Source organism: Chenopodium quinoa, unplaced genomic scaffold (genome assembly GCF_001683475.1).
Source record: "Chenopodium quinoa cultivar QQ74 unplaced genomic scaffold, ASM168347v1, whole genome shotgun sequence".
NCBI lineage: Eukaryota > Viridiplantae > Streptophyta > Magnoliopsida > Caryophyllales > Amaranthaceae > Chenopodium > Chenopodium quinoa.
The window spans coordinates 3,443,005-3,515,093 of record NW_018745286.1 but is presented as its reverse complement, the minus strand read 5'-3'; the positions used below and the strand labels follow the sequence as shown (position 1 = coordinate 3,515,093).

At 37.7% G+C, this 72,089-nt stretch overlaps 2 protein-coding genes and 1 long non-coding RNA gene across 12 annotated transcripts in view; 2 read left to right on the top strand and 1 right to left on the bottom strand.

Annotated features, from left to right (window-relative positions):
* The first annotated feature begins 18,237 nt into the window (after positions 1-18,237).
* LOC110711823 (peroxisome biogenesis protein 22-like) lies at positions 18,238-29,359 on the top strand. The gene is made up of 8 exons (XM_021890253.1): positions 18,238-18,577; positions 18,973-19,203; positions 19,282-19,329; positions 21,038-21,094; positions 21,178-21,279; positions 22,369-22,434; positions 28,631-28,732; positions 28,811-29,359. The coding sequence occupies exons 1-8, from the start codon at positions 18,473-18,475 to the stop codon at positions 28,913-28,915; spliced, it is 816 nt and encodes a 271-aa protein (XP_021745945.1). The 5' UTR covers positions 18,238-18,472; the 3' UTR covers positions 28,916-29,359.
* Positions 29,360-29,902: 543 nt separating this feature from the next.
* LOC110711822 (zinc finger protein CONSTANS-LIKE 10-like) lies at positions 29,903-53,192 on the bottom strand. Of its 2 annotated transcripts, none has more exons than XM_021890251.1 (6): positions 52,984-53,192; positions 50,875-51,559; positions 49,870-50,094; positions 36,022-36,326; positions 30,604-30,749; positions 29,903-30,500 (listed from the first exon to the last, which is right to left on the bottom strand). In XM_021890251.1, the coding sequence occupies exons 2-5, from the start codon at positions 51,451-51,453 to the stop codon at positions 30,623-30,625; spliced, it is 1,236 nt and encodes a 411-aa protein (XP_021745943.1). In that variant the 5' UTR covers positions 51,454-51,559; positions 52,984-53,192; the 3' UTR covers positions 29,903-30,500; positions 30,604-30,622. The 2 variants fall into 2 exon arrangements, with proteins under 2 accessions (XP_021745943.1, XP_021745942.1); XM_021890250.1 differs by having other exon boundaries at positions 29,903-30,489; positions 52,984-53,191.
* A 16,796-nt stretch (positions 53,193-69,988) lies between these two features.
* LOC110712131 overlaps positions 69,989-72,089 on the top strand; it is a 13,765-nt gene continuing 11,664 nt past the window's right edge. For 2 of the 9 annotated variants that reach the window (XR_002509501.1, XR_002509506.1), the window contains exon 1: positions 69,998-72,089. This exon is cut by the window's right edge. This is a non-coding gene — a long non-coding RNA (uncharacterized LOC110712131). The other 7 variants (XR_002509503.1, XR_002509505.1, XR_002509502.1 and 4 more) reach the window with 6 other exon arrangements.

The following is a 72,089-nucleotide window of genomic DNA, read 5'->3' as shown; positions in this document are numbered from 1 at the left end:
CACTTCACTCTCCCTGTAAAGCTCTCTCAATACTAACATTTGTAACAATTTTTTGTTACAGATGATTTTTTAATAACATTAAGGGGGTGTTTGGTATGGACTCCGAAAGTGATTCCGATGATGAAAGGGAATTTATTACAAGTGTTGCTACTTCGGATCATTGGACCAATTTTAGAAACAAATTAGCCCAAGATATGTTTAATGATTAGAGGGTGAGGGGTAGACATGGTCAATAGCACAAAATGTATGATTTTCTTTCTTTTTTTTTGTTTTTTTTTTCTTCGAGTACATTCTGTTATGTTCATTCACTTCAGCCTTGTAATCTATTTTGTTCAGTTCTAACTAACATGCCTTCTAATCTTTTCAGTTTTAGTTATGTCTAATATGCCTCGTAATCTGTTATGTCAGTTATATTATAATCTGCCTTGTAATTTGTTTTGTTAAGTTTTATTATGCCTTTTAATCTACAATTTTTTTAGATGGAGGCTAGTCAAGCTAAGGGTGAGGTAAGCAATCGAGGAAGAGGTAAAAATAAAAGGTATTGGACGTATGAAGAAGATGTGGTTCTAATAAGATATTTGCATGAGTTGAGTAGCGATCCGAAGTGGAGGTGTGAGAATGGGTTTAAGAATGGTTACATGAATAAGTTGGAAAAGATAATCAATGGTGTACTTCCTAATTGTGGCTTGAGAGCGGTTCCCCACATTAAGTCAAGGATCAAGCATTGGTCGGAGAAATATAGTGCATTTGCGGAAATGCTATCCACCTCAGGAATTGGATGGGATGCTAAAAAGAAATTGTTGCAAGTAGACAAGGCCGTGTACGATGAATGGGTGAAGTTATGAACTGCTATTTCATTCCTCTTTGTTTCTGCTCTCAGAATAATGTCTACTGGTGATGTGCTGCTTGTGACTGTTTGATAGCATAGTTGTAATCCTTGGTTGATTGGATTGTTAAACTATCATAGGACAATTTACATACTAACAGACTTCTCAGATAATAACTTGACTTCTCTGTTCAGATTACAGTTGAAATATGGATTGTTTTATTTCAAAAATCTTGGTTTAATGCAGTTGAAATATGCAGTGTTTTATTTCAAAAATCCTTGTTTATTTCCTTGCTCTAGTAGGTGCATGCCTAAATTATCTATACCTTGCAGTTCAGGTAACAGGGGGAGAGGGGCAGGTGGTCAGCTAGGGGTTAGGGGCAGCGTGCAAGGAGAAGGGGAATGGAGAGGATCAGTGTGAAATTCGGTTGGAGTTTCTAACTTTTTCAACAGGGGTGGTGGGTGTGATTAATTTGTACTATCTCTAACTTTGTATTAGTTGATTTAAATTTTACAAGGTAAGATTATTTCTGTGAATAAAGGTTTGGCTGCATTGTGAGTTTATTGTGAGTTAGGAATAAAAAATGCAGAGATTTCGTAACTTTCAACTCTAAAAAATGCAGAGAATTAGTAAATTTCTTGCAGATTTGTGTTGTTAATTCCTCTATATTTACTGATAATAATTTCTCATTAGTTTCCATGTCTTGTCTTGTTTACTAATAATATTTGCAGGATTTTATTATTATATTGCTTACAACTTCCATGTCATGTTTTGTTTTATTTCAGCCTGTTGACATCAGTTGCCTAGTTCAGTTCTGAATTTCATGTTTTGAGTTGTTGCATTCTCTTATATGGAAGACTCATAAGAAAGCTAAGGGGTTGTTTGGAGTTCCATTCGTTCATTATGAAACTCTAGCAGAAATATATGCAAAAGACAAAGCTACCGGAGATGTAAGTAAGTCATTCGTTGATGCCATAGAAGATATGGATCAAGAGATTGATAAGCAACCATTGAATGTCGAGAGTGATGAAGAAGATGATGTGAATTCTACTCATTCGGACACTTATTCTTCTACAAGTCAATCCGGAAAACGCCCCATGAAGATAGAGGATGATTATATAACTCCTTCAAAAATGGCAAAAGTGAAGGCTTCTACAATTCATTCTTCCGCAAGTGATTCTCATGGCGGAAGAACATAAGCTCCGCATCTTCTATCAAGCTCCAACTAATATGAAGAAACAATATGCGATTGATCTTCTTAAGAAGTAGAAAGTTTTTGTTATGAAGTTAATGTTTAAACGGATTTTGAATACTTTTTTTTTTTTCTGGAATGCAAGAATTTCAATGCTTTTGTAATCAATAATTTATGTGACGTTACCTATATCTAGTATTTGACATATTATATGGTAATTAGTGGTGTTCTACATTGCATAATCTGTAGCAAAAGTTAGCAAAGACAACAAAAAATATAAGGAAAGCTATTTGTTTCCAAGTTATCTATGCCAAACAAGAGGAAACGGATTGGTTGTAATCGTTTACGTTTTCTTAGTAATACCAAACAACTAGTACGGGTAACACTATATATTACCCTTTCCCCTCATAATTTGTTTCCATTCCCTTATATTTACTAACTTGCTACCAAACGCCCCCTAAAAGATATTAGCTATGGGAATAAAGATAATGAACTACATATTAGCAAGATGAATCTGGAACAGGAGATAAAACAAATACATTTTACTGAACTACAGTTTAATAATTCGTAAATTGATCCGACGAATAGAAATTACGAAGGAATATTATGTCAATTAATTATAAGAAAGGAATGTTATTTTCAAATTAATTGAACTCTTCCGTGAAAAAAAAAAAAAGTTAATTAAACTCTACTACATAAACGTAATTTTAAACAAAAATAATAAGTTAGTCTTAGATGTTGATATATCATGAACAAAAGTAGGAAGGAGTACTATATAATCAGTGTTGCTAACCATACAATTAGCACTGTCAAAAACCGAACCGAACCGGTGAAACCGAACCGATTCAAACCGATTCGAATGAGAACCGAACCGATTAAAAACCGATTTTTTGAAACCGAAAACCGACCCGAACCGCATTTTAGTAAACCCAAAACCGAACCGATCCGAGTAATGTTAAACCGTTTTAGAACCGAACCAAATCTAAACCGAACTGGAAAGGAAACCGAACCGAAAATAAACCGAACCGTTTCTAACCCGAAACCGTTTAAACTGGCATAAAAACCGTTATAAACCGAACCATTATAAACCGAACCGTTTACAAACCGAACCGTTTACAAACCGAACCGTTTATAAACCGGACCGTTTATAAACCGAACCATTTATAAACCGAACTGTTTATGAACCGAATCCTTATAAATCGAACCGTTTACAAACTACTTACTACTAGGAGTGGTTATTGGGTGGGTCAGTGTGGGTCGATGCAGATCATTTACGAAGTGAGTCGGTTGCAGGTCAAGATGAATATTTAGCGGGACATAAATAATAACCAATAACTCGAGATAAAAAAAGGAACAACATATCAATATGTAATGTGACTAAAACTATTAATACTTATTCTATGAGATTAAAACATTTTAGCAATGAAGCAACACAATATATATTAAGCATCACTAGTTCACTACAATACAACATCCATGTCTTCTTAATTAGATGCAAAACTTTCATCTATCACTTCTTTACCAATTTCAAGGACGTCTTCTTCAATAACACAATCATAACCACGTAACCAATTTTGTGTGGTCACCAACGCCTCAACATTCTTAGGCAAAAGCGCACTCCTATACTTGTTTAAAATACGACCACCCATGCTAAAAGAAGACTCTGAGGCTACCGATGTAATAGGAATGGCCAAAACATCCCTAGCCATAACAACTAATATGGGGTACACACTACTTTGAGATTCCCAATACTTAAGAACATCGTATTTCTGCCCTTCATAAATTGGTTGTCGAGGAGTACACAAATAAGAATCAATCTCCATCGATGGCCGATTTGATGTGTCATCCTCATCATCATCATCATTATCAACATACTAGAAAAGTTCAAACAAAATGCTTTTATTAAATAATAAAATTAAAACATAAAATTATTAATTTTGTAAACCACAATAATCAGAAATTGATTACCTTGAATATATCATCATCCAAGTGACTATTTGAATTTTCGATAACAGCTGGGATGGAGGGTGGAGCATTTGTACTTGATGTAAAACCGGAAGACAAAGAAGAATAAAAGTTATACAACTCCAAAAGAGCATCTTTAATCACCTTCGCCTTTTCAACACATGCCTCATCAACATAAAGCACTTTTAACATCTTCATCACTCGAACAAGCTTATAACGAGGATCAAGAACAATAGCAATTGATAGGATCAAACTATATTCATCCCAATAGCCCTCAAACTTTTCAAGCATAACTTTTGCCATGGGTGCAAGTTTAGGATCTATATGGGCTTTACTTATTGTGTGCTCAATTTTTAAAACACTAGCAAAATACAAATTTGCAATAGGATATTCTGAACCAGAAAATAACACAGTGATTTCATGAAATGGCTTTAGGAAATTACATATTTTAGTAAGGGTATCCCATTCATCATTCGAAAGTTTGAATTCATAACCTATAAACCTATCAATAACCAATTTCAAGGCATCCTTTGCTTCCAAAGCTTTTCAAATCATCGTATATGTGGCATTCCAACGAGTCACAACATCAAGACGTAACTTTCCATTAAACACACAGTTAACCTCATGAAGAGCATGCTCAAATTGAGTGAGTCTAGAATCTGAAGAATCAATATATTTACAAACCTCACGCAATTTTTGAACACTACTATCAACTTCTTTTAAACCTCTTTGAACAATAATGTTCAAGACATGAGCTGAACATCGAATATGAAAAAATTTACCCTTACAAGGAAGAGGAGAAGTCAACATTAAATCTTTCTTCAAAAGGTTAACCATAACATCCATGGATCGAGCATTATCAACAGTCATTGCAAAAGCTTTACCCTGAAGGTTCCACTCCCCAATAAGTTTTAACACAAATTTTTCTACCTCAACACCAGTATGAGGAGGACCACAATATCTAAAATTCAGAATTTTAGACCTAAGACACCAATTTTTATCAACATAATGTGCCGTTAAAGTAAGATAACCTCGATTAGTACATGTTGTCCACAAGTCACAAGTGAAGCTAACTCTACCTTCAATTCCCGAAAAAGATTGCAACAACAAAGACTTAAACTTATCATGCTCATCAATACAATGTTTCAAAATAGTGTTTCTACACACATGATTCACGTTGGGGTTCAAATTCGTAAAAACTTCCCTAAGGCCATGATGCTCCACAATACTTAAAGGATAGGAATGCAAAATTATAGCTCTAGCAAGCAATTGTAAATGACGTGTTTGATTAAACAGGAGCTCAACACCACTTTCAGGATGGTGTGGATTTTTATTCATACATGTCTTAGTATGAGCTTTACAAGTTGAAGTACCAGCATTACCTGGAGTTTTATATTCATTACCGCAAACATTGCATCGAGCATATTTTATCGGAGCAAGACCAACCATCTTATCAAAAAAGGTGTAATACCTCCAAACATCTGATGTTCGTCCACGCTTACTACCACTAGTGGTACGTTGAGTAGAATCTTGATTCTGAACAGTAGAATCTTGATTCTTTACAGTAGAATCCTCATAAAACCAATAAACTCTTGCTCCATTGCTGAAAAAACAAAAACACAACAGTATAAATCAAGTGAAAAAAAAAAGGCAAATTAAGGGCAAATAAAAAAAAAAGGCAAATTAACACAGCAGCTCCGGACCTGCTTGCTTCAAGCAAAGCACACCAGCAACCTAGCCCAGCAACAGACAGACAACACAGCCCAGCTAACACAAGACGACAGCAAAACCACAGCTGCAATACCCTAGAAAACCTGCAGCAACCAACCCCAGAACCCAGCCTGCAGCAGAGACATCAACTAGGACAGCACAAACCATGGCCAGAAAGACTCTGCTCTGAACAGGGCAGAAAACACCCAGCAGATCCTACAATCTAGCCTTGTACATCTAGCAGATCTGGCCAGACATTAGAACAGCAGCAGCACAGGACAGACCCTAGCTAGTACTACATGCTCTAAGCTGAGGTAGTCCATCTACAATTCAGTCCTAAAATATACTAAACACTATTAGACAACTCCTATCTGAATGCACTTGCACTTTTGCAACAAAACAAAACCCAAACTTAAATCAAAAAATCCTGCTAGCATTCAGCATTAACCCACATAAACAGAAACACTAATGAGAGAACAATGCAGCTGATAGAACAAAGGATAGCATTCAGTATATTTGAATACTAATAGAGCATTATAGACAAAGCCATACATTTTAAATGCTCAACAAACAGCAAACAGTCACAAAGGCAGACCAGCAACAACACAGCAGCCTGAAAAAAACCAAGCACAATTAATAACACGAAAAGAAACCACGAGCATGAATAAGGTAACCAAATCAACTCAATTGTTGCTCATGGTACTACAACCACAACCCTGATCAGAACTGAGCATAGCCAAAGCTGGTAAGGCCAGAACACCTCACAAATAGATATAACAAAAAATGAACAGCAAGAACAATAAAATTAAAAAATCAGAAATTAAATGAACAACAAGAACAATAAAATTAAAAATTACATGAACAACATCAAAAAATCAGAAATTATATGAACAAATCAGAAATTATATGAAATTTTATGAACAAATCATAAGAAAATTTCAAAAAATAAAGACATGCAAATCCTGCAAACAACGAATCAGCAACATAAAACCGAAATGAAAACAAAAAAATTAACATAAAATTACCTTTGAGAAATGACGGCTTGAAGGAGAGGAAGATTTGAAGATGGAGAACTGGAGAATGAAAAAAAAAACGAGAATGGAGAGATCGAAAAAAAAATCGAAAAAAACGAAACGAAAACAAAAACTGTTTGGGGGTATTTTATGTCCTTCGGGAGAGTTACAATTTCCTAGCAGACTTCCTTCTTACGCCTGTACCTGCACAAGTAACGGAGACTCCGGATGGGGGTGGGAGTTCCGCCTCCGAAGATTAAGTTAGTATCTTTTCGAAGTGGAATAAGAACAATAAAAGCTTCTCGGTTCGAGAGCGTTTCAGTAGGTTTGGGCTTTGTTTGTTTTTTGTGTGGTTGCAATTAATGTGTGTTTTTCATAAATGAGGTCTACTCTTACTATTTATAGTAAGGGAGAACTGTACCTCAATTAGGGTATAAGGGACACGTGTCGCAAAGGGATTGGGCCTTTGCAGACCGTTGAAAGATTGACACGTGTCAAGCCTTTATTGGGCCACGTGTCTTAGGGTATTTTCACCCTAAACATTTGCCCCTCACAGGTGAGATGTGGCAAACTCACGTGTCATCTGTGACAGACGTAGGGTGCATGGGGTAAGTGACGGTTCGTCTGCTTCCCCCCTCTTCTCTTTTTTTTTTTTTTGAATTTCAAATTTTCGTGCAGAAGGTGACTGTTCGCCTTCTGCCTCTTTCTATAAGTAGGGTGGCTACCTCTTTCCTCCGCACTTTTTATTTTCAAAAATTTCCTGAGAAGAAGCTCTGATACCGGCTGCTTCTTTCAAGACTTTCGAGCATCCGGTTTTCGCAAGAACTTGACATCTGCCTTCCGGCTGAGTGCGGATTTAGTAAGGTACCGTCTGCTTTCTCCCTCTTTTTGCCCCTAGATCAAGGCTTGTTTTCTTGGCAGGGATGTTCATAGAAAAGTTGGACGTAAACCAGTAGGCCAAGGTCCTGAAATTATTGATGCATCCGGCTGGGAGGTTACCAAACCAACGTTGAGCAATCCCTTTCAACGTAGCCGGGAAGCACCGGCACCATGCGGCGTCATCCAAACCCTGCAAATACATCAGGTTGGTGTATGCCATAAGGTGATCTTCCGGGTTGGTGGTACCGTCGTAGGCGCCTACCAACACGTTTTTGATTTTAGACGGCTGGGTCATCTCGGTGATTTCTCTGGAGAACGCCGTTGGCTGTTCCCCAAGGTTGAGCAGCCGGAGCTGCCAGTCCATAGGCTGGACGGGCGGCTGATGCTGCCCCCCGAAAATACCTGCCTGTGCATAGGGGGATCCAAAGGGCGTATACGGTGTTCCATGCACTGCCGGTTGGATCATATGGGGGTCGGATCGAGCGGAAACCTCGCTCGTCCGGCTGTCATTGTTTGTTCTCGAGTGCCTTCCTGAGGTGGCATTGAAGCTGTCTCGAAAGGTCGATGTTGATGCCGACTCGGATCGCTGAGTCTTTTTAACTTGGATGAGCGTCCGGGCGTCAGAATAGACTTTCTTGGTTCCATCCGGCTGAATGTGCCGGACGGGCTTTCTGACTCCATCTATAGGAGTGTGCATCTTTGAGAAATCAAAGAGCCTAGCCGGCATGTTTGACTTCGGATGCGGGGTAGACGCTCTACCCTTTACTGTTTTGGCTGTCTTTTTACCGTGACGCCTTTCTTCCGCCTGACCCTTACGGGGGCCGGCTGTATAGTCCAGAAGGCCTTTGATCTCTCCTTTGAAGCTCATCATCATATTCATGAGCTCATCTCTGGAGACTGGGGAGTCTCCAGCGGTAGAGGTTAACCCAAGCGGCCCCCTAGTTGGCTTGCTAGGAGCCGCCTGGTTCCCTTCCCGTTCTCTCTTATCTTTGGAACGGGTGTTCTTGGTCCTTAAAGAGCCATCCGCAGCAGTGTAGGCTTCCAAGTCATAGTTATCGGTTGTATCTTGGTCCGAATGGACCTCAACCTCCCCAGTAGGCAGATTGCCTTTACCAGGTAGTATAGGCTCAGACGTCATCTAGAAAGTACTCTCCCCACAGACGGCGCCAGATGTTTTGGGGTTTTTTGATGTGTCCTGCGGGAGAGTTACAACACCATGACTGACCTCCGGCTGCATGTACCTGCAAAACAACGGAGACTCCCGGCGGAGTTCCGCCTCCGACGATCAAGTTAGAACGTGTATGAGGAGTATATTGCGGAATGCAAATACTTCTCTCTAATTCACACAAAAACCGAGCAATCTTCATTGCAGAATTCTCTCTGAATCAGAGAGAAGTATTTGCATTCCGCAATATACTCCTCATACACGTTCTAACTTGATCGTCGGAGGCGGAACTCCGCCGGGAGTCTCCGTTGTTTTGCAGGTACAGGCAGCCGGAGGTCAGTCATGGTGTTGTAACTCTCCCGCAGGACACATCAAAAAACCCCAAAACAAAAACAATTAACTAAAATTTACCTTTGAGCTATTGAAGGCTAAGAGTTCAGAGCTTGAGAGTTGAGAACTTGAGAGTGAGTGAGGATTCAACGCTTCGATTTGAGGATGAAGAAGAAGAACGGTGAATGCTGTGGAATGAAGAGGATGAATGAAGAGGATGAATGAAGAACCTAATTGCCTTTCAGTCTTTCACAGTTTCACGTTTCACTTTTTTTTTTTTTTTTTCTCTTTTGCATAATATATGAACCACATGTTTATTTAATTATTAAAGAATCAAAATATCTAAATTCTAAATCTAAAATGTGTTTTTCCTTTTGGTTTTTGGAGGGAAATTTCCCACCATATTTTGTTGAAATTGTCAACCAAAAAAATGAAATTAATTTTCCACTTTGTAAAAATCAAAATTTTTAATTTTATTTTAATAACATTAAACAAACTTTTATACAATTAATTAATTACATGACTTAAAAAAAAACTAATTACATTTCTCGGATCCCGATAAAACGATATTCACCTTCATAATATCAGCTTTTATAATTTTTTTTAACACACACATTAAAATATTAAGTTCTTTAAATTATAAAATGTGAATCGGTTAGCGTGTAATTTCTAGGCGTTGCGATTAATAAAAAATCGAAAATTGTTCAATAAATAATGATGTCATATCTTAGAGAGTTAGAAGTACTACGGATTTGTTATATGGTTATATTTATATCAGTTTAGCTGTACCTATAAGCAATACACTTGTAATCGTGTAAACTTATAAATGATATAGTTGACTAGTAGATTAGTACATAAATACAAATTACTTAATTAGATATGAGTTATGTCTACATGAGTGATTGACTAATATGACTATATGAGCAATTGTCAATTTAGCATAGCTGCATAACAGATTAGCAGCGTACTAGACTATCATACTCGGTAATATACTAATACCATTTCAGTATTTGATCTACTAGACTCAAGTTAAAAGTTACTCTTTCTGATTAACTTGTTAGTCTAATTAAGTAATTACTAATTACTAATTAGTGACTTAAGCCTTAAGGGTAAACCAGTAAAGGATATACAAAAATATAATAATCTTATGTTTCTCATCCCTTTATACTAATAATATCTAACTATGAGAATATGAGATGGTTATATGTTATGTATCTGTATAATCGATTGAAGGAATCAACATTACCTTCTTCTTCATTAATGTTTTCTTTCATTATACAAATCAAACTACTCTGTAATATCTTCATGTATAACTTTATGCAAATATATAATGATAAACGAGTCTTAATTATCAGTCTTGTTGACTAATTAAGTATCGAATACCAAATTGCAAATTTCGATGTCACAACAACTCATCAAATCATGATTATGACACTATTAACTAAATGATCAAATCAGAAGCAGATAATAATCTGATAGTAAAACAATAATACATTAATGCACTAAACTTTTATAATCTACTTCATAATAAACTAGTAAGATCAGTATAGCTAAACTTAAATCATAACATGATATGTATTTATAAAATTAATGAGAATTTGCATATAATATGATGCCTCAATATGAAGTGATGAAGTCTCGGCTTGATATAAAACTTGTTAACTAGCAAAAAGTTAGAAAGTAGTACAAAATTTTTTGAAATCAAAAACAGACTCGAACCGTAATTTAGTAAATCTGAAATAAAACCGATCTAAATAATGTTAAATCGTAGAAGAACCAAACCCGTGAACGAACCGAACCAGTTATAACCGAACTAAAATAAAACTAAACCAAAAAACAACCGAACCGTTTCCAACCTGAAACTGTTTGAACCGGGATAATAACCATTTACACCGAACCGTTAACAAACCGCAACCCGTCTGCACCGAACCGTTTACTACCTGGAATTTTTACAACCCGCACCGTTTACAAACCGAACCGAATTTAAACCGGGTTAAAAACCATTTACACCGAACCGTTAACAAACCGCAACCCGTCTGCACCGAACCGTTTACAACCCGAACCAAATTTAAACCGGGTTAAAAACCGTTTACACCGAACCGTTAACAAACCGCAACCCGTTTGCACCGAACCGTTTACTACCCGGACCGTTTACAACCCGGACCGTTTACAACCCGAACCGAATTTAAACCGGGTTAAAAACCGTTTACACCGAACCGTTAACAAACCGCAACCCGTTTGCACCGAATCGTTTACTAACCGAACCGTTTATAACCCGAACCGAATTTAAACCGTTCAAGAATAAACCGAAACCGAACCGAACCGATAATTATTTAAACCGAACCGAAACCGACCCGTAAGACATTTGAACCGATTTCAAACCGACCCGATTTCAAACGAAACCGATTTCAAACCGAACCGAAACCGAACTGTCAAACCGTTTTGACAGTGCTACATACAATAAATAACGAAGAGTAACAATAATCTTATGATAGTACTCCTTTATATTCAACCATATACTCTTCATTTTTTGTTGTATGGCTGGTATGCTCATTTATAAATGTGATTGTAGACATAATTTTTTTACTTTGATATAACATGAACAAAATTAGGACTACATATTAGTTGCTAGACACTAGACCCGGCGATCCTGACCCAGCCCCGATGACTTGACCTGAATAACCCGACCCATGACCCGAAATTGACCCAAATACAATGACCTGAAAAGGACCCAAAACCCGAAATTGGCCCGACCCGAAAATAGAGTTGACCCGATCCTGACCCGACACCCGAATTGACCAGACTCGAAATTGACCCAACCCGAAATTGACCCGAATTGTTTGACCCGAACAAACCTGATACCCGAAATTGACCTAAACAGACTCAATACTCGAAATGTTACGAACTGAAATTACTTTATAATTGAACTAAAAATGTCTGGTGCCAAAAATAATTTAAATTGTTCATCTTCAATTGTAGCCACGCTCATAAACCGAATTGATAGTTCATATTATAACAATAATAAAATATAAAATTATTGATTTGAGCTAGATCCACAAATTAAATGGAACAACCCGAACATGACTTGACATGATTTTGACCTGACCCAAATATGACCCGAATATAATTGACCTGACTCAAACTCGACCCATTACCTGACCCGATCCATACCAGAAACCCGAAATGACCCAACCCGACCCGTACCTAACCCGAATGTTAGGTGGCTCGAAATGACCTGACCCGAAATTAACCCGACCCGTACCCGACTCGAACGACCCATTTGCCAGGTGTACTAGACACTACTTTATTATATCATTTTTATTAATATAGATCAAATATCACGTTATTCACTTGACCAAAAAAATTGGATAAAATTATAGTTGTGGATTTCCTCTCATAATTACGCATCAACAAAATTCTTAGAGTAAATCTTATACATAAGAAGTTATTACTTAAATTCAAATAAAAATTTAAAACAAAAGAACTTGAGAAAGGACTAACTGTAAATTGCTAGATTACTATTATTATTGGTTTGACATTTATTGTGTGCATGCAATTTAAGCAATTTTTTTGTTGTAAATTAATAAGTGCACTATTTATGTTTGTTGATTTTATAGATAATTTATCTTTAGTCTATGTAAATTAATCTTTTCCATCAATTAAATAATAATACCCAGTCTCTTTAAAATGAATTTTTTAAAAATAGAAGTTGCTAAATACAACTACTGTTCGGAAAAAAAATAAAATAAAATTAAATACAACTATGAAGGTCCCATTCATTTCACCTTACTTTTGCTGAACTGAAATTATTTTTCCTAAACTTAAATTATTTTGGATTAATACTGTTTTTTAATCCCAACTTTCACCAATTTATTTTTATTAATCCCAACTTTGGATTATTTCTCAATAATCCCAACTTTAAGGTGGCCTATCTTTCTTCATACCCAAACCGGTCAACAAAAGTCAATGACCTAATTTTCTAGGTCACTTGACATGTGTCAAGCTGTAAGTAGTCCAAAAAATAAAAAAAATTAAAGAAAAAATCAATTAACAAAAAAAGAAAAAACAAATATCAAAACCAGCCCACAACCACTAGCGGTGGCCCCTTCCTCCACAGCCAACCCCGAACCACTGCCTCCCTAGCCCCAACCCCCAAAACCTCCCTAGAAACCGCAATAAACCCACGAAACCGTCCCCCTCTACCTCCCCTCACCCCCTAAACCAGCCATAGCCAATCCCTTGCGCCGAAACCGCCACCCATAAAACCCGAAACCACCCATAACCAAAGCCCACGTCCCTGAAACCGTCCCCATCCCCTCCCGAAACCACTTGTAAACCCTCGAAATCACCTCCCCCACCCCCGAAACCACTTGTAAACCCTCGAAATCACCTCCCCCACCCCGAAACCATCTGGAAACCCTCGAAATCACTTCCCCCACCCTTGAACCCACCTAAAAACCGCAGCCCGCTCCCTTTCTCTCTCCTCTAATTGCCGGATAACGCAATCAACGGGAGTGATGGGAGGGTTTCCAGTGCAAGGAGGGTTTTCGGCAGGTCGGAAAAGTGGGTTGGGGGATCATAGAGGGTAATGGGTGTGGGTCTCTGCGGTTGAGGAAGCGCGGCCACCAGCCACCCAACGCTGGTGGTCTTTGGTTTTTTTTTGTTTTTTTTCGTTGTTTTTTGTTTTTTAATTTAAATTATTTTTTATATATATTTTTGAACCAATTAGAGTGCAACACGTGTCATATAGTTTGTTTTAAAAAAAAAAATTGACCCTTTCTTCAGGTAACCAGTAAAGCGGATTTAAGAAAGAAAACGCAGGTGAAAGTTGGGATTGTTGCAGAATAATCAAAAGTTGGGATTATTCAAAATAAATTGGTGAAAGTTGGGATTAAAAAACAGTATTAAATTAAAATTGGAATCTACTTTCCACTTACTACTTCGTTTTATATGAACAATAATAAATGGAAACATAAAATAATAATAATAATAATAATAATAAAAAAAAAGAACGGTTGGAAAACTTCCTAATTTGATTATAATAACTTTCAAATATTCTTTTTTGGGATTTTATAATACTTAATTGAGATTGTCTAATTTGATTGTAATAACCTTCAAATATTCTTTATTGGGACTCTATAATACTTAATTAGGACTGCCTAATTTGATTGTAATATTTTTTATTGGGACTCTATAATACTTAATTGGGGCTGCCTAATTTGATTGTAATAACTTTCAAATATTCTTGATTGACATTACATAATACTTAATGGGATTGCATAATTTGATTGTAATAACCTTTAAATAAATATTCTTTATTGAGAGATTTGTCACTATATATTATTTGATTGAGATAGCCTAATTTGATTGTAATAACATTCAAATATTCTTTATTAGGACTCCATAATACTTAACTGGGACTGCCTAATTTGGTTGTAATAACATAACAGTTATTGGACTTGCCTAATTTGACTGTAACAACCATGACATATATACTATATTGGGATTCTGTAATTCTTAATTGGAATTGCCTAATTTGATTGTAATAACCTTTAAATATCTTGATTAAGACTACATAATACTTATTGGAACTACCTTATTTGATTAATATGCATTAAGAGCATACCCTTTTTTTTGTTTATTATTAAGGACTACACTGTAATTGTTTGAGACATCCTAATAATTACATTTTTGTTATTATGTAAATATTTAACATGATTATCTTAAATAAGTTTGGTTAAATATAAATATATACTTTGATTTAGGTAAAAATTATATAAATAATTTTATTGAACAAAAGATTTATGTTACTTTTGAAACCACCTAAACTATATTTGATATAACGGAAAAAATACTCATTATAAGTAGTATTTTTTTAAGGGATATTTTCTTCAAAAAGGTAAAACGATCAAATTTTATAGGGGTATATAAATCAAATTAAGATAATTTATTATTATTATTATTATTATTATTATTATTATTTTTATTTAGGCTAGTTCAACTCTTTTCCGCGGTAAATAAATAATATTCGAGCCGAGATTGTTTTTTTTCCTTTTTTGGTATGATTACTCTAAGGGTGAAAGGAATGACGTTAGATCATTTAAGGTCATTTCAGATAAACAGAATAATTTATTTTAAATAAATTATTTTGTTTGGTCTATAGAAGTTTTTGGTTGTTAATTGGCACTACGTAATATTTATTTGGTCCAACCTAATTCATTTTTATTTTGTTTGTAACTTGTTTGAGTTTACAACTTTACACAGTATATTTTTATTTAACATGATTTTGTTAATCTAAAATGACTTTCTAGTATTCAATGCTATTCCAAATTATTTACATTTTTCATTTTCTTTTTCCAACCTTGGATTGGCCGTAGAAGGCAAAAAAAAAAAAAAAAAAAAAAAAAAAAAAAAAAAAAAAAAAAAAAAAAACTCAACTATTTTTATTTATTGAAATAACAATTCAAATACTATATTATTTACTTAACAAATAACATGTACAATAATAATTAATGATTTTAACTTACCTAAATTGAAACATTATCTTTAACTTTCCCTATTATGAACTTAACTAAACTTATCTAAATTTATTAGGCTTGAAATAAATGAAAGTAAGGCTAACAAAATAGGCCTATATGCCAACCCATATTGTTTCGGGGTTTTCTGATGTCCTGCGGGAGAGTTACAATTCCGAGACTGGAACCGGACGCCTGTACCTGCAAAACAAACGGATGCTCCGGATGATTGGAGATCCGCCTCCGACGGTCAAGTTAGTACTTGATTAAGGAGTAATTAATGCGAAAATTAAAGTGATTGGGTCTCTCTAGGTGAGAGTGTTTAATGTGTGTAATCTGCATTTTTTTGCGTCATCTCCCTTAATGAGGATTAAGGGAGGTATTTATAACCTCGGGAAACGTGCCAATCTAGGTTTAGGTTAACCTTGGGCTGATTGGGCTTCCCTCGGAAGTTGGGCCTAGGTGACCGGTTATCCCAGGTGTCATGGGAAGGACACGTGTCGTGTCGCAATTGGTCCATAGTGGATGGATCATTGCTTGACACGTGGCAGACTCCTATTGGCCCATGTGACGGACACATGGCGGAACCTGATTGGTCCACTTGTCAGATGGTGATTGGTGGGGAAAAATCCCCTAATCACATATAACTAAAATTTAATCCCAATATGTTAGGGCATTGTATAGGTCATCCCAAATAACTAAAAAGCAGTGGCGGATCTAGAAATTTTTTCTTTATGTGCTTGGATTTGTTAAACACATATTTCGTATATAAATGAAAATCATATAACATAATTCAAACTAAATTACAATTGATAATTCGAGTGTGTACATTTCTAATATAAAAAAAAAAAAAAAAAAAAAAGAGAACACAAAAAAAAAAAAAAAAAAAAACTTTTGGATAATTGAGGTAATAATTAAGTATGTAAATTTTTTTTTTAAAAAGTATCAGCCAAAAAAAAAAGAGAAAACAAAAAAGTAGAAAAAAAAAAAAAAAAAACTTGTGGATAATGGGTAATTGGGCCAATCGAACACGCGACCTTAGTTTGCAAGTTGTTGGGTTCTTACCACTGGGCCGCGTGGGAAGTTTGATCCAAATTGCTACATTGTGTTTAATTTATAAAAGTTTTATTGCAAAGAAATCAAATCAGAATTTTCCGGATTCAGTTTGGGTACCCACGCGTTGATGAGGGAGTAAATCAATACGGAGTATATTTTTTGTGCACTTTTTTTTGCAAGCAATTAAAATTAGAGAAAGATAAGTTTTTGTTAATAAAGTAAATCCATTAAATTTAGGAAAACATAAGTTATTTTTTTTTTTAATATATATATTTCCTCCCTTAGATAATGCTCCCTTTTAATTTTGATTAATTTTTTTAATTAAATAAATAAATCTGTTTTAATGTTTACCTAAAATCACTCCATCACCTTATCAATTTATCGTTATTACCTTTGAGAGCTTCACTTTCAACAATGGCATATTGTTTACATTATTTGAGAGTTAAACATTCAACAATGGTGGATAATTTAATTAAAGATGCAATAAAAAAACACAAAATCATAAATTAAAACATAATACATGATTATTCAAAAGATCGAAAATATTTATAAAGTTAACTAATATAAAGTGATTATAATCCCTAGATTTATTATTAAATCTTTGAATTAATATGAATTAAAACAGCATGATTATGACGAATTTGTATTAACTAATTTCGAGTATATTTTTTTTTAAACCAAACATTAGACTTTATTTTTATTAATTTCGATATTATTATATAATTATTTATGAGTTTAGGTTAAGAATAAATGTTGAAGGTAAGGTTAAAGATGAACGTTGAGTTGATAATGAAGGATGGTTTAAACTTTAATGAAGGTTGAAGATGCTAAAAACTTTTGTCTAAAGATGATTTAGGTTGAAGATGAAGTATTTAAAGTTCGATATATTTTTTTTAATTTTAATTTTACAAAAATCAATTTTCTTTTACCTTAATTTATTTTCTTAAAAAAAAATCATGCGTGAAAAACCAAAAAAAAAAAAAAAAAAAACTTAGTTCACATCAACTAGAGGTGTCAAAACATGACCCGACCGACCTGATCTAAAACCAACCGAAAATATCCGATTCAGATTTTGACTTGCAGAAATTAAACCCGACACAGGCCAATATCACCAAACCCGACCCAAACTTTTTTTTGGGTTTCTCTAAATTATGCCCCCGTGGTTGTTGAGTTTCTAAGGTGTGCCCATATTTTTTTTAAAATTACAAGATGTGCCCTCTAACTTAAGATGTTTATTCAACCATAACCCTATGACGCTAACCCAACATCAGTAGTTGTGTTAACTGTTAATTGGGTTAGATTTTATATAAGGGGATTAACATTAAGCAATTTTTTCACTTTTTCTCATCTACTTTTTCGTTCTCCTTAAAGCAACCATTGATATGTCAAGCTCTCGGTGTACTTTTTTTTTTTTTCTCATTCGCTTCTTATTACTTCCCATTTTCTTACAATGACAAACGTCAAAAGATATAATTGATTAAACACGTTAAGTGGGAGGTCACAACTTATAATTTTCAAAAAGCATGAATACATCTTAGAAATTCAACGAGTCAACAGCCAACACCACTTCTAAAATTTTTCTCATTCTATTTCTCTCCTTACCCCACTCTCTGTTATGCCCCCCGTACTGTTTTTCCTTTTCAATTGAACACGCCTCTGTTGTCGATTGATCGGCTGACGGTGAAAAAGCTGAGTCCTTCATAACTCTTTCTTTCTTACTCTTGCTCATTTTCAATTTCAATTTCTTCTCTAATGGAAGATTAGAGATTCTCTCTCCTCTTATTTCAACCTTTTTTCTCTCTCCTCATTCTTTCTCGGTTATGGCTGATAATTCCAAGGACGACCTTCTTCAGCTTGTTAAGCGCATCAGTGCTTATCTTACCCTTAAAATGTCCAATTTATTCACCATAGCTTCCCAGAAATTGGTATCAATTTTTATTGATTTTTGGATCTGATAAGAATTTGTTTCTGTTTTTCATGATTTCTGACTTTTCTTAGCTTTAATTTGATTGCTTTTTGGTTGAATTGTTGAATTTTGCTTTCAATTGATTAATCTTTCAAGCTTATACGTTTAGGTTTTGGTGATTGATTGATAGTCTTTCAAGCTTAAAAACCTTTGAATTGAACATGTTGAATTGCAATTTGGTTGCTTTTTGGTTGAATTGTTGATTTTTTCAGTTTAGGTTTTGGTGATTGATTAATCTTTGAAGCTTAAAAACCTTTGAATTGAACATGTTGAATTGAATTGCAATTTTATCAGATTTGAAAACCCTTTTAATTCTAGAAATCTTAAATTTTTATATGTTGTGTTTGGAATTAGGATTTATTTTCTGTTGGTGCTCTTGCTGGACTTGCTATTGCAATTGTTTTTACGTGGAAAGTATTTCCAAGTGCCCCACAACCAAGGCAACCGAAGAGGCAGCCTACTAGAGCTACTACTTCTTCCGGTGCCAATTCGCAGACGGTTACCTTGGACCCTTCTGGTGCTTCGGCATCATCAGAGGATTTGAGGGCGCAACATGTTGTTGATGATTTCTTTCAGCCTGTAAAGGTATGATTGTCTCGATTCTCGCTGTCGAACCATATTCTTTGAAACTTTACTGAATGATATCTTCCTCTTGCTTTTCAGCCAACATTGACGCAATTTGTCAGGCAGAAGTTTTGTGAAGGGAGGAAGGTATACTCTCCTCTTAGATATTCCAGGGTTTATATGTTTATGTTATATTGAATCGTCTGAGTAAAAATATTCACAATAATGTCCATGAGTATTGTGTAAGCATTCTCTTAGAGCCTCAGTTGTGAAGAGTGTATGTTATTTCATTAATGTATTAAACTGAAAATTTACTTTGGTGTACACTTTGATTCACTCTTAGAGCCTCAATTGAGAAGAATGCATGCTTTTGTTGCATTGTTATGTTATTGTTGAGCAATTATGATTTATACATTAAAGATGTAATTTGGACCTTGTCACCAATAAGAAAACTTGAATTCTTATTCAAGTCATGATTATTGTTTAGAAAATCATAAAAAAATGTCTTGTATTATTATAAAATAAATGTTACAAAAATTTCAATCTGCCGATTCTTGTCATGCCTATGAGATGGACCTTTGCAACACCTTGGTCACTGTGAGCGTAGCCACAACCATGATGAACCATAATTAGATCACTGAAATTATCTTTCTAGTTATAGCGGGAATTTTTACCATGTACTTTTGAGGTTATAAGGAATACATATACTCTCATAATCAACCTAAAATAGATTGCCCATGATTATATTAATATACCTTCACCATCACACCACCATACCATCACCACTGCCGCCCACCCTCACCACCCTCCTCCCCAACCCCACCACCAAAAATATCCAGCCACCACCTTGCCACCCCTCCCCTCAAGGACCCAGCCGCCCCTCCCTTCCCCCCAAACCACTCAGCTGCACCGTCCCCATCCTCGAAACCCCTCCTCGTAAAACCCTCAACCGACCCTCCCCCTACCCTTGAAATCATCAGCAACCCTTTCCCCTCCCTCCGAATCACTTTTTCCTTCCCTCTTTTCTTCTCGCACCTCTTTCGGTGGGGATACGTTAGTGGTAGTTCAGGATTTTGTGGGGAGGGGCAGATACAATTGGGTTGTTTGGGGAAAGGGGAGGGGCGCCATGGTGTTTCAGGCGTGGGGTAAGTGCGGCTCGGTGATTCAGGAGGAAAAGGAAGGGTGGCACCAAATTTTAGGGGATGGGGGAAAGGCGGGAGGGTGAGGGGTGGCTGGGTGATTTCAGTGGTAGGGTTGTGGTAAAGGTCACTGAAGGATGCGGTGGGAGTGAGTGTGAGGGTATGGTGGTGTGGTAGTGAGGGTGTTAATTGTGTCAGGAGTATTAAAATAAAGCTAGATTAGGGAAAGATTATAATTTTAATGCTATTTAAGAGATTTTTGAAAACAAATTGCTACCAATGAGAATGCATAAATGTATCTGGCTACCAATTTGAAAAACCCAAAAAAAAAAGTACCCTTAATGACGATAAAGAGTAACTTTGTCTACAAAGCACTCCCAACTCTATGTTTTACACCCCATTTAACTATTTAAGGTTTACAGCTAAGAAAAGTGAGATAAAATGCTGTTTAGATTGGAAATGGGTTGCATGTGCTAACACAGGGGCAATATTATATTGTGGAAGGTGTTTAATAAGTTAGTTAACAAAATTGATCTCTGTATGCTGTCAATGGTTTATGATAAAAAAATAAAAATGATTGGGATCCCTGCAACGCATTCTTTCCTCTCACGTGCATGTGACATATGAGCTTACTTGGGCTATAATTTTGAATTATGCATAACTGCATAAGCCTCTTATTCATTGTATGATAGCAATCCTTGCCTTAAACTGTGTAGGTGACCTGTCGTTTGCTTGGTGTTGTCCTTGAAGAAACTAGTCCTGAAGAGCTTCAGGTATATTATTTTAATATTTCTGATCTTTGGATGAACAAGTAAAATGGTTAAGTGCATTCTAACTTCCCCCCTGTTTTATGCAGTTGAAAGCAACAGTTAAATCTTCTGTTTTGGAAGTGTTGTTGGAGATTACAAAATTCTGTGACCTGTATCTCATGGAAAGAGTTCTTGATGATGAAAGCGAAGTATGTACACCACTTGTGGAAATCCCATTGTGTCATGATGCATTAATTCTTTTTTCCTTGACTTTGTTTTCTTTTAAAATGTTATCTGCTTGTGATATAGAGTGAGGATCATTATTTTATTTGTTCTTAATTAATTTCTGAAGTCTATGCTAAAATCATGGCCATTATTGATTGCTTGATTCCCCCTTCCCCTCCCCCTCCCACACCCCTCCTCTCAAGAGGGAACTTGTTACTTTTATGTATAGATTTTTTTTTTGTTTGTTAATTGCATACTATGACTGTCTCTGCCTCATCTCTAAACTAGATCAATATGCACATGATGTGTGCTTTAAATTTCTAAAAGTAACCATTTTTAATGAGTAAATGGAAGGTAAGGGCGTATTAGGTACATCATGTGGACACCACTACCTCACCCCTTGGCTTATATTATGAAGATAAGGATCAACATTTTTCTAGGTTTAGCAATAGCTATTTTAATTCTAGATTTCTTATCTAACAATACACCTATTAAGATACATATTAAGAATTTTTTGGGAAATAACAAGATGAGAAAGGCGCCTTATATGTTAAAACCATTTAGCTCCTATAACTTTTCTCATCTATGTGATGGAGAGAATTCGCATGTATGTATGTGCTCCGTATTTGTAAAATTAGTAATTTTCATGATTCTATAGACAAGTCTAATTTTTCATAAAAGACAGTATTCAAGCTATTACAGCCCTGTTCCAATCATGATTTGACTGGCTATTTTCATCCAATGTTTCATATGTGATTGTTAATTGTTGTTTTCTTTAAGTTTTGCTGGTTTTTAATCTATGCTGAACTACATCTAGAGATGTTTGATTTGGCAATTACCTTTTTTTTTTGGTTATCAAAAGTGAAACTACTTTAAGTCTTCTGAATCTGTTTGCATACAACTGCTTCTATTATTAATATACGATCCTTGTTGATGAATGTGAATGGATTATGTCATTAGTGGAATTTATTGCATCTATCCTAGATATTTAATGTTTTGGTAGTCTTTTGAACCTTTACTAGTGAATTGGTGCTTTCCTGTTTCACTCATTAATTTTTCCCTTTATTGTGCAGAAAAGGGTTCTGATGGCTCTGGAGGAAGCAGGGATCTTTACATCCGGAGGTTTAGTCAAAGATAAGGTATGTTCTTGTGTCAACATAAGTCACGAAAGCTTTATTATGTCTTCTATCAATCTATTTGGCAAGGATTTGTGGTGTATTTATTGCTCTTCAGTGAGGGATTATCTATCATCTATCTGCAAATTTTACCTAGCTGGTGAAGATGGATATACTTCATTAACTGTTTTATTTGATTTAGATGATTTTTGACTGCCAGTGCTTGTAACAAGTTGGAATGATGATTAGTGTTTTTTTTTTTTTTTTTTTTTTTTTTTTTTGGGGGGGGGGGGGGTGTGTGTGTGTGTGTGTGTGTGTGTGTAATAATAATCAGTAGCCTTTTGAACTTCTAGTTCAATTAGAACTTTCTCTAATCTGACACCAAAGATTGTGAAAATCAATTTCCTTTAGGTCTATCATGAGTCTTGCATGGTTAGAAGAAGTCTAAATAGCTCCTATAACTATTTTACATGTGCATAAAAATAAATTCTCAGATTATCTTCCCCCTTTCCTTCTTAATCCCCAAGAGATTATAATTGGATTGATGACTTTGTCTTTTAGTTAACCATTGAACCATTGTTTGTCAGTCATCTAATGAGTTTGATTGTTAATAGGATCATGGATGACTTAGTTGTTAGTTGAGCGACGTGAGGTGATCCAAGGTCTTGGATAATTAGGCTAGTCTTATATGGTGACTGTCTTCTTATGATCTGTTGTGGTTATGGTGCTTCTTTTTTTTTTTTTTTTTTTTTTTTTTTCGGGGTTTTGAAAATGGTCAATATCCTATGTTGCACGGGGACGCCTTATGGCTGGTGTCCCCCGCCCCCGGGACGTAACGGGTACGGTTATGCCTTGGGGATGGCTTGGGGACGTCCCCGGGATGCATTGACTTTTTGGGGACGTTTCTGGGGACGCGAGTGAGGCTCAACGCCGTCCCCAAGTGTAATTTTTGGCATTTTAAATACTTGTTTTGAGTTTGTCAACCCATCAATTCATAGTTTCACACTTCAAAACTCATAATTCGCAGTTTCACACTTCAAAACTCATAATTTAGGCTCAACGCCGGCGAGGCTAATCGGCAGCAGCTGTGAAGGCTGCGGGCGGCGGCGCTTCTCTTCTTCTCTTTCTCACTTTCTGAGTTTCTTCTTCTTTTCTCTTCGAGCCTTCGAAAATTCCCTAATCTTTTCACCCAATTTTGAAACTCTAATTTCCCAATTCAATCACTACCCATGCTACACTCTTCATAATGCATAATTAGATTCTGTTATTTAAATCGTGGGATATATATTGTAAAACTTGAGAGTAATAATGGCGGAATTAGGGCGATAATGGTGGAGCTTTCGACACTGGTGAGCAAGTAGAGGAAGAAGCATTGGTGTACACTTTTATTTTATTTTAATGCTTTTGACTTCATGATTTTTTTTTGTTTTTATGTTTCTGATTTCATGATTTGTTCTTATTTTAAATGTTGTGTTAAATATTGGACTAAATTGTTTGCATTATCAATTTATTTTGTTGCATTAAAATTTTTACAATGCTCCATTTTTTTTATATTTAGAATTTATATTTTAAAATATCGTCGTCCCCTAAGTCGTCCCCGTACCCTTGAATTATTAGGTTTGCCGTTTCCCGTCCTTGTACCCGTACCCGTATATGCCCCAGTACCCGTATTGGTGCAACATAGTCAATATCTATACTTATATATTAAAAAGCGTGCCTAAAACAGTTCATGTGCCACGTAAATATGCACAAGCATTGTGCCACGTCGTCATTTAACTAGCATTGAGTTATGTCACTACTAGCATTGCAACAATTACTCCATTTCATTATTAACTAGAAAAAACATTCCCCAAGTTTCAAATACTGAACCTCATGAATATAAGATCGCACTTCTTACCATCTTACCCAATAGTAACTTATGTTCTATATATACACATAAATATATATATCTTTGAGTTAGCACAATAAAAGAATAAAAAATAATTATGTAGTCTAAAAAAATAAATAAAGAGGAATAGCCTCAACAGTTTAAAGACAATGGATAGTTATTCTCAATCCTCTTTTTTACTAACACTATATTTTCAAGTAGCAATCCGGTGCTACGCCTGGGCCATACACTAGTTATTTATTCTAAATCTCGGGGTGAATGATGAGTGATGTTTTCACACCTATATTTAAGCTTTCTTAAACACTCAGTGATACGATATTGATTTGCTGTGATCCTGTGATATGCTTGTTTGTAATTAAGATGTATACAAATGCAGAATCTAGATCAACTCTTGATTGCAATAAGACATGCATGGTGCCCTAACGATATATATTGTACATAACTTAGTTTTAAAAAGTGCACCCTAGGCTCACACAAACAATTGAGCATCCACCTTCTCAGGCACAGCACATTCCACAAAGTCCACGCCTTCTCAGGCACAACACATTCCAGAAAGTGCACGCCTTCTCATCACTTTATCCAAGGCGCAAGGTCAGAACCTTTGACACTCTGCTATGTGTTTGGGTACACATGCTTTTGAATTTTTGAAAATCAAAAATATTTCAAATTAAATGTTCCCTGGCTCTAAATTACTATAATTGAGCAAGATGCCTTTATTAATATATTGCCATTACTATATAATCCCCAATTTGAAGAAAACCCTAAATTACAAACTGGGAAGTAGCGGTGGCCAACAACTCGTCCGCTTGATAGATTGCCAGCGAGCCATCCCTGGTAGACTGGTAGTGGCCAGCAGCTAGGTTGCACGGAAACGGATACGGGTACAAAAACGGGTACAGGTACGGAGACGGGATACGGCAAAATCAAAATTCCAAAAAACGGGTACGGCAAAAAAAAAAAAATCATTAAAATATAAATCCATAAATTGTTTTTTTTAAAAAATTATTCCATATACTACAAATTAAAAGAAATAGGGGTAAAAAAAACAAAAAACCACCTACTGACTACAGACTACAGCTACAGTAAATCAAAACAAAAAGTAAAAAAAAAATAAAAATAAAAAAAACTTACTAATACAGTAATACGAAGTAGAGTACTTTGTACTCGTATCTGATAATCATATAAAAAAAAGAAAGAAAAAAAAAAAAAAAAACCTTAAAAAAATCTAAACCTCAATCAGATTAAATTGAAGCAAAGAGGAAGAGAGAGGCTGAGAGTGAGAACTGGTGGTAGAGAAGAACTCTAGAAGGTTTGCTGCTGGTCTCCGGTCGTCGGTTTCCGGATATTGGTGTCCGTCGTAGGTGGTCGCCTGTAGTCGCCTCCAAGGAATCGTGGATCGCACTCTGTAGTCTTAGTTTTTAAAAGCACGAGGCGCAAAGGGTCCCTGGAGCCTAGGCGCAAGGCGCGCGCCTTTTGCATACGAGGCGCACATTTTTTTAAAATTAATTTTAATTTATTGTTTTTGCTATTTTGGCATTAAGAATTTAATTATTAAAAAAATCTGTATAATTAATTATTAACTTTTATTTTTATTTTATTGATGTTTTGGTATAAAATTTTTGTAAAAAAAAAAAAACAAATTTAATGTATAATAATTAATAAAAACAAGTGCTGTATAACTTTTTAAAATGAAAATAATCAGAAAACAGGGGAGGGGGTCACATAGTAAAAAAGTAAAAAGTCAGAAGTGGCAGACTTTAGCTCTACTTTATTAATAAAAATTGAAAAGAAAAAGGAAATGAAGAAGATCTAGAAAGAGAGGAGATCGAAGAGAGAGAATGAAAGAAGAAAATGAAGAGCAGATCGAAGAAAATACCTGGAATGCTTAACCGGTGCAGGCTGCCTACAGATTTGGTGCCGGAAACGCCGAGAATTTCTCTCCGGCAGTTTCTGTTACAGCAGCAGCCGTCAATTTCCTCAATTGGTTAGCATCCATTAATTAGGGCTTTCAAAAATTTAGGGTTTTCCAATTAGGGGTTAAATTGAAGCAATTTTATACAATAAATAAAGGGCTTATGCTCAATTGTCACTACAAAGAATGGGTAAGATATTTTGAAAAAAAAAAAAATGGTCATTATTAGATATTTTAAATCTTTATTTCCTTGTTGCGCGCATTTAAACATGAGGCGGCAAAGGCGGTGCGCCTTGCGCCTTGGTTGAGGCGGTAGGAAGCGCGCGCTTTCTTGCGTCTGTTGGACCCCTTTACGCCTTCTTTCACTGAGGCGATTTTCCCTGCGCCTTGTGTCGCCTTGTGCCTCAACAGCGCCTAGGCGCACTTTTTAAAACTAAGTCTGTAGTTGGCTTCTTCAATTTTTAGGGTTCTTGAGAAATTGAAATCAGATAAGTAAATTTGGGGTTTTTTTTAATTTTTAAATGGGCTGGGGACGTCAGAAAAGAAGCAAACCCGTCCCCGAAATGTACCCAAAGCTGGCCAGCCGTCCCCAAAATATCTCCGCGTACCACTTTTCAAGGGTATGCCATGGGGACGTATCCGGGCCGTACCCGTACCGTACCTGTCCGCGGTACGGGAGACTGCTGAAGATTGGCGTATCCATGCAACCTTGAGTGTGACTATTCCCTACTTTCCAAATTGAGATGAATGGAACCTGTGGATCATCTTCTTAACCCACTTTAAGGCACAACATGCCTGTTGAAGAGCTATGGAAGTAATAGAGTTCAAGTGGTTCTCTAGGACCAAATTAAATTCCCTTTCATGAAATAGAATTTACCTTGATGTTTTGTTGGGAGCATTGTGTGACTACTCCCTACTTTCCAATGTGAGATGAATGGAACCTGTGAATCATCTTCTTAACCCACTTTAAGGCACAACATGCCTGTTGAAGAGCTATGGAAGTAATAGAATTCAAGTGGTTCTCTAGGACCAAATTAAATTCCCTTTCATGAAATAGAATTTTACCTTGATGTTTTGTTGGGAGCAATGCAAATGGTATGAATGCCAAAAGTTGGGAGAGAGTAACAACTAGGAACTGTTGTTTTTGCTGATATTAGTGTATGTGAACATTAATATGAATATGACTGAATGGCCCATACAGTGTTAGATAAGAACTAACCTATAACTTTGTAAATAGATTATAGATGCATAGAAAATGACGTTTGAACTCACGATAGTGGCAGCATTACAAGCTCAATAATCTATCTTGGCCATTTGGCAAGTGTAAGTGGCAAGTTGAGGGATTGGAGCAATTAGCTAGATTGCATGGTGGCCTTTATGGTTGACAGGTTGAGTTTTGCTTAGTTCTTTGCATGGGCTTCTTCCACGTTGACAAGACTATAAATGCTCCACTTTAGCTCATTTCCGGTATTGGGGTCAGATTGGTCTAGGCAACTACTTTAATCTGTTCACGTTTGCTCTTAAGACTAATTTATTTCCGGATTCTTCTACAATTTTTTTTTTCTCCCTCCGGTTTTTGGGGTGGGTTTTGGGTAGGTGATCTTAGAATTTACCAGTGGTGGGAGATTTGAGGTTTTCCGGTGGTTTTGGGAGGTGAGGAAGCGGGCGAGGAAGGAAGTTTGGGGTTGTCAACGGCCAAAGCTGATGCCGATAGAGGAAGTGGCGGTGGGGGAGATTGAATATGCCAGAAGTGGCGGTGGGAATGACTTAATGAGTAGAGAAGAGAGGAAGAAAAGGTTGAAGAAGAGAGAGGAGAGAGAAATTAATAACTAGCATTGAAATCAGCCTAGTTATTCAGTAAAAAATTGGAAAAGGTATCAGTATATAACATGGGATTTTTGGGACAAAATGGGAAATAAAAACCTAAGCAAGGGTAATTGTGTCCAGAATTGATGTTTTAAAATAGAAAAGAACAAAGGGGAACACCCTAAACGGAATATGTAAAGAACAATAGGGAATGGAGGGAGTATCTTTCTAGTTTAAATCATCCTTAGTTAAATTTACCCCTAATTGTTCTTGTATATAAAGGAATATTTTTTATTAGTTACTTTGGTCATATCATATTTGGACTTGTGCAGCAGTAGCTTTTCAGGTGTTGTTAATAAATGAGGCTAAATACTGTCAATCACTGAAAATACTAATGGTAATGGATTGAACTGCTTATCAGTGTTAATGTGGAGATGGAATAACAAGTAGGGTTCATATTTTATAATTTTGCAATTAGGGGTGTTTATATCAGAAAGTCTGCCTAAGAGTGCTGTTTTTTTTTTTTTTTGGTGGAGTTTCCTTTATTTTGGTAAATAAAATTAAATTAAATTATGCATGTTTTATTACTCATTATGAACATCCTCCATTTGCAGGTTTTGTTTTGTAGTACAGAGATTGGGCGTACATCATTTGTGCGGCAACTAGAGCCTGATTGGCATATTGACTCAAATTCTGAAATTACTACACAATTAGCGGTAATCACTTATTTTACATTTTGATTTTCATATACTTCACTTTTTTTGTGATTAATGATGTCAATTTACTGGTTCCAGAGGTTCATCAAATATCAGCTTCATATTTCTCCCAGCAGACCAGAACGACTGGCATCAAATGTGTTTAATTCAACATCCCTGGAACATTTCTTTGGATGTGTGTGATATTTAGAAGACAGTAGATCTGCAAATGCTTTGTGCTGCTTTTCGTTGCTGCCTTCTTTGCTCGTCATATTTGTTGTAGGCTATATTACTTCTCCATTAATTGTGGAGGGCGAGATTTTCTTGTAATATGTGTAGTTTTGGACTTCATTAGTACTCTGACAATGGATATAAAGATCTGTTATTGGCCATAAGCCATAGGTCTGTAATATTGAAAATGTTGAATTGCTGTACTTGAAGTCTGGCATCCCACAGTTTGTCCATTGTTAAAAGATCGGATTCCAACTGCATGAATGTATGTCTATATCTGCAGTGTACGACTTCTATTTAATTACTGAGTTGATGGAATTCTATTTTGTGTTTTACCATGGTTGTAATAATCAATGGAATGATGAGATTACTTTAAAAATAACATTAATCAGATAAAGCATATTCCCTTTGTTTTGATTTGATAGTCCCATTTATGTATATCGATGTAAATCTTTAATTGTAAATATTGAGTCCCATGATAATCACTTAATGAGGCCAAGGGTTAATTGTAAATATTGAGTCCCATGATAATCACTTAATGAGGCCAAGGGCTGCAACTCAGATGAAACGGTATATAGCAACTTAGGGGGAAACAATTAAGTTACTTTTATCTATATTATTTCCTTATAAATTCATAATTATACAAGTACTAATTTAGGCACCAAACCAAATATTCTCAAACACCCCTTAGGGCCAGTTTAATCATCTTTGCGTGCAAGTAAAGCATAAATTCATGCCTAATATTATCTACATTGAGAGTACATCTCTGATTTGGTGATTGTTTTATGCCGGAAACAATATCTAGCTCTAACTTGATCACTTCTTGGTTTTTACCAACTGCATTTTATACTGATCATCATTTTCTGGGCAGTATTTCTAACTTATTGCTTTACTTGCATCTGTCATGTTGGTTTTGTTCATGTGTTTGTACCACAATAATTGTCCAATACTCCTAACAAATGGACACCTGAAATACCAGACGATGTTATTGCAAAACCAAATATAGCCTATGATTCTCTGACGATAGATTACAATTTACACTTACAACTCTACGGTTGATTCCGCAAAACACAAGCAATGTACATAAAATCTACAAAGCACATTCCCCAAACACCCACCACCCCCCTGCAAAAATAAATAAAGGAACCCTCGCCAGTTCCCTTTATAACTTATAGGACTTTGGTTATACATACAATGGTAATAAGACTACACAGGAAGCTATGGCAGACATACTGAGAATAAGAAGCCATATGAAGGTGCCATATCCTTGCAGACAATTATATATCTATGCCTGGCATGTATCAGTTGCCAGAATTTACGAGCAGGAGAATCTGGACAGACTATTCAAAATGACAGGAGCATATTGTCAGCCAAAGAGTTACACTGAGTGCTAACCATCTGAAGCTAAGGCAAACAGCCAACCTTCATGTTGATGGCAATTTCATAATCATCTGATATGTTCCAGATGTACAATCAAATAACGGGCCAAAACCCTAAAGCTTCTGTTGACCACATTGTACACCAAATATTTCGTTGCTTACACGCTCCTGTAATACAACTGCATATGTCAATACAGCCACATAATGTCATCACAGAATAGAAACAAGAAGATATGTTAGACCATATCTAACAATAACATAATCCAAAACTTCATTCCTTACAAAGATGAGAATTTAGTCTTCAGTAGCTCCTGGTATTTAGAGGATCATAATCATAAGCATCACCAGCTTTGACAAATCGGCCCTTTACACGCTTCCTCACATCAGCTCTGGCTTTGCGGGATGCATATCTCACTCTTTTCTCAAATCTAATTGGTCAATAAAGAAACAAGATTATTAGATCTTTACTTTTTTTCCTTTTCTTATTATAAAAGCAGTGATAGCACAACGTAACATAGAAATCATTGGACAGAATTTTAATACTCCTTTATACTAAAATTGATAGTCACATCATATTTAAGATGCCAGAAACAAGTTGTCAACTTATCTATACTATATATGCCCTTACTAAGAGTATGTGTAGTAAAATCATCTTATTACATTAATAATTATTAGAGTTTAAAAAATGTGAAGACTAATTGCAGATGAAGGGAGTGTATATATACAAGTGTTACTTCATGGAAGCAACTTCCAGCTGATGGATATCACATTATACCAATAAATAAATATTCAATGACTAAGATTCGAAGTTTGTATAGCAAGAGCTAAAGTAGTTTAATAATGAATCAAATTGAATCAAGTGCAACTCTTCTTCACAAATCAAAACAAAAAAATTGTTGACTTTTCCTCTCCTTGTCCCAACCAAAAGCTGACATGTGTGAGTCCCAGGATCAAAAGGCTCACATGCAACCAAACTCAACCAGCAACTCAGCTCTTATGAGGCTCGCAGGTTGCAGGAATTAATACTCTGCTCATTTAACAGCCTCCATGCAACCAACCCTGTAGCTCAGCTTTGACAAGGAATAAGGATTAAACAAACCCTTCAAACTCAAGGTTAGTCAACCTTTAACTACTCCCTTTCTCCATTCCCCTTTCCACTCAATCCAACACTAAAAAATCATTAAAAGTGGGCAGGCGTTCTCTGTAACTCTTTTTCATAAACTTCCCCATTGTGGCATACTCCCCACAAAATTCATTTCACACCTCTTTCACTAATAAATCACCTTGCTTACAACTTGTGTCTACAAAACAAAGTGGAAAAACATCTGAATAATTCAACTAGATTAGGACTTTAGAAACTCCATGAGTCCAATTCTTTCCATAACCGCTCTGACCCCCACTAGTCCACTATGATACCTGTTTTCGTGAGGATTTAATTCCCCACTTACTAGTCTCCACTCACTACTAGTGACTATCTCTACTTACTAGCAACCATTTACAACTTATGATCGCCCCAAATATAGAATCCCATCACTTTGCAAGAGCCATCCACAACTTAAAGCCACCAAGCAGTGTAAGAAACAGCTCAAAATCTGTGCAATTAGAAGGTAGCTAACAGTAGAAAGATATTTTACAGTTTACTATTATGTGAAGCTCATATACATAGAACATTGTACTATTCTCTTCAAGAAGATGATTGATTTGTATCATGTTTGGATAGGATAATCATTTTGCAACAAAAATTGAATATAAAAACTCCTTTATGGGCTTTACATATGTATCACTCATTCCATTGGCAGTAGCCAACAATCAAAGGGCTGAAGCTCAACAATAGTGACAAAACCCAATGCCCCTTGAAGCAACCAATTATATAAACCCCCCCCCCCCCCGCCACGCACCCCACTCACCTGATGTACTACGAATACCACATCAAGGCATCCACTACTCTCCACCATAAACTCTTCCCTCTCCCTTCTTCCACCTACTCAAACATTTTTCAATCCCACCACCACTTTAGCTTGTGTGGGTCATTTTTATATCCAGGAGGACTTTTCTTATAGATTTAGCTACATATGGTAATCAAGTAAGTCCTAACATCATACTCTACAAAGTGCTTTATCTGGTTCATGAATTGTAGAATTTTTAGAAAACAAGAAAATTTAATTCTGATCAAGATAAATTAATGCTCCTATGTATTTCTTTTGGCAATTTTTTTGGCGGGTAGAATATCAAATAATTTTCAGAACAAGGGAAACCCATAATCATGAACAAATCAAATTTCCTTGGGTAAAAAATATACTATTAGCTTCAATCCTTTCCAAAATGAAGCAATTTTATATCAAGATAAGAGAAAAAATTTCAACTTTCAATGAAAATATATTGTAGCTGAATAAGAAAACTACTTTAAAAAACTATTACAAGCAGATAGCTAGAAGCCAAGTCACTTCACCTTATAATAGTGAAATTTCTATTTTTTAGCTTTTATTATAATACCTCAATTTATTTAAGTTATTTATAGTTACAATTAGCACCGATTTCAAGGAGAGTTGAAAAGAGGGAGCAAGTGGGCCATGTGTGAAACAAAGTATGAGATATAATGTTGAAAGTACATTTTATGGAAGAAATAAAGCTTGACAAAAGGACACGCTTATTGTGTTGGTAGAGAATTAATGAAAACAAGAACAAGAATGAAAAGGGTCATATTCAAGAGTTTTGAAAATTGGATGATACTAACAATTTTTATGTCTTATTATTGTAGGATATTCTAGGGAAGTTCTAGGAAAGTCAAAATAGGCATTTGGGAATATGTTACTAAGATTGTCGTACGCCCCAAGATTCAAATAGACTGTGTTACGATACCCAAATCTTTAATTCGCTGGAGCACCAGTTGGAAATCATTGTGGGTTATAAATAACATCTACCACCTATTTTATTTTCAAGGCATCCTACGCCACATCAGAAAAATTGATTGATGGCTATTAAATGTTTCTCTGTACTTGTTTTCATTCAATCTCCTCTATTTTGACTTCTTCCCCTCTACTTATTATACTTCCTCAGCCCTCCTCCAACATCTAGCCTGAACCCCTATTGTTTCTCATCTTTTCACTCTCTCTCTGTCCTGTCCACTCTCTTCTGTAGATGGCTTACCTCAAAGATGAGAGAGATGAGAATTTAAACCATTTCTTATCAAGACCTTTATAATGCAGGTGCTCCTATTCAACAATTTGCTCATTTGCTGACACGCAAATAAAACTAATAGCATGCAGCTGAATGTCATGGATCTTAAGGCAATGAAACTTTGACTCCATGGGAAATGAACAATTCTCTCAGCTATAGGAAAAACTGCCTATATATGAACGAACTAATCTGAAGTACTATTGTAGATAATCTCCTTCCTTCCAATAAAAGTTTCTTTAATAATAGATTTGATAGAAATTTCCAAGTTCTGTACGAAAGAAACCAATTTCCTTTCACTTTAACAAAATAACCTTCAATAACCCTTTTCCCAAAGCCCTGATCCTCATTAGCTCTACAAAATTAACCAGATTCAGCAAGATTCCAGACTTCACTTCTCTACCAAAAAAAAAAAAAAAAAAAAAAAAAAAAAAAAAAAAAAAAAAAAAAAAAAAAACCTAACCTAAAGATATGTTACCAGCAACCAATATAAAGCAATACAAGCTTGCTTCTCTCTTGCTTCAATAACAAGATTTGGTCATGAAGGATGTTTTAGTGAATTCCAATGATAAGATTGCAATCAGGATCATGGTCACAGTTGTAGAATTTTAATCATCAAAAAAAAAAAAAAAACAGTTGTAGAAGCGACATCATGCTATTGCATTGCAATATGAATTGACCAATAAAAAATTTACCACTTTATCATTATATAATTGAAAATACACCTTACAAAACCTTTTAACCATATTTTGGAAAGAATGGAGATAATCAATACAACATATATACTAATATACCTGTGTGAAGTTATTTTAAACTTCCTCCATTCCAGAATAAATGCAACATATCTATTTTTAGAGGTCAAACTTCATATACTTAGATCAAGAATTTACACCAATGTATGAGAAAATGTACAATCATGTGAGCTCTTATTAAATTCGTCTCATGCGAAGTTTTAAAATGTCAAGTTGTCAATATATCATAGATTTTACTGATACAATTAGATATAATTGGTCAAAGTACCAGAACATGAGAAAACGATTGTTGCAATTCTATTGTAATGAAGTATTCAGTTCAATAGTATAATTACACAAACATCCTTAATAACGGATGCTAATGGCGGATGAAGTTACAGAGCAGTGTGTAACAGATGAAGCAGTGGCGGAAGCATTTGAATATCCAAAAAGAATGGTCTAGACATATGGAAATTGCCTTTATTTTAACTCGATGTTGACACCTTATTAGTTATGTACATTATATGGCTCACTAGACTATTGTAATATTGTTCACTTGTAGTAGTGGACTGATGGAGAATACATTCTGGAGGAAACCATGACAAAAGTAGAAAGTTCATGAACCATAGATATGCTGACTAGACTATCATTCTCCTGTAGTGGACAGATGGAGATTTTGATGATATGCACCAGAAAAGAAATTATCAAAATACTCATCAATTGCTAAATCTGACCCCACACTAAGCTCTTTCCTCTTTTCATGAAAGTTTTATTAACCGTTCTTTTTGTCTTTTACTATTAATAATCGAGTAACTTTAGGGACATGACATTGCCAGATTAATCTCACGTCTAAACCTTCTAAATATGGAAGAGAAAGACAATGGAAAAAGCTTAAGGAAAAACAGGGACAACTGTAATAGTTAATATATATATCAAAAGGTCCCAGGTAACTGCTTTTAGTGAATTCAACAACAGCAATAAACTGCAGGCTCAGTGACAAGGAAACCTTCAGTTGAGGTTTGTGTCAACTATCAAGTGTCTTTCAAAATGGAGAACTTAAGGCAAGGGGGAACAAAAAACTTGTGGGATTAAGCTTGTTTGTCGATCATGAGTTTGTTATGTAAGAAGAATTGATATGATCCTTTGGGACTAAGTATCTTAGTTTATTCTTTGGGTAGAGATTCCAACTAATATACTCCCTCTATTCTTTTTATGTTCTACTCAGTTACCATGGATATGCAAATTAAGAAAATATTGAAGAACGTGAGTGGGTGTAATTGTAAGATAAAATAGGATAAAGTAAGAGAGAATGAAAAAAGGTAAGAAAAAGGTGAATAAAGTAAGAGAGAGAGTGTGAAAATATGTAATTATTGTAGGATTAAAGAGGTAAGATGGTAAAAGGAGTATACCAAAAATTGAATAATGCAAAGTGAGTTGAACAAAGAAGAACAGACCAAAATGGAAAGTGAGCAGAACAAGGGAGTATATTTTATCATATTTTCCAGGGTTCATTCTACACTGTCTCTTTCTAATTAGAGCTCTTCTATTTACTTTTTCTTTGAAGTAAGACACCTGATCCATTTCCAAACCCTTTTGATTTAAGAATAAAGACCTTTTTTCTTTATCTAACATACAACATATGGCAACAGATAAACAGGGCATATTAACCAGAACTTCAATGAGCAGACAGTCCAAAGGAATTAATATCATCTGCACAACAACATTAAGAACACAATGGAATTTTAGAAATAGAATATCCATCAAAAAACAAAACTAGCTTTCACCAGATACTTACTTTCGGGCCTTCTTTTTCTCCTTGTATCGCATAACAGCTTCGGTTCGACTGGTGGACTGGATTGAACTATCCGGACAAGGAGGGCACCAGGGTGGCTCTCCAAGTAAAAGCATTGAAGAAGCCCCACAGTCTTGATAATCCCCACCACTGCTTTCTCCAGTAACGCCAGAAAAAGATAGATTGGAATGGGCTTGCTTTGCAGCAATACCAGGGTTTGGTTCAGTTTTGACACTCATCATTGAATCAGCAGAAGCTACATTGCTGCATGCGGGCTGCACTTGGCCGGTGTTTCCAGCAGATGCTCCCTGAGTTGTATCAAAATATCATAACCATCATCATTATTAAGAGCAGATACCTAGTCAAGAACATGCATTGCACAAAGTAATTTACAAAAAAAGGAATAATAAGTGACAATTCTGACAAAATTAAATTTATCAAATTAATTATTCACCAATTTTACATAGTACATGATTTGATTCAATATGTGGTATGGGAACAGGGACATGGGACACCAGTTGCGGAGATGATAGGCCATAAATCACAATCATCACCATTATAATCAATTATTAATCAATTGATCAAGGATACCTCAATTCAGTTGTAGTTTGGTTTTAATTCAGCTGTAAGGAGTAACTAGGAGATAGGAGATAGGAGCTACTGAGCTAGGAAGACCAAACAAAGGAGCAGGAGATGGGAACATGGAGAGTGAGAATGAAGGAAATAAGTCCATTAAAAAATGGTTTTATTCCCAGACTTGCATTCTATACAAACTGATTCAACTGCCAATTTGATGACTTTTTTTTTTTTTTTTTTTGACGTGGGTGTATTCTTCTTATGATGTAATCACATGAGAAACCACTTTTCATACATTGGAAGGTGACTGTTAAGTTATGGAATAGTTTATAGCAGGTCAAAGGATTCAGTGCACTTCATCAACATTTATTTTGAACCATTTGCATGCTAAGAATGCCTTTTGTGAAAGTTATAAGCCTATAAGGGAAGAGACTTCCTATGAAGGTTAAAAAGTATAGCAATTTGTTCAGATTTTGTAGCTTGAGCAGCATAATAGGATGTGCTAATAGAAGTACAGGGTGTGAGTAGTTTGTGGAATAAAGTGATTATCTTGCTTCCATTGCATGCCCCCTCTGTGAGGTTTCCATTTTTTGTAATGATGTTCTATGAGGTTAGCACGAATTTTATTAAATTGATTTTTTTAAAAAAACTGATGTGATTTTGGCTAAAAAGGATTGGTAACATAATGGAGGCACAAAGCATTTGTCTAGATTGATAAGTAGTTTATATGTAAAGTAGATGTATATATAGGTCTGATATTTGAAATTGAATTAGCAAGGCAGCAAGCCAATCGAGCAGAAGTTTATTATTTTCATAGATCATACTTGTTTCGGGGTTTTCTGATGTCCTGCGGGAGAGTTACAATTCCGAGACTGGAACCGGACGCCTGTACCTGCAAAACAAACGGATGCTCCGGATGATTGGAGATCCGCCTCCGACGGTCAAGTTAGTACTTGATTAAGGAGTAATTAATGCGGAAATTAAAGTGATTGGGTCTCTCTAGGTGAGAGTGTTTAATGTGTGTAATCTGCGTTTTTTTTGCGTCCCCCCCTTAATGAGGATTAAGGGAGGTATTTATAACCTCGGGAAACGTGCCAATCTAGGTTTAGGTTAACCTTGGGCTGATTGGGCTTCCCTCGGAAGTTGGGCCTAGGTGACCGGTTATCCCAGGTGTCATGGGAAGGACACGTGTCGTGTCGTAATTGGTCCATAGTGGACGGATCATTGCTTGACACGTGGCAGGCTCCTATTGGCCCATGTGACGGACACATGGCGGAACCTGATTGGTCCACTTGTCAGATGGTGATTGGTGGGGAAAAATCCCCTAATCATTTGCCCCTCACAGGTGGCACGTGACTGGTCACGTGTTACCTGTGACAGGTATCGCCCTGTAACAGGCGACGACCTGCTACAGGTGTTACTCGGCGAGAGGCCGAGAGATTCTCCCGCCAAAATTTTGAATTCTGGAAGTGACCCTTCGCCTTCTCACTTCGCCTATATAAAGGAGTGTTGACTTCGGTCATTTTCACACTTGAAAACTTTGTGAGAGAACATTCGGACCCCTGAACTTGCTCTGACATTTTGGACCCTTTCTGCCTACCGTCTGCTCTGACAAGCCGACTGCAAAGGATTTTCAGAACTTCATCAATCGTCACTCGTTCAGGTAACCGTCGGTTCTCTTACTCTTAATTTTCTCTTTACTTTATTCTTTTTTGAAATGGCACCACGGAAGCACACGACACGACCTAGGTTAGTGATCAGCCGGTCACCGGGGACGGCTGAATCTAGGACTAGGAGTGCCGCCTGCCCTTTTCTGGACCCATCTTTGCCCTTTATACAAAGTCCGACTGTATCTGTGTCTATGCAGAGCATGATGGCCAGAACAAAAAAGACTGCCATGATCTCAAACTCAGACGGCTCCTCCCACAGGGTGCCGATTAGTGAAACATCTGACCAGGCGCCAGATGTGGAAGTGAAACAAAGCGGCTTGAACGCCAACAGTTCTGAGGGAGGAGTCAAAGTGACCCCTTCCCATTTTACAGTTGACAATTCTACATTCTCTCCTGCTCCTTTTAAAGGAGAGGAGGCGGGCCCCTCCGGGAGAGGGGAGGAGTCGTCCTCTTCGGACTCGTCAGAGGACGATTCCAAGTCTAGCTCTTCTGGCCATGCTTCTCTGGACACAGAAGAGAAAAACAGTCGCCTACAAGAGGCGAGGCTTTCTCACGCAGTTGAGAAGGGGGACGATTGGGCGGAGCCATCCGCCTCTCACCGAGAGCAAAATACCCCCTACTACTGCACGGTACCTCGGGGCCGGATCACAGCCATGCAAGAGAAAGTGGAGAGCTTTATCGCAAACCACACAATGGGCCCCGGCTTTTTAGTGTTCGTGCCGGATCCAGAAGACACAGTCGTCTGGCCGGCTGGTACCAGTTATGATGGCGCCTGCTTTGGCTGCTACGAGGCGGCCATCAAGGCTGGGCTGCACTTCCCACTACATCCGGCTGTTCAGCCGATCTTGGATGGGTATGAGTTGGGGTTATGGCAGTTAGCCCCGAACTCCTGGGTCAACGTACTCGGCTATGTGGCCGGGTGCGAACTGCACGGGGTGGAGCCGAACTTCGAGGCTTTCGCCCACATGAACTACCTCAGCCGGACCCCTAAGGCAGGCGGTACCGGCTGGTATCAATTGACGAGCCACAGGGGCTACCTCATGACGAGAGGTAAAACAAACAAATGGAAGGACTGGCGGAGCACCTTCCTTATCATTGAGAGCTCAGACACAGAGCTGAACAAGCGCTTCAACAGGTGGAACAGGAATCCGCCCCTTCTTGCAGGCGGCCGCAGCATGCCGCCTGTTCCCCCCAAGGCTAAGAAAGAGATCCTAGATAAAGGAGAGCCGAAGGTGAACTCTACTTCAGGGGTACGAGAGCAAGTACCCCTGCACTGCGTCCCGAGCTTCAAATGGCTCTACGACGAGTACTTTTTGGCCGCCTGTGGCCTCAGCAGTCGGTGCTCAAGAGGTAGCCGGCCTGTCGAATACTCTGTTGTTCCGTGCATTTCTTGTTATAACTTTTATTAACTTTGCTAGTTGTTTTTGCAGCGGACGCCATGAGAAAAATTACCGCCTCCAAGACTGCGGCGACCATGTTGTGGGCCTCCATCATGCAACAGTCTTCAACCGACTCCCCCAACAAGGGGGCACCCTTGGTGGGCTTCGAACCTTTCACCCTCTTTTTGGAGTTGTGTTTATGCATATACTGACTCTTTTCTTCTTTTTTAGACGGGCGCTCCAAGAGCTTCTTCTTCCCAACAGCCGGACCCCAAGGCCCGGAGGACGACTGTTGCGAGCTCTCCTGGTTCTGCCAGGAAACATGCAGCGGCTGAGAAACAGTCGGCCACTTCTTCTAAAACTCCAGCTGGGCCACCTAGAAGTATGAAATTGTCCTTGTAAATTTTAGACTTGCTCCCTTCTTTACTAGGTCTAATCCGTTTGTTTATGCTTGATGCAGCCGGCCCTCAGGAGCCTGACTTGGTCGAGGTGGCCAAGTCATGATCAAGGTCGTTCCTCCAGCTGAAAGGGAGGCGGTCAGGGGTGTCGGCACCCTTGACCTAGACGGGATTGCAGGGGTCCTTGCTGAGGTATACTTAGCATATTTTTGAGTATTTGAATTCCAGGACGCCTGTTTTCTTTTTTGTTTGGAAACTGACGCCTGTTCCCCTTTTTACTTAGGCCCTGCTCCGAGTGAACGGCCTTCGCAAGCCGCTTGACCGGAAGAACAAAGAGGTAAAGGCTGCAAAAGCTATGGCCGCCTCTGACTGTGATAAGGCAATGTTTCAAATTGCCCAAAATGAAGTTCTGACCATTGATATTCTTTATTATCAGGCGCAGGCTACCGCCGCTATCCGGGCTCAGTTAGAGGCGGCCCAAAAGAGGAATAGCGAGCTGGAGGCGACCATCAACAACCTCAAGGCCGAGCTGAGACCTCTTCGCCAAAAGATGTCCTCATACGAAACCTTAGAGAAATCCTTGGCGAGCGTAAAGGAACGCCTGGTGACCCAGGAGAAGAGTCTTACTTAGGAGCTCTCGGAAAAGGCCGAGCAAGAAAAGAAAGAGCTGGTCCGGGAGATGATGGAAGACTCTGCTCAAATCCAGCGCATGACTTGGGGCCGCCTCTTCCCCAATGCCGACTTTGCCTCATGGGAAAAAACGTACCGCCAGTGTTCTGATAGATATAATCAAGAGATCCTGGCGGCTGCTGAGGAAGAGGCGTTGGAGGAGGAGGAGCACCCGGTAGTGGCGCTTGTGCCGCTTGGGGGTAATGCATCAAAGAAGGATGCAGCTGAAGCCGAGTCCAGCAAGAAGAGTGCTGACCAGGCGGCAGCTGCTAATATTGAAGATCTGCCCCCTTCTTAAGCTTTATGTCTTCTTTCCACGGCCTGCGTGCCGTTTGTTTGTATTTACCCAGCCAGGGGGCAGGGCTCTGAATATTTTGCCGGTCTTTAATGACCGGCTTCCTTTTAATGAATATTTTTGTTTTGCTTCAAATTTGTTCAAGTATTGAATATTCTGATATCCAATTGTACACTATACCGACTGTTTTACATGGCCGATAGTTGCAGACAGGTACGGATAGTTAGTCACGCCGCCTATGCCCCTGGACGACTGGTTGTCTGTTTCCAGGCTAGACGATCAGTCGGCCATTTATCCAATCGGTATTCGAACCATCTTAAAGACTAGATCCCTTTTAGGCAGGCGGTTCTGTCCTTTGTAAAATTAACCAAGTAGGAAAGTGGTTTCCTACTTGTCATGTTTTTAGGCTAGAGACTTTAGGCCGTCTAGGCCGACTGTTCCCCGCCATATTTAATCTAGTGTGAACAGGTGTTATATGAACACCTTTTTAGTTTCATACTAAATTTTTAAGGAGTAACCAAGTAAACATGATTGTTACCTAGTCGCCAAGTAACTGAGTAGTAGAGGTATCAAGCGGTTGGTACCGGTTGTTCCCCTTTATTCGCCAATGTTTGTTGGCTTTTAACTCATAGGTTGTTAACCTAGCAGGAGTAGTGGTTGAGAGCCCCTGTTTGCTAAAAACAGGCGGACGACTCATACCTTTTAGGCTCCATACTAAGTTTGAGAGGGTGACTATGAGTTAACTTTGGTGTTACTCAGTCGCCGTCACTCCTGCTTGAGTAGTAAAGATACCAGGCGGCGGAGACCGGCTGAACCTTTTGATTCGCCAATGTTTGTTGGCTATTAACTCAAGAGGTACCCCCTGCATTTATCCAAAGTAATACAGGCGGTCATCTGACTCAGATGTCAACTGCTACCACTGGTTTGGTTAGTGATAGAGTTATCCTTGTCTCAAAAACGGCTACGTGGTTGCCCTTGGGGGCAGTCGTATAGGTGCCGTGTAATTAGTTTATAGAGCAATGTTCCACCCAAAAGGGAGCTGCTCTCTGCGACGAATTTCATCCGGAGGGATGCCGCCGGACGCCTGCTATGATGTTGGGACAGGTCGTATTAGTTTTGAAGATTGGATCAGTTGGCTTGGCGCCTGGTCTGATCATTCGGCTTGTGGCCTTGGTTAGTTCTTGGTGAACGTATGTGCTAAGTAAGAGGAGGGTAGCCGCCTATTTAGGCACAGGGTCGGCCAGGCCCTGATCATTTTTAGCTAAGTATAAGGGGGGTGGCTGTGTGCTTTGGAACCAGTCGGCCCTCTTCTATGGAGAGTAGCCGACTATATGTCCAGACGGCATGACCCTATGGTGATAGAGTAAAATATTCAATAGAGAGTAGCCGACTGTAAAGGTACAGGCGGCATGCCCCTCTGAAGATAGAGTAAAATACTCAATGGAGAGTAGCCGACTGTAAAGGTACAGGCGGCATGCCCCTCTGAAGATAAAGTGAAATACTCAAAGGAGAGCAGGCGACTGTAAATGTATAGGCGGCCTGCCCCTCTTAAGTAGGAATAAAAATTGAACATGGAGAGTAGCCGACTGTTTATCAGTAGGCATGCCCCTCTTCAGTAAAAATGAAAACTGAGTATGGAGAGTAGCCGACTGTTTGTTAGTAGGCGAGCCCCTCTTAGTACAAAATTGAATGAAACAACAAACTTTAATTAAGTAGCCCTTGACTATTTACATCATTCAAAAGAAATATTTCTTAAGATTATCTACATTCCAAGTTCGAGGCAACGGTTGTCCGTCTGGTGTTCCCAGACGGTAGGTACCGTCCCTGACCTCTTCACAGATTCGGTAGGGTCCTTCCCAGTTGGGAGTTAGTTTGCCAGACTCATTAGCCCTACCAACTGCTTCCATTTTTCTAAGTACAAAGTCCCCCACTTTGAGTGGACGCCTGTGTACTTCTTTGTTGTATGATCTAGTCATTCTCAGGCGGTAAATTTCATGGCGCAAGACAGCATTGCCCCTCCTTTCAGGAAGTGAGTCTAATGCCAGGCGCATGGCTTCCCAGTTTGCCTCTTCGTCATATAGCATTACTCGAAGAGTCGGCTCGTAGTGTTCGATTGGAAGAACATCTTCCGCACCATAAGTTAGGAGGAATGGAGTTTCTCCAGTCGCCCCTTTTTCAGTCGTCCTAATAGCCCAGAGAACATGTGGTAATTCATCCGCCCATAGGCCGCCTGCTCGTTCAATCTTTTTCTTGAGACCGTCTGAGATGATTTTATTAAAGGCTTCTACCTGGCCGTTTGCTTGTGGACGGCCGACAGATGCAAAGTAGTGTGCAATTCCTTGGTCACCCAACCAGCTTTTGAGAACAGGCGTCTCAAATTGGGGACCATTATCAAAAACCATAGACATGGGAACCCCGAACCGAGTGATGACATTTTTCCAAATGAATGAAATTACATCCTTCGTCTTGATTCCCTTTACAGCCTCTGCCTCTACCCATTTAGTGAAGTAGTCGACGGCAACAAGTATGTACCTCCTTCCGCCTGTAGCAGGCGTATATGGACCCAGAATATCCATGTCCCACTTAGCAAACGGTAGTGGGCTATGAATGGTAGTGAGGTCAGTAGCCGGACGGTGAATTAGTTGGCCAAACCTTTGGCACTTGTCACATTTTTTCACCATCTCCATCGCATCTGCTTCTAAAGTAGGCCAAAAGTAGCCCTGCCGCCTTGCCCGTTGAGCAAGCGTCCTACCGCCTATATGGGAAGCACAGTAACCAGAGTGAAGATCGTCCAGTATCTCTCGCCCCTTTTCTGGAGTAACACACTTTAAGAAGGGTTGAAGGTACCCCCTTTTGTGAAGTTCTCCCTTTATTATTTCAAAACTGGTTGCTCGTTTTTTCAGTGCTGCCGCCTGTTGATGATCATCCGGCAGGGTACCATTTGTCAGATATGCCCTGATTGGATCCATCCAGGTTGAGCTTCTGTCTAAGATTCCAATAGGTTCTTCCTCAATGCTTCTCCTCTCCATTACTTCCCAAAAAACAGTTCGAGGAGTATCACAGGAGGCGGATGATGCTAATTTTGAAAGTGCATCCGCCTGGTTGTTTTCTGATCTCGGCACTTGGGTCAGATGGAAATCCTCAAGGAAGCCGACTGCTTGTCGGACCGCCTGTAAATACTTGATCATGGCCGGATGGGTTGCTTCGTATTCGCCATTGTACTGACTCACTATCAATTGTGAATCGGAACAGGCGTCTATTTTTCTTGCTCCTGCCGCCTTGCACATGCGGATTCCGGCTAGTAAAGCTTCATATTCTGCCTCATTGTTTGAGGCCTGAAAACTGAAGCGTAAAGCATACTCGTACCTGTCGCCCTCTGGCGACTGGCGACTGACTCCTGCTCCACAACCATTTGAAGTAGAGCTTCCATCCACATATACCTTCCAGACTTGGTCTGTAACTTGAGAGTCAGGAGGACGAGTCATCTCAACAATAAAGTCAGCAAAGGCTTGCCCCTTCACTGCTTTTCTAGGCTCGAAAGTAACTTCGAGGCTCTGTATTTCTATGGCCCATTTCATCATTCGGCCTGACGACTCCATGATGGTCAGTGGCCGCTTGATAGGTTGGTCTGTATACACGACGACTGCATGTGCCAAAAAGTAGGGCTTCAATTTTTTAACAGCCATGAAGAGTGCAAGACCAAATTTCTCCACTAAGGGATACCTCAACTCGGCATTTTTCAGTACATGACTGACAAAGTAGACCGGGAGCTGACAGTCGTCTCTTTCAGCAAGGAGAACAGCGCTTAACGCATGATCCAGGTACATGTAGAGTACTTCTTTGGGCAAAGGGCTGACTAGCCTCGGCAAGGAATGCAAGTGAACTTTCAATTTCTGGAAGGCCGCCTCAGCATCCGGCCCCCATTCAAACCTTGCCTTTTTCTTAATTGCCTGGAAAAAGTATAGGCATTTGTCGCCTGATCGGCTTAGAAATCTTCCCAAGGCCGCCAGACAACCTGTTAACTTCTGAACCTCTCGGATAGTACGAGGCGACTGCATGTCGATGACCGCCTGCACCTTCTCAGGGTTCGCCTCTTTCGAAGTTATATGGTTATAGGTTTCAATTCAATAGATGAAAAAATAACATTTATGTATGAAAAGGAATCAATATTTAAAAAGTACTTGTTACCAAAACCATTTACGACGCTTCTTTTAAGGGATTCGTTTCCTGTTCCTTTTATGAAAGAATGGTATATATACGTTAAAAGTAACGGAGGGTGTGAAATAAGACATCGATTGAATGATCCAATGATCCACATTCAGAAGTCGTCATATAAACCAATTCGAACTAAAAAAAGAGTCCCTTATTCGTGGGAGTCTAAAGATCAAAAAGAATAAGGGCTAGCAGTATGGCAGAGAGTTGGAATTAATTCGAATGATAAGATCTCAAACAATAATCTGATTGATAAGGAATCCGAGAAAATTTCCCAGACTCAACTCCAAAGACACATTTCTTGGGATTGAGCATGACATGGTGCCGCCTGAGTGTGGCGAAAGTTTCTCGGAGGTCTGACAGATGATCTTTCTGAAGTTTAGACTTGACAATCATATCATCAATATATGCCTCGACATTTCTCCCAATCTGATCAAAGAACACAGTGTTTATCATTCGCTGGAAAGTGGCCGGGGCATTCTTAAGACCAAACGGCATGACCGTGTAACAGTATAACCCCTGATCAGTGACGAAGGCCGTCTTCTCCTGATCTTTCTTCCATAAAGGAATTTGATGGAAACTAGAGTAGGCGTCCATAAAGCTCATCAAAGCATGGCCGGCTGTTGAGTCGACCAGGTTATCAATTTTAGGCAGAGGGTAACTGTCTTTGGGGCACACCTTGTTTAAGTCTGTGTAGTCTACACACATTCGCCAGGTGCCATTCGGCTTTTTAACAAGCACCACATTTGCAACCCAGTCTGGGAAGTAACATTGCCGAATGAACCCTGCATCAAGTAATTTTTTAACTTCGGCGGCTGCCGCCTGACTTCTTTCTTCGCCATGGTTCCGCTTCTTTTGCCGTACCGGCTTCTTTTTCGGATCCACGGCCAGTTTATGTACCGCCAGATCAGGACTAATGCCTGGCATTTCATGGACTTCGAATGCAAAGATGTCCTTGTATTCTTTCAATAGTTTGTGAAAGTCGTCACCCAGGTCCCTTAGAGCAGTCGTCCCAACCTTGATTGTTCTGTCAGGACGCGAGTCATCTAACATCAGGTCCGTATGCTCACCAGCTGGCTGAGGGCGGAATTCATCCGACCGCTCCTCTGCCAATGATTGCTATTTTCTGTCTTTTCTTGCGGCCCCTGTCTGGGATGCCTTTCTCTTCTTGCCGCCTGCTTCTTGGACAGGCGCACTCTCCTTGACATTGTCAAGGTCTATTTTTCCACCACTCGACCCAGTGGCCATAACAGTGGGCTTGACATCCGAGAGATAGCACTCTCGGGCCATCCTCTGATCTCCCCTTAGGGACCCGACTGTTCCATTATCCCTCTCAAACTTGAGCAACATAAGAGATGGGATTATAACAGCCTTGGAATTATTCAGGGTTGGTCGTCCCAGAATCATGTTGTAGGCCGAGAGTTCTTCTACTACCAGGAACCGGACTACCATGTGTCGTCCTTCCCCTTTTTCGCCCAGGCGGATGGGTAAATCCACTCGTCCCACTGGGTGGACTCCTCCTCCTCCAAACCCTACTAAAGGGTGGGATGCCGGATGTATGCAATCAGTCTGATATTTTAGTTTCGACAGACATTTGCTACTGATGAGATCTGAGGAGCTTCCGGTATCTATGAGGATTCGGCCAACTCTCTGGTTGGCCACTTTACATTCAATAACGATAGGGTCGTCATGCGGCCCTCTTACCCCTCCTAGATCTTCTTCAGTAATGACAATCTCAGGAAATGAATATTTGGAGGGTCGTTCTTGGTGAACGAAATTTACATCTAACCGTCTGATGTTGTCTTTGTTGCCCCTAATAGTGGGGCCGCCTCCTGAGAAGTCGCCTGCAATGGTGTAGACGACTGCATCATCTGTATCGGAGCTGTCGGCCTGTTGATTCTTTTTGGTCGACTGCTTTTTCGAGGAAGTGTTCCCCGTAGATTTCTTGACATAAGTGTCAAGATCACCTTGCTCAGCCAGGCGGTCCAGATACCGCATGAGACTGATGCATTCATTGGTGTGATGACCAACATCTTCATGATAATCACAGAATTTTTCTTGGTTTCGATTGTTTACAGAACCCTTCATGGGGACCGGCTTCTCAATTGAGATCCGTCCCTTGATTTCCTTTAGGATAAATTGGCTATCCTTGTTAAACACATACTTTGGGGAGTATGGTTTGAATTCTTTTTTCTTCTTCTGGGACGGCTGTTTAGAGGAATCAGTTGCCCAGACCTCTTTTCTCTTCTCGTCTTTGTTTGACGACTGCTTCTGTCGTCCTTCTCTTTTGTCGGACCTTTTCCCGTCTGACTGCTTTACCGTACTACAAAGATCAGTCGCCTGTATATAGGCTTCCGCTTCAATCAAGGCCTCTTGAAGAGTCGCCACCCTCTTTCGGACCAAATCAAATTTGAAGGTCGACCCGTCTTTGAGACCTCTGAAAAAGTCAGTATAGGCTACTTCATCCGGTAACCCTTGAATCTGTATTCTCATCAGGTTAAACCGCCTGATGTAAGAACGAAGCCCCTCCTCACCCTGCTGAATTGTTCCTAAATCAAGGGTCGTCTTCTTCGCAGGGATGTTCATGGCGAAGTTGGAGGTGAATAAGTAAGCAAGCGTCTTGAAGTTATTTACACAACCAGTCGGCAGGTTGCCGAACCATTGTTGTGCGATTCCTTTGAGAGTCGCTGGGAAACACTTGCACCAAGTGGGATCATCCAACCCTTGAAGGTACATCAGGATGGTCTTCTGGGTTAGTAGTGCCGTCATAGGCGCCTACTAATACATTTTTCACTTTGGCCGGCTGAGCGGCTTCAGTAATTTCCTTGGAGAAGGCCGACGGCTGTGCACCAAGTCTAAGCAACCGTAGCTGCCAGTCCATAGGTTGGACATTTTTTGCTGCATGTCCATCAAACGGAGGTGGCTGTAAAAAATATTGTTGTTGCGGTACAAACGGTAAGTTTGGTACCGACTGGTCGCTATGAAAGCCGGACTGACGGGAGGTGCCGCCTGACTGACTCTCATGATACGACTGAGTATGCCTCATCGAGGTATTTCGCAGACTGTCTTGGAAGTTTGAAGTAGAGGCCGACTCTGACAATCGGTCACTCTTCTTCTGCTCTAGCAGTAGCCGAGCATCTATGTATGTTTTCCTCGACCCGTCCGCCTGAATATGACGAACAGGTTTCCTATTTCCTGGAGTAGGAAAACGGTATTTTGTGAAATCAAGGGCAGGTGGCTCCCACTTCCTAGATTTAGGATGAGGGGTCGCCTCTCGCCCTTGAACTGGCTTCCTCTTCCGTGAAGTGGAGGGTTTCTTAGCCGACTGCTCCTTGACCAGAGCAGGCGGCTTCTTGTTGATCAACTCTTGAATTTCTCCCTTGAAGTCCCTCATGAAGGTCATAAGTTCGTTCCTTGTGATGGGAGCAGACCCATCAGTCGGCTGCTGCCGAACAGGCGGTGCGCCTGCTGGCTCGCTTCCAGTTTGAAGATGTTCCCGTTCCCTCCTTTCGGTATGACGGGTACGTCGGGCCCTTAGGGTCCCGTCTGAAGCTGTGTGAGCTTCAACTTCAAATTCATTCTCAGTATCGTGGTCCGACTGAACTAGAGGGTCGTCTAGGGGACGTCTCTCTTCAGGAGCCGGTACAAACGTGGATGCCATCTCAGAAGTACTCTCCCCACAGACGGCGCCAAATGTTTCGGGGTTTTCTAATGTCTTGCGGGAGAGTTACAATTCCGAGACTGGAACCGGACGCCTGTACCTGCAAAACAAACGGATGCTCCGAATGATTGGAGATCCGCCTCCGACGGTCAAGTTAGTACTTGATTAAGGAGTAATTAATGCGGAAATTAAAGTGATTGGGTCTCTCTAGGTGAGAGTGTTTAATGTGTGTAATATGCGTTTTTTTTGCGTCCCCCCCTTAATGAGGATTAAGGGAGGTATTTATAACCTCGGGAAACGTGCCAATCTAGGTTTAGGTTAACCTTGGGCTGATTGGGCTTCCCTCGGAAGTTGGGCCTAGGTGACCGGTTATCCCAGGTGTCATGGGAAGGACACGTGTCGTGTCGTAATTGGTCCATAGTGGACGGATCATTGCTTGACACGTGGCAGGCTCCTATTGGCCCATGTGACGGACACATGGCGGAACCTGATTGGTCCACTTGTCAGATGGTGATTGGTGGGGAGAAATCCCCTAATCAATACTTATGTATTGTTGTGTCACTCAGAATTTACATGTAAAGTAGATGTATATATAGGTCTGATATTTGAAATTGAATTAGCAAGGCAGCAAGCAAATTGGGCAGAAGTTTATTCTTTTCATAGTTCATACTTATGTATTGTTCTCACTCAGACTCGCATACCCATGTCAGACACGTACATGTACATGAGTCAAAATCAGCAATTGAAGTATTGAACAAGAAATTCCACAATTTTGTTCTAGAATAAAGTGGCAGAGGTGTAGGGAATCTGACGTGAGTACTTTAGCCCTTTAGGTGAAATGAAAAGTCCCAGTAATAGACTAGAATAGTAGAATTGCAATAGCTCAGTGAGTAAACTGGCTAGATAAAATGGAATAAAACTAAAATCATCAATCCTAATTGCAACACAGATACTAATATAAAAAATTAAAGAGGTCCAAAATGAAGCAAACCTCAACACTGAATCCACCCTGGCCCTCAGAATCAGTTGTAGACAAGCCTTGTCTTCGAAACAAGCTGTTAATTCCACCATTCTCAAGAAGTTGTTCAGAGTGAGTAAGAGTAACACCAAAGAGCTCATCATAGTTTTCAAAATTTAAGTCAACCTCGTCCATGTCCAGGTCTGCAAGTGGGTCGTCTTCACAAATCCTTGGAACTCTATTAGTAGAGTTAAACAACTGCACACAAGTTTGAGAGAAAAAAAAAAAAGTCACATGCAATCCAGGCAATAAACAGCCCAGAAAATTGAAAACAACAAAGTGATTGAAATGCAACTAGTAAGAATCTGATCCAAAAAACTTAGGACTCTAACCATATAATATAAAAGAAAATTGAAGGGGGGACTGGGGAGGGGGAAGTTTAATTGAAGGACACTAACCTCCCTAGGTTGAGACAGCATTTTGAATTGTAGTCAACAAAAAAAGCTTTACCAATGACAATGACAATGACAGTTGGATTATTTCATTTTCAGATTTTCAAAGTGCCAATGTGATATTTCATACATCATATATGATTTAAGCAAAGCTCAATTTTCAAAAAATTAAGAGTGATTATTAGCTTCATGACTCTAATCTTGATTCTCCAAGCGGTAACTAGTGAAACATGTGTTCATTGTTTGGGAAAAAGAATGGCAATTTTAACAATCAAGATAAGTTCTAGCAATAATGATATAGATTTTCCTAAATATCAGATATTGTTAGCTTCTGCTGGGAGCATGGGACTATACCAGTGCCAGTGAATTCATTATATTACTAGCAGCGTGTAATGTGCTGTTTGTTTGAATAGATCACTCTCCCAGAAGACTTTGATACCAGAATTCTAAAATTTCTTGTTTTGATTCATCGACATCATCACATTATTAACTACAAGATTCTTGGAAAATTTTGAACCAGATAAAGCTGTTGCTGCATGTTTTTTCTGTCCAAATTTCTAATTAAAAGATCAGGAGTTATGGTTACCTTAGAGGATTCTGCACGTTCATGTTGGTCAGGACATTCACGTGAAACAAATTCGGTAATAGATGCAGGTCCATACCAAACACTAGATTTATTAATATTTTGCAGATCATTCCCAGCCACCACATCCATTGCATCTTGGCCATCGTCTTCACCCACAGGATCCAAGTTATTCTTTGCACCGCTTTCAGATATACTCAATAAACCTATTCCCTCTGGACATGTAGAATTGTCTGATGAAGGGAGAGGATCCAAGATAAATGACCAGATTTTGGAGAGCTCTGCTGCTGATGGGCATCCAGAATAATAACTTATACTTTGTTGTTTATGTAATGAAGAGGTTGTAGACCCATCATGTCCAACCATAAAACAATTCTGGCAAAGAGAGGCTCCTTCATCAATACATCTAACATAAGCAGGTTGAACATTACATCTTTCACAAACAAGGGTCCGAGAATGGCGCTTTGAAAGGGCATTTGCAGAATGAACATTCCGATCACAGGACAAGCACAAAAAAGCAGCATCAGACCGACAATACACCATTGATCTTTGCTCCCCACAATAATCACATATGTACCCCATGGTATCTCCTCTCAAGTTCAATTGATTAATCCAGTTCTCAGCCAAATTTGTGAGCTATGATTTATTCTCTCAGAGAAATTGTGATAGTGAAAAACTTGTTTATAACCTAACAAAATCACACAAAAAATTAAAAAATGAATGAATAAATTCATCAGCAATCAAAATCCTATTTCAATGCATCAAAGTTCCATATAAATGGTCAAAAGGAACAAACTAAACACCTGTTCAAAAAAAAAAAAAAAAAACCAAAAAAAAAGTTGACATAAATTTCGTTACATCCAAAATAACAACTTGACTCCAAAACAACAATCCCCACCCAAATAAAAACAAACCAACAACAGAAATTGAGGAAATCAGAAAATCATGTTTAAAAAATCAGCAACAGAAATTCAACAAGTTCCAGAAATTATAATTTGAACTCAGCAACGTGTACTCAGATAAATCAGAAATTATGTAAGAAATACAGCAACAGGAAACTCATAAAACAAAGATGAGCAACACATACCCAACAACAGGTACTCGGAAAGCAAAGCTAGGCAACAAGTACCCAGCAACAGGTACTCGAAATGTAAAGCCGGGTTACAAGTACCCAGTAACAGGTACATGGAAAGTAAGCCTGGCAGCAAGTACCCAACACAGGTACTCAGGCAACTAAAGTTAGGCAACAAGCACCCAACAACAGGTACTCGGAAAGTAACAAGAACCCAACAACAGGTTCTCGGAAAGTAAAGCTAGGCAACAAGTACACAGCAACAGGTACTCGGAATGTAAATCTGGGTTACAAGTACCCAACAACAGGTACTCAGGGAACTAAAGTTAGGCAACAAGTACCCAACAACAAGTACTCGGAAAGAACAAGTACCCAACAACAGGTACTCGGAAAGTAAAGCCGGGTTACAAGTAACCAATAACAAGTACATCCGTACATGGAGAATACAGCCCGGCAACGAGTAACAGACTAACAGGAACTCAGGAAAGTAAAGTCCGGCAACAACTACCCAACAACACATGTTCCGAAAGTAAAGTCCGGCAACAAGTAGTCAGAAAGTACAAATTTTAATCAAAAAGACACACTATTTAAGCATCTCCTGAATTTGAGCAATATAATTGTCTTAATTTTGCCATAAAAAGTATGAACTAAAAAGTTAAAAATCTAACATACACTTTCTCAGCTTTACAAAATCCTCCTGTAAACCAATATCAAATTCCTAAAATTGAACAAAAACAACTTTATCGTACAACATATTCCAATTAATAGCTCAATTTAATCTCTAACTTTGGAAATGATCGGATTAATTAACATCACAAAACAAACAAAAAAAATTACATAAACTTAAACTTCCACAAATTAACAACAACAAACAATTAAAAAAAATCAAGTACTGAAATTTGCAAAATTCAGAACATTATCAAGAGAATCAAATTACAGAAAAAAATAAATAAATAAAATAATAATAAAAAAAAATAAAAATAAAAAAAAAAAAAACAACAACAACAACAACAAATTATCAAAAAAATGAAAGAAATTACCAGGAATCTGGGAAGAAACATTAAAGCACCAACAAATCTGTTCGATTGAAAATATCTCCAAAAAATAATTTTTTTTTTAAAAAAATTGAAATACCAAAAAATACCAAAAAGACGACTCGAGAGGCTATATATCTCCTCTCTATCTGTTGTTGTGGGTCAGACGTCAGAGAGCAGCTCAAGTTAATAATAATATTAAAATAAATGAAAAAGGAAAAGAATTAAATAATAAAAAAAAGGTGGACCAATAAAGAAAAAACAAATAGAAAAAAAGAAATGTAAAATAAAAATGGGTGGGGAAGAATATCTGACATAAAGTGATAAAAAGTGCAATAAAAAGGGGGCCTACTTGGGTTCATGCGACAAATAAAAGGGTTAGTAGTTAGGACCCAACCCCTAGTGTGATGAATTACTGCTTCAATTTTTGGATACCCCATTTTATTTATTTTTTGATCTTTGGTAAAAGATCTACATACACGTGGGTTTCACTTAATTGGTATCGTAAATTAATACTTCCTCCGTTTTTTGAGTTAAGTACAAATATAGTCCCTAAATTATTGTATTCATTTATTTTTGGTTCCTTAATTACTGTTTCGGGTGTAAACAATAAGTTCTTCAGATGGACTTTATAAGTGGGCTGAAGACTAGATTTGGTCCAAGTGATAATTGGGACAAGGGTTTCCTGCACAGAAAACAAACGTAAACTGGTCTCGGGGGTGGTGCCGAGGAAGGTCCCACCGATGCTGAAATTAGTACAATGTTTCTTAGAGAGAAAATACTATGCAAGAGTGTTAAATGCTTGAGGCTTAATGTGGAAATACCTTGGAGGTGGAAAGTGTTAAGGCTTTTATACCTTGCATAAGAGATGCGCAAATTATAAGATCATCATGGTGCATCTAGTTCTATGTGAACCACCAGTAAATATACTCTATCTTCTCTCTCCTCCTCTACTCTCCTAATTTTTTATTTATCTCTCTTTTATTTTCTCTCTCTTTTATTTTTCTCTTTATTTAATTTTTTTCTCTCTTGAATTCGTTCATCATTCTTTTAATTGTATTCCTTCATCACCATTGTTGATCTCTATAGATTGAATTCCTTCATTACTATAGATTAAATTCAAATTTTGTTTTCTTCAACCTTCGATTTGAAGCTTTGTTAAAGGAATTTCCACAATGAAGTGAAGCTAAAAATGGTGGCTTCGTCGAGGAGAATGTGGTTAAGACGATGGAGATGATTATTTTTCGATGAGATTTCATTATCTAAATCACCATGGCTAGGTTTGAGTTTTGGAATATGTAGCTTTCATATTCTTTTGATTTTTTTTAGTCATATTTGTGTATTTTGGTATGAGCAGTTCTGTATTTCACTACTAGAAACAGGCCGATTTCCGACGGACCATTTCCGACGGACATGTTTTTCGTCGGAAATTTACGACGGAATTTTGTTCAGTCGGAAATTTACGACGGATTTCCTACGGAATAAAAATCCGTTGAAATTTATGGGCCTTCCGACGGATTATTTCGTCGGAACCGTAATGTTTCGACAGAAATAAAATCCGTCGGAGATTTCCGACGGAATATTCCGTCGAAACAATTATTTTCCGGCGGAAAATACATCTGTCAGAAATTTCCGACGGAATATAATAAAATAATAATAATAAAAAAAAACTAACCCTAAAAACCTTAAAAAAAACCCGGTTCTCCTCCCCCCCCCTTTTATTTCCCATTTCTCTCTCCTCTCCTCATCTGCCCGCCTCCATCTCTTCTCCTCTCTCTCTCTCTCTCCTCATTTCTCTTCTCCTTCCTCCTGCTCCTTTTCTCTTCTCTCTTTTCATTCTTTTTCTTTTCCTCCTCCTTCTTTTCTCTTCTCTCTCCGCATCCCTCACCGGCCATAGCACCGGCCTATCACTGAGCATAGCAACACGTATTTTCTCTCTCCTCTTCTCTCTCAAGCCCATCACTGGCCATAGCAACACCGAGTAACCACCGTCGCGAGGCACTGCACCAGTCTCAAGGTTTTTTTCTTTTTTTTTTAGATCTTGTAATTTAGGTATGGAATTGTAATATTAGTTTATAAAATTTATGATAAAATTGTATATTAATATATTTCTTTAAATTTTCGTTTGTTAATTATCGTTTTTGTTAATTTTTTTTATTGAAATTTTGATTAATATGTAGATCTGGTTTTTTTTTTTTTTTGTGGTAAAATTTTATTATGTTGTATTAATTTTCATATTTTTGGGGTTAATTTTCTGTTTTTTGGGGTTAATTTCGGCCTTTTTTGGGGTTAATGTTCAAAAAAAATTTTGTGGTAAAACGGCCTTTTCTGTCGGAATTCCATCGGAAATGGCCTGTTTTCTAGTAGTGTTTGATTATATTTTAGTATTTTGAACATTTTAAGTTCAAAATATGAACGTATGATACGTTTCCTGTAAATATATATTTTTACCGACATGTATTTTTGGAATTATGAACATCGTTATTGTAATTCTGAACATGTGATACATTACTTATGAACTTTTTTTTTCTCTCTCTTTTGTTTTAGATCTATGTATTTTTAATTTTATTAAAAAAATTTGGCATTCTCTACTTTATAATTTATATATCTGAACATTTGATTATTTTCATATGAAAATTAATTTTGTTTTCGATTTATGTATTTTTAAAACCTTTAAGTTAGTAATTATAAACTTATAATGTTAGATATTTGAACATGTATATGTTTTTTTATGAACATTTAAGTTATTCAACATATGAACATAAGTTAGTTTGGGTTAAGGAATTATGAACCTTAGTTGGTATTGGATATATAAAAAGAACATTTAGTATATTCCAAATGAATATTTTGTACATTATAATGAACATAAAAGAATTTATAATGAATTAAAATGATCTATTTTTTGTTAATAATTATATAAATAATGTTTTAAACTATAGTTTCTGAAAATGAACATATAAAATATGAACATGACACTATCAGAATTTGAACATATAATTTTTGAAAATAAACATTGATATTTTTAAAAATAATCATTACACTATTTTATAATGAGCATCAATAAATATGAATATGACAATACTCAAATTTGAACATATATATTTATTATTTGAAAATGAACATTGAAATTTTAAATATGATCACAACACTATTTTATAATGAACATCAATTTTATGAAAGAAGTTTGTCTGACTCGGGAATTCAATAGTTTTGTAATATAAACTGAGCATTTAGTGCATATAAAATGAACATTTCTTTATAAAATATGAACATATAAAATTGAATGTTTTTGTTCATTTTTTGTGACGTGTTCATATTTTTTTACTAAATGTTCATTTTTGTAAATTGTTCATATTTTTTTAGTAAATGTTCATATTATATAATTTGGTGCACCTAGAAATAGGTGCACTATGGTGCATGTAATAACTATTGTAAGAGATGGATAATGGTCTCTTTGGTCACATGGGCTTGCCACATGGAGTGGCTGCTTTAGTTGATTTATGGCATGCTATTTGGAGAGTTGAACCTTGAGGATATTTAAATCATTTATGAGCCGATCCAATTAGGCTAAATTGGACCTAAACAACTTGCCCCCTCGGACTTGGCTCATAAGTTTGACAAGGGTTTTGACTTACAATTTGGAGGGAAATAAATGATTTAATTAAATTCAATTTTTAGAGTTGTTAGGATGCTAACGTCCGTTTTGACATTTAAGTAGGAATATGGAGAGTTTAGTGGGTAGTTAATTTGAGAGGTAATTGGAAAGATGGAGTATTGAAGTGGAGTAAGTGGGGTTTTGAGGTGCGGACTCCCAGAATTCTCTAAGTTGGCAGGTATATACACCGCACATCCTATTCTCTCTTCTCATTTCAATTTTTTGCTAATCTTTACTCGATCGTTTCTTGTTAAACCGTCCCTTTTCACTCTCTTCCTTTTTTGCTTGTGCTCGGCTGTCCGCAGTTGGAAATTGAAATTCGCTGCTCAGAAGTTGCAGATCGGAAAATTCCGGATCTGAACAAGGTAATTTTTCGCATAAATTTTCCTGTATTTTCTTCATTTTTCGAGCTTTCCCCTTTTAACTCCACCGTCGAGGGACCCCGATATGGCCGGCGACAAGAGGAAGAAGAGGGTTGAGTCTGTCCCGGAGGAAGAGGAGGAGGAGGTGCCGCAACTGATACAACGGCGGAATCGTCCTCTAGCGATGATGCCTACCCACAGCAACCAAAAACCAGGTTTGCCGGAGGCTATGGTTGTTGCCAGTTCGAGCAATCCCGCCTTAAACGTTATTCCGCTCAGATCTCTTCCACCCAGGGCTTCGGATTAGGCTAATACTTATTGCGGAGATGAGGCTTCTTAATCTAGGTCGCTGCTCCCGAAGGAAATAGAGTGGCTAGACGAAGATAAGAACAATGGTCACTACAAGAAAAAAATTTATTTGCTGCGTTTCTCGCAATTCGCTGCTAATTAAAGTGTGTTTTCACTTCTTTTTAATAAAAAATATTAATTAGCAGGGGTTAATCATTTAAACCACTGCAAATCAATCCTATCTTCCTTAACCCCTAACCCTCATTCCTTACCCGCTGCAAATGTGGAGGTTGTCAAATAAAACAATTTTGATTCGACAAGATAACACCCAGAGAAGTGTACCCGACGGTGTAAGATACGCGTTTCTAACTCCTTTGTTTGTAAAACTGACTTTATTCTGCAGGTATCGGCGTTAAAAAGGATGATTTAGGATCGCAGAACAATCTGAATTATTCTCCGTCCTTATCGATCTACTTTGACTTTTGTTCTCGAAACTTACGTTTCTCCAAACTCAGTCAAATTGGGGGCTTCTGCAGACACCTGATTGTGTCTCCCCAAAATCCAAACCTAGTGATGAGTACCTTTCATGTCTTTGATTATCTAGTAGGTGAAGAGTTGAAGAGTCTCGTGAAATGTTTCCTAAAATGTTTTAATTCAAAATCATTCATTTCGTGCCTTTAAACCCAAAATCATTCATTTCGTGTTATTTTCATAGAAACATCCAAACCAGTCTATTTTGGTCCATGATCTTGGTCCAATGATTGTATAGTTGGATAGGGTATGAAAGCAGCTTTCCAACGATATATTATAAGCCCAAATCTGACTTAAAACGAATAAGTTATGACTAAAATACAAAATTGAGCCCAAACCGAGCCTTACCTGCGACCCAATGATCATGTGCAGGGTCCATTAACTTTAACCTCATTCCTAAACCAATTAGAATTGATTACAAGTTTCTAGAATCTTCTAGAAGGTTGTTTTCAATCCTAAATCCATTAGGATTTATTATTAGCTTCTAGAATCATCTAGAAGGTTCTAATTTATCCTGTTTTTGAAAAGATAAAGACTAAAGAATTGTAAATTAGATAAAACACTTGTTTTTTCAATGATTTTAATTCTAATAAAATTAGAATACGTACGAAAATTCGATTAACTCAATTTGATTGGAAGTTGGATTCCGTACGGATTCTATCTTCTAAAAATATCGCTGAGCGATAGAAATATCGAGTTGTGATAGCGCCTGTTTTACTCTAAGTCGGGTTCTGACTCTTTCCTGATCTTTTGACCCTCTTTTTTCCTTAAAAATAGAGGTCATTTCACCCTGTTTTCAATCATCAACAGGTTTGATCACCAACAATAATCTAATCCCTCTCTATAAGCTAAAAAGCTTCTTCTCTCTCTCTTTCTTAGCCTTAGCCTTAGCCTTAGCTTTAGCTTTATCCTAAACATGTTCCTAAACACATCTTTTGATATTTTTCCTAAACAAACCCCATTCGTCCTTCGCAAGCCTTGAATACTCCAAGCCCTTCTCGAAATTGCCTTCGACCTCGATGTGAAAGGTTGATCACTACAAGAAAACAGTTGAATTCCGACGGAATTTTTTTCGTCGGAAACATCGGAAAATCCGTCGGAAAACGGCCTTCCGTCGGAATTTCGTCGGAAACTATGTCTCGAAAAACACTTTGTAGGAAATTCGACGTTTTTCGAGGGAAATTCCGTCGGAAGCCACTTTTCCGACGGAATTTCTGACTCCGTCGAACCTGGTTTTGACTTTAACCACGAAATTCCGTCGCAAATTTTCGACGGAATTTTGCGTCGGTGTTGAAGTGGATTCCAATGGAAAGTTCCGTCGGAAAAGGAATATTCAGACGGAAATTTCCGTCGGAAACGGTATATTCTGACCGAAATTTCCGTCGGAAAATTCAATAAAAAAACAAAAAAAAAAACGCCGCCACCACCCCCACCACCAGCCCATACCACCAGCCCCCCTACCACCTTAACCCACCTCACCAGACCCACCCACCTACCACCTCACCTGAACCACCACCAGACCGAAACCCACCTCCCCACCTCCCCACCTCACTAGACCCACCTCCCCACCTACCACCTTAACCCACAACCAACCCAACCACCTGCCCCCATTGCCCAGCCCACCTACCACCTCACCAGACCCACCCACCAACCTCACCGAAACCCACCTCCCCACCTACCACCTTAACCCACCTCCCCACACCGAAACCCACCTCACCGAAACCACCCAAAACAACACCTCACCACCACCGAAACCCACCTCATTACCACCGAAACCCACCTCAACACCATCGAAACCCACCTCACCACCCAAAACAACCACCGAAAACACAAAAAAAAAACATAAAAAAAAATCCATAATTCACCAACACCATATATTTCAAAAAAATCAGAAAAATCAAAAACTTAATTAAAATCAAAATTAAGAAGAAAAAAAAGAGAAACATACCTTAATTTGACAAAAAAAAAAAACGCCGAAATTGGGTTTATAAGGTCAAATTCGACCATGAAAACTCTAGATATAGAGTTTTCATGATTGAATTTGATATGAAAACCTTGATTTTCATTGAAAATCTTGAAATCTTCATGAGTTGCAAAAGAAAACGAAACGAAAAAAAAGAAAGAGGGGAAGAGGAAAGAGAAACAGGGAAGAGGAGAGGAAGGAGAGGAAGGAGAAAGAGGGGAAGAGGAAAGAGTAGTTGCGCCGAGGAAAGGAGAACGCCGGAAAGAAAGGAGAAAGAGGGGAAGAGGAAAGAAGAGAGGAGAGAGTAAGAGAAAAGAGGCGGGGAGAGAGAAAGAGAAATAAGGTTTTTTTTAGGTTTTAAAGGGTTTTTTTTATTATTTAATTATTTTCCGACGGAATACTCCGTCTGAAATTTCCGACGGATTTTAATTCTGTAGGAAAATTAATGTTTCGACGGAATATTCCGTCGGAAACTTCATACGGATTTTATTTCCGTCAGAATATAAATTTTTCGACGGAATATTCCGTCGAAATGCCGATATATTCCAACGGAATATAAATCCGCCTGAATATATAGTATTTCCGACGGAATTTTGTGTCCGTCGGAATCTGGCCTTTTTCTTGCAGTGGATAGCTTTGAGGGTTTGGTCCCAAATCCATATTTCAATTCTTATTTGATTTATTTATTTGATTTACCCTTTCTTGAAGTTTACTAACGTGTGTATTGTTTTGATAGAAAGAGATATGAGACATCAAAGTTAGTAATTTGATTACTTAATTATTCCTTCAATATAGAAATCATGCTTACAATATTATTTTAATTCCTAGTATCATGTTAGGATAATGTTTTTATGAAATCTAGTATCATGTTTAGGCTAAAGCTTTGATCTTTATTATTTAGTGACATGCTAGGATTGTTATTAATCCATTTACTATCATGCCTAGGATCTTGCTAATCATATTTTGAGGATATTGTTATGATTTTTGTGTCAATAATTATACATTGCTTCATTATTCATGATTTATTGTTATTGCTTGATCATGCCCTTTTTGCAGGTTTAAAGAGAATTTGTACTTGAGATAACGCCTAATAAGATAATTAATAATTTGATTTAGGCTAATATGATTTTTAATTCAAGTGATCGCCAATAATAGATTTGATTGTGCATTAATAATCAACCAACGTAGGTTAAATATGGTTAGAATTAATTTGATGAATGTATGTTGATCGAAAAGTGCACACGAATATCCTAAGAATTAAGTGGAGACCGATTTAGGGCGGGTTCAATCTCTTTTAGGTTGGATTCGTACCATCATCCCCGAATATCTAGTCATGGTTCCGGACCACTATGGAGTTAGCGATCTTTGTGATCGTGAATGGGGTGTAACGTTCACGGGTAATAGTCAACCAACGTAGATTAAATATACTTAGAATTAATTTAATAAATGTATGTTGATCGAAAAGCGCACATGAATATCATAAGAATTAAGTGGAACCGATTTAGGGCGGGTTCAATCTCTTTTAGGTTGGATTCGTACCATCATCCCCGAATATCTAGTCATGGTTCCGGACCACTATGGAGTTAGCGATCTCTGTGATCGTGAATGGGGTGTAACCTTCACACCCGTGAACGGTTTACAAGTTCCTAAAACTTGTTGGCGACTCTTTTATCTCTAGCTTCTTTCCCTTTGGATGCCACCATGCTTAAGTGCATGATCACAATAAGACTCAAAGTTGAGTGTTGAAATATTCCCTACAGTTTTTGGTGACTCCACTGGGGAGGATTTCTATTTTGATTCCTGAAATTTATTTATGCAGTCGACTTAGAATGATTGGATGAGATTTAAAAGTTTCTAAATATTCATGTGCGTAATTTTGATTAACATTGTGGCATAAGCTTAAAAAGGTCCGCATTGGAAAGACCATCCGAAATGCGTCAAAAACATAGGATTTTTGCACGTAGGAAAAGTTGGAAATATTTTTCACAACTAGAATCGAAAATATACTACAAAAATTGGGAAATCCGAAGAACACAGAAAACTATCGCGACGCGCAGGAGCTGTTGCGAGACAGCAGTGTCTATTGCCATGCGATAGCTCTATCACGAAGCGATATGGTTATCGCTGCGCGATAGACCTTGTTTTTCTCACGCCGAGTTCTTTCAACATCGAGCCAGGAATCTGCCTTCTTGTTTTGACTGATTCTAGAACTGTCTCGCCAATTCTACTTCCTGATTGAGTTTTTCCTTCTTTTCTGAACCCATATGTGTTCTACATATGGCTTTAGCCCTTGGGAATTCACGCTCCATTTACCCAATCGAACGCTCCGTGCAACAACGGGTACATCCGAGTTTGTGAATTCACCAAACCATGGAAGCAAGTCTAACTTGTAGGGTCCCATCCATACGCGCAAACCCTTCCAAAGGTAAGGCTTCCGCGCAATGCATCCGGACTCATAACCGTGGACCCTATTTTGACTAACACAATCCTTGAACTTTAGAGAACTAGAGCCATGGTTAGGTTGCAAACTCATTACATCATGTTGTGACTATTTGACTACTTGTGCATATATTTACTTGTGATTAAACTAACCTTTTGTGTTGAGTTGTATTTGTAAATAAAGTCTTAGCACACTTAATGACTAAAAAAGACTTTTTTAATTAATTGGTTAATTAATTTGAAATAATAAAGTTTAAGTATACTTGACTTAGCAAGACTATAGGCTTACCCTTTCGAAAGAAATACCGAAAACAAATTAAACTAACGTTCCAATTTTGGCGCGGAAGTTTGGTTTGTGCCGCAGAACGCCAATTTCATCGCAACGCGATATAGTCAGCGCGCCGCGATGGTTCGGTTTTTTCTTTCCGAGTCTTCGTGTCGAGTCTAAATTTCATGATTAATTAATTTAACGTATAACCGAGGTCTTAACTTAGTTTTGGCTTAAGTCTAATCACATATTTAGTCTCATGGTCATTACACGAGTTTTGAACACATCACTTTCACTCACAAGTCCTAGCACACACTTTGTACATACTTTTTTCACACTATGACCATGTCTTAGGTCCATGCATGAGTCGTCCTTTCCGTCATTTGAGATAAGGGTCCATTCTATTCTCGAATTTTTCCATATCTTTCCACAAATACATTCTTTCCCTTGAAATCATTACATACTTTACACTTTCCTTCTTATAACACTTTCCACATTCTCTATCTTACCAGCATTCTCCATACATATCATTCCCCCCATACACTATGATCTTTCCCCATTTATGCGTGTTGAATCGAGTTCGAGTCATGTGATTGACCAAAAAAAAAAAAAAAAAAAAAATCTGAGTAATGATAAACACAAAGCATGAGGCAAGCTTCTCACTAAGATTTCATGCGTTCTTCTTATTTTTTTAAACCCTTCCCCAATAAGTCTAGCATAGGTACCCTCCATCTTTTTCCTAGATTCACTTTATGAGTTTGATTTCACCCTTTCCATTTCAATAAAATGAGCATTTATTTCTTTGCATATGATCATTGCAACAACAACAAAAAAAAAAAAAAAAAAAAAAAAAAAATGCCGAACTAAGCACAAGGTATACCTATGATTTGAGGCACCCCTTGCAGCCACATCATATCACCTTTACCCCTTTCAATTACATGATTCTTTCTTGATAAACCACTTTGTGTCTCGTCTAACGATAGACCTTTCATTTTTTCAACCTATATTTACCTAACCTTGGGATAGGATGGTGTGCAATTTATGCAATTTTCAAAGCTAAGAAGCTTGAGTGATTTTCCCAAAAATTTTAAAAGTCCAAAAATAGCAATAAAAGTGTGCAAAAAGGCAAGTGTTCCAATGTCTTTGATATGAACATGTCTAAAATGCATCTCTTATCGAGTGCTCGATACTGTGCCTGAAAACATGAATGCCAAGTGAGTGGTAGACTGCATGATCGGGATTGCCCACACTTATCCAAAGAAGATTTGAATACAAATCTTAAATGCAAAAAAAAAAGAAAATAAGTTTTAAAAATGAGAAACCTCAAGCATACAAAAACCAAGATTCAAATGCAAGGTTGCACACCACGGATGCTTATCTTGGGTCTTGAGCCTTTATCCCTTCTTCAACCTTTAGCCTAACCTCGTTACAACCCTTCAAAGACCTTCTTGAGGCATACATACACTTGTGCGAGGTTCGGCTAGAGCTACGTTCGCCTGATTCCTAACGGATACATAAGCAACCTCACATTGGGGTGCGACCGTAATAAAAATGCATTCTTTCATTCATATTCATGCATGATCATATCAAGGGATCTCTAATGCTCATCCCTATTAATTTAGAGCTAGACTTGGGGGCTTGATCCCTACTTTATTAGCCTACCCAGCCTAAGAGTCACTATCATTTGTCTCTTCTCAAAATATTCTTTCCACACCCTCAACCTTTGCAGCCTAACCTTAGTGTCACTTTCACACACATCACAAATACATAGCCAGATAATCCTTCCCTTAGGGACCCTTTTTCATGAAATCTTGATACAACTTTGAAGCATGCCTTGTCATCTTAGAATCACTCATTATCGTGACCATCATCATCACAAAGTATGAAGTACTTAGCCTCCGCGCCTAAGTTACCAAAGTACTTTCATTATCGAGTCATCACTTGGGATAGCCTAGGATGCTACAATCCTTTCCATGAGATATAACATCAATGCATACACTTAATTAAACTCATTCAACATGCACCTTCGCTTGATTCATTCTTTTCCTTTTAGGGAAGTTTAAAAACTTCATTTTTCACCTACCTTCATTCATTTTCACGTCTTTCTTTCTGGGAGAAAGTTGGTACCCTCTACAAAAACGACGGAATTTTTTTGCTTATTCTGCATTTTCGAGTCGCACGAACACAATCACAATACAATGCACATACAAGTCATGCACATTGAGTCATATCATATCACCACACTAAGTTGAGTCTACACACACGTGTCAAAACACATCAAGTCGATTTGAGTCAAGTACACCAAACCTTGAGTCAACCTCAAGTCAACCAACCACAATGAGTCAAACACACCAAGTCTTGGGTCAACCCCGAGAAAAACACCAGCAAAGTCCTTTGGCAATCTTTGATTTTATAGGATACACATATTCAACGAAGCTTTTGTTCGGAGACAATCGAGCAATCTCAACATTCATCGAAGCTCCTGTTCGCAGCCAATCGAACACCCTCAATAATCTTTTGAAGCTCCTGTTCGCAACCAACCTAACAATCTCAACAAGCGTTGAAGCTCCTGTTCGCATCCAATCGAACACTTTCATTTCAAGCTCTTTTGCTCAGAGACGTGTGGGCATCCTTTTCAAAGCTTTTTTGCTTAGAGACGCGTTGTGGGCATCCCTTTCAAGCTCTTTTGCTTAGAGACGCGTGGACATCCCTTCAAAAGCTCCCTTGTTTAGAGAACATTTCATCCAAAACTCCCTAGTTCAGAGACGAGTGAACATTTAATCAAAATCTCTTTTGTTCAGAGGCGAGTGAACATTCTTCCAAAGCTCTATTGTTCAGAGACGAGTGAACATTCTTCCAAAGCTCTTTTGTTCAGAGACGAGTGGACATCGACAGCGCTCCCTAAGAATGTGGAGGTTGTCAAACAAAACAATTTTGATTCGACAAGATAACACCCAGAGACGTGTACCCGACGATGCAAGATTCGCGTTTCTAACTCCTTTATTTGTAGAATTGACTTTTTTCTGCAGGTATCGACATTAAAAAGGATGATTTAGGATTGCAGAACGTTCAGAATCATGCTCCATCCCTATCGATCTACTTTGACTTTTGTTTTCAAAACTTACATTTCTCCAAACTCAGTCAAAGTGGGGGCTTCTGTAGACACCTGATTGTGTCTCCCCAAAAACCAAACCTAGTGATAAGTACCTTTCACGTCTTTGATTATCGAGATAGGTGAAGAGTTGAAGAGGCTTGTGAAATTCCCTTAAGCCTTGAAAATTTCTAACCTTTCCTGAAATGTTTTATTTCAAAAGCATTCATTTCGCGCCTTTAAACCCAAAATCATTCGTTTCATGTCCATTTCATTAGAACGTCCAAACCAGTTTATTTTGGTCCATGATCTCTGTCCAATGATTTTATAGTTGGATAAGGATTAAAAAGAGCTTTCCAACGATATATTATAAGCCCAAATCTGACTTAAAACGAATAAGTTATTGCCAAAATACTAAATTGAGCCCAAACCGATACTTACCTGCGACCCAATGATCATGTGGAAGGTCCATTAACCTTAACCTCATTCCTAAACCAATTAGGATTTATTACAAGTTTTTAGAATCTTCTAGAAGGTTGTTTTCAGTCCTAAATCCATTAGGATTTATTATTAGCTTCTAGAATCCTCTAGAAGGTTCTAATTATCCTATTTTTGAAAAGATAAAGACTAAAGAATTTTACATCGGATAAAAAACTTGTTTTTCAATGATTTTAATTCTGATAAAATTAGAATACATACGGAAATTCGATTAACCAAATTTGATTGGAAGTCGAATTCCGTACGGTTTCTATCTTCTAAAAATATCGCGTCGCGATAGCGCCTGTTTTACTCTGAGTTGGATTCTGACTCTTTTTTGATCTTTCACCCTCGTTTTTCCTTATAAATAGAGGTTGTTTCATCCCGTTTTCAATCATCAACAGGCTTGATCACCAACAATCATCTACCCCTCTCTATAAGCTAAAAGCTTCTTCTCTCTCGCTTTCTTAGCCTTAGCCTAAACACGTTCCTAATCACATCATTTGATAAATTTCCTAGCTAAAAAAACACCATTCATCCTTCACGTGCCTTGAATACTCCAAGCCCTTCTTGAAGTTGCCTTCGACCTCGACGTGAAAGGTTGATAGTTTTGAGGGTTTGGTCCCAAATCCATATTTTAATTCTTATTTGATTTATTTATTTGATTTACCCTTTCTTGAAGTTTACTAACGTGTGTATTGTTTTGATAGAAAGAGATATGAGGCATCAAAGTAAGTAATTTGATTACTTAATAATTCCTTCGACATAGAAATCGTGCTTAGAATATTATTTTAATTCCTAGTATCGTGTTAGGATGTTTTAATGATTTCTAGTATCATGTTAGAATATTATTTTAATTTCTAGTTTCATGTTAGGATGTTTTATGCTTTCTAATATCATGTTTAGGCTAAAACTTTGATCTTTATTATTTAGTGACATGCTAGGATTGTTATTAATCCATTTACTATCATGCCTAGGATCTTGCTAATTATATTTTGAGGATATTGTTATGATTGTTGTGTCAATAATTATACATTGCTTGATTATTCTTGATTTATTGTTATTGCTTGATTATGCCCTTTTTGTAGGTTTAAAGGGAATTTGTACTTGAAATCACGCCTAATAAGATAATTAATAATTTGGTTTAGGCTAATATGATTTTAATTCAAGTGATCGCCAATAATAGATTTGATTGTGCATTAATAATCAACCAACGTAGATTAAATATGCTTAGGATTAATTTGATGAATGTGTGTTGATCGAAAAGCGCACATGAATATCATAAGAATTAAGTGGAGACCGATTTAGGGCGGGTTCAATCTCTTTTAGGTTGGATTCGTACCATTATCCCCGAATATCTAATCATGGTTTCGGACCACTATGGAGTTAGCGATCTCTGTGATCGTGAATGGGGTGTAACCTTCACACCCGTGAACGATTTACAAGTTCCTAAAACTTGTTGGCGACTCTTTTATCTCTAGCTTCTTTCCCTTTGGACGCCACCATGCTTAAGTGCATGATCACAGTGAGGCTCAAAGTTGAGTGTTGAAATCTTCCCTACAAATGGCATCTTGAATTTTGTCCCCTATGATTGGTGGGTTAATAACGACGCCCTGTACAACTTTGCCGGGCAAATCAAAATTTTTTACGGCATCATGGATGAGAATGGGTATTGGTGTTGAATGCCGAAGCCAACTGATTGGATTCATAATCCTCCTGCCGGTATATCGGCGTATACGTCTGACAGTTGGAGTATGGGCTCCGCTTCCCTCTTCATAGGGGCGGATCTATGTTCAAGGTAATGCATGGGGTCAATTGACCCCACTTATTTTTTTTTCTTGTAAAATAAATTCTTGTTACAAATATTTGAAAGATGAAGAAATAATTATATGGGTCAATAATAAGCAATATAATATATATGTAGTTCATGTAATTTGTTAATTTATAAATAATTAAAATTTAATTTATTTAATTTTGATTTAATTTGAACCCATATATATAAAATGCTCGATTCGCCACTGCCTCTTCATCCCTTTGTAATTGGGGTGCTGAACGGGTACATGGTCGTAGAATAGGGAGTGCAAAGAGCTCCTTGGCACAGGGCCCTGATTATTAAAGGGCCTATTTTTTAATTTTTTTTTCAATTCTTATTTGATTTTTTTTAATGTTGCAAGAAGCCTCCTTATTTGTAATGCCCAACATTTTACCAATTACCAATTCCGAAGCTCATTTTCCTCCATTAATCCGTGCTCCCATATTAATTTCTAACACTTTCCATATTCTTCTATCAATTCAAATTAGTATTTTCACAATTACATCAATTCAATTCCATGATATTGTAATGCATATTTCTCCATTCCAAAATTTTCAACGGAAAAAAGTTGATTTCAGCCAAATTAAATACAAACGATTCGTATTCCGTAACAATGGCAATGAGCATTTGAGCAATTAATTTTGATTTTTCATAATTATTCTTATCAAATTGCTAATTATTTTTCCAATATATAAAGTATGGGTAATCCTATTGTGTACCGCCTAAATAATAGGTTTAAAAATAAAAATTTGTATAATTTTTGAATTATTAAGGGCCCATTTTTTAGTTTAGAATAGGGCCTCCAAAGTCTTTGCAACGGCCCTAAACGGGAACAACATTTCGTTGTCTCTGCTGACCCCACTAAGTATTCGAAAGCTGATGTCGTACTTGTGGGTGTGCTTGTTCCTCAGATTCAAGCCCAATATTTTCGTATTTCAGTGCATCCATAAGTTGACGGTGAACGTCCGTGCAAGAAAGGACGGTCCCGGCTGGTGGGTTATTGAGGATGAGAAGGGTTTTCTTTTAGCTTTTCCGAATGATTCCTTAGATAAGCTCTGGCTGTAATACCACGTATTTTTATTCGTATATTAATTTAAAGTATTATTATATGATGTGCTTAAACAATTTGAAATGAATTATTTATGGTATTTTAATAATTATAAAGGTTTATTTATTAAAAAACCCATTACTATTTATTTATTTGGTTTTGAAAATATTTTATTTCATTAATTTAGAAACATTGGGGCATATTTGATTTATAAAGGAGTTTTAAAGTCCAAAGGATTTGATTAAAGTCAATTACCAATTTGAATGGGAATGAGAATCATTAAGGTTAAAAAGGAAAATTAAGTTAGGAGGGTTTGAGAGGGAGTACAAATACCCATCTTACGAGTAAATTAGACTTTGTACAAGGTGGAGAATACCCAAAGGTAAACTCTCTTTCTCTCTCTTATTTTTCTTTCTCCCTTAATTTTTCCCCTCTCCCACACAAACACTCACACACACACGCACCACTAGGGTGGCCGGACACCACCACCACCACTTCCCACCGGCTGGCCACCGCCAAAAGCATTAACCGGTAGCAGCCCCTCCCTGGTGTGCATGCGTGCGGTGGTGTATAAAAAAAACTCTTCTCTTTGTTTTAAATTAATCTAGCTTTGTTTAATTGTTGATCTTGGGTGTGTGTGATGATTTTATGATGTTTTAATGATTATTAATATGTATATAATTTTCAAATTTGGTTTTGTGTGAAAAACCCCAAATTGTTAAACCCTAGGTTTCTAAATTGATGATTAATGAAGGAAGTTAATCATGGTTGATTAAAACTATTGAAATTAGTGTTTTTAAACTAAATTAAAGCAAGTTTAAGAGTTTTTATATTGCTAGAATTTTTATGTAAAGGCTAGAATTAAGTTTTCTTGAAAGTATTTTAATTACCCATTAATTGGGAATATAAGTAAGTGGTTTTAAGTAATTTTCAGCATGTTTTAGAAGGTTTAAAAGTGTTTTAAAGAGTGTATATACTGCTGAAAATTTAATATGAATAGGTATTAATGTCTCTTGGTATTTGTGGGTTGTAGGAGACTTCCAAGTGGGTGATTTCATATAGACGTGGCGATTTTGAGATCATATTCGAGGTATGTTCGCATACTCGATAATTATTTAAGTGTGTAGAATTGAAGCATGCAAATCGATTTTAAAGAGAGAAGCGAGTGTGAGGAAAGAGAAATGGTTGCTTGTCTTCAAGGTTCGAAGGAGAAATGTGGGCAATTTTCCAAGGAGAAGCGCTTGAACCTGTTTGGGTCGGCTCAGATTGCTTGTAGAGAGAGAAAATTGAGAAAAAAAGAGGTGGGTGAGTTGATTTCTTGGGTCTCGGGTTTGGGTCTTTTCAATGGGAATTTAGGGTTCGAAATGTTGCTGGTAATCAAATGGGGTTGCTTTCTGAGTTGAATTTGAGCTATGAAGTTACTAATTATAGAGGGTCCGAGCTATTGGGTGATAAAAATCAACCCAATTGATGTTATCCTATTTTTAATTTGATTGTTAAGGTGTAAAGAGAGTCGAAAAGGATAACGATGTAGACGAGATTTGTTAGAGTTCTTGCATAGAGCCAAAATGAGCAATGATGATGGAACATATTTTGGGTTGAAACTTATTGGGTGGTGAAGATGAATTTTGTCTGGTTTATACATGGAAACATTGTTGAATATATGAGTGGTTTTTCAGGTGTATAAGTGACATTATCAACATATTCTGTTTTCTAAGTATTGTCAAATTTGCTCTAATCTTATATATTTAGTTGTTTTCTTTGTCATTTCTATATTTGATTATTTGAATACTTAGCTTGCTTGGTAGGCTGAATTATGTACTTTATATTATTCATGAATGATGTGTGCAGATTGCAGTATTGAATGTTTGTATCTTAGTAAATTGATGCCTAGCAAGGTCTCGTGGTGATATTTGGGGAATAGATCAGATGGTTGTGTGGCTGCATCTTGTTGATTTGATGAATGTGTTTGAGAAGTAGATATGATTGTGTGAATGCATCTTGTTGATTTTGATGAATGTATTTGAGGAAGATATGGTTTTTTGAATGCTTCTTTTGGATTTTTATGAATGTATTTGAGGAATAGATATGGTTGTGTGAATGCTTCTTGTGGATTTTAATGAATGTTATTGGGATTTATCCATTTATACTTTATCTTGCTTCATCATAATGTTGATTGTGTATTCGTGTGTGCTCTGCTTCATTTGTGTGTGCTGCATTCTTTTGTGGGTTGGGAAAGATGTGAGAAAAGGAGAAGCTTTCATCTATGGCTTTTATGTTCTTTGTATTTTTGAAAATTTTGGAAGTTAAAAAGAACTACTTTAGTTGTTGGAAAGAGGCGGATGAACGGAAGAAGTTTAAAGTTTATTTATTACTTGTAAAACTTTTATTCTCAAGGCAAGATAAAGAGAATAAGGATAAAAATTTGGGGATTATAAACTGTTAAAATCTTCATACTTTAGCATGTATATGTCCTGATCAAACTTCCCATAGAAAAGGTTGTTTACAATAAACCCCCTTACTTAGAGAAGGAGCTTATATAAAGGCATTGGGTTTGGACTTTGGGCATTATTGCTGAATTTTCGAGAAGTTTCATGCGTACAATTTATCACCTTCATCTTATCTTATAATGGAGAGAAATAAACTTGTCAAGGTCCAATTAGACCCTAGGTTGTACGATTATGATGATCTTTCTGTGTCATTTGGAAAATAAATCTATTATCGCTAGGAATGAATTTCTATTTTCAATATTTTAAATTTTAATTAATAGAATTGGCTCAAGCTTTTATAAACTAATTGTACTTTGGAAGAGTTTAGAGGCAATGACTGTTGTTTGATTGAGCTTTAGATCTAATGTGTATAGCAATTCCAATGTTCTTTGGGATAGTTCCTGTGATTGACTTATTGATCTTGTAGCTGTTAAAGAATCTCTTGGTATCTTTTGGATCGACCTATTTTTCTATCAGTAGTTATCTTACTTATCTAGTATTTGGTTTACCAAATAGTCTTCTATGAAATCAAGAGACATCGTAGTCTGCTATTTTTTCTCCTACCCATGTTGAAGTGGTCTATAGCAATCTGCAGTTTCAAATTCGTCAACGTGCTACTATCTTTAGTTCCAGATTTTTTTCAAGCACCTTTGCCACACTATAGGTATTGTATTTCTTGGTTATTGCC

Coding starts and splice junctions, on each gene's coding strand:
- LOC110711823 (XM_021890253.1), top strand. CDS start 18,473: ATGGCTGATAATTCCAAGGACGACCTTCTTCAGCTTGTTAAGCGCATC. Junction 22,435..28,630: donor GAGGTTTAGTCAAAGATAAG/GTATGTTCTTGT, acceptor CTCCATTTGCAG/GTTTTGTTTTGTAGTACAGA. Junction 28,733..28,810: donor AAATTACTACACAATTAGCG/GTAATCACTTAT, acceptor TACTGGTTCCAG/AGGTTCATCAAATATCAGCT.
- LOC110711822 (XM_021890251.1), bottom strand. CDS start 51,453: ATGGGGTACATATGTGATTATTGTGGGGAGCAAAGATCAATGGTGTAT. Junction 50,095..50,874: donor AACGTGCAGAATCCTCTAAG/GTAACCATAACT, acceptor ACTTGTGTGCAG/TTGTTTAACTCTACTAATAG. Junction 30,750..36,021: donor GAGAAAAAGAAGGCCCGAAA/GTAAGTATCTGG, acceptor TTGACCAATTAG/ATTTGAGAAAAGAGTGAGAT.